The sequence below is a fragment of the Phascolarctos cinereus genome, unplaced genomic scaffold (genome assembly GCF_003287225.1).
Source record: "Phascolarctos cinereus isolate Bilbo 61053 unplaced genomic scaffold, phaCin_HiC Scaffold_726;HRSCAF=1367, whole genome shotgun sequence".
Classification (NCBI taxonomy): Eukaryota; Metazoa; Chordata; class Mammalia; order Diprotodontia; family Phascolarctidae; genus Phascolarctos; species Phascolarctos cinereus.
In genome coordinates, this window is record NW_027556098.1 from 303,658,503 (window position 1) to 303,730,591 (window position 72,089).

The 72,089-nt window shown below is 40.5% G+C and overlaps 1 protein-coding gene across 1 annotated transcript; it reads right to left on the minus strand.

The window, feature by feature from the left end:
* Window positions 1–22,021: 22,021 nt before the first annotated feature.
* On the minus strand, window positions 22,022–57,900 carry POU2AF1 (POU class 2 homeobox associating factor 1). Its single transcript, XM_020989802.2, has 5 exons — window positions 57,705–57,900; window positions 31,724–31,854; window positions 31,264–31,309; window positions 30,599–30,864; window positions 22,022–25,117 (listed from the first exon to the last, which is right to left on the minus strand). The coding sequence occupies exons 1-5, from the start codon at window positions 57,718–57,720 to the stop codon at window positions 24,806–24,808; spliced, it is 771 nt and encodes a 256-aa protein (XP_020845461.1). The 5' UTR covers window positions 57,721–57,900; the 3' UTR covers window positions 22,022–24,805.
* Window positions 57,901–72,089: the final 14,189 nt, after the last annotated feature.

Consider the following 72,089-nt stretch of genomic DNA (forward strand, 5'->3'; position numbering starts at 1 on the left):
CTTTAAGGTTTGCAAAGCCATTTCTCCACAACAATTCTGAAAGGTAGCAGTACAAGTGATTTTTACCCCACTTTATAGATGAGATCATGCAGACTCAGGAAGTCCAACCCAGGTCTCTCCTAATTGCAGGTCTAAAAATGGCCACGCTGAAATAACCTTTTTTGTGACTGTTACCCTCCCAGGTAACATAATTACAGATCAGGAGAAGTCTGACCTGGAAACCAGTAAGCCAAAGCCTTTTCTGTACCACCCAGAAATCAAAGATAAAGAGGAACTCCAAAGAAAATGGCAAAAACACATGCCTCATTTTTTTTTCAATACATACATACATACACACATATATATTTATATATAGACATATACTCACAATACTACACACAAACGTGTGTGTGTGTGTGTAGTTTTTTTTTTAATAGGAACTTTGAGTACCTTGACCCAAAGGATACCTTTGTTGTCCTGGAAGAGGACCCTAATGATGAAAGTTTCAGGCCTCATAGCCTATGGGTACTAAGTTCTCTGAATGCCCCATAGGGATAGGGAGGGGGCCATCTTGTGTCAGGGAGTAGCAAGGGATTAACCAGTGAGCCTTCAGAAAGAGGGATGGGTGTGGTCCAAGTACAATGCCAGTTCTAAGGATTAAAGGATCTATCAAAAAGGTCATCAGAAAGTTAAAGCCGGAGGTAGGGAAATGTAGCCTGAATTCTGCTTCAAGACTCCCAAAGTGAGAAGATTGTTTCACTCTATCCCAAGCACCTAGCCCACTGGGGAAAAGGTAGAGACCAGATGCATGATTTCATTGGTATTGGGAGTGCCTAGGTGAGGAAATTTACTCTCCCTAGTCAGTCAGGGCCTTCTCTGTAATTTAGAGACTGGCCCTGAGATAAATGACTTGTAAAGTGTCACACAGCCAATAAAGTAGGTGTCAGACTGGATTTGAACCCATCTTTCTGGCTCTCATCAGCCCAGCTCTCATTCACTATGACACACTACCTCTCCATCTGGTACATAGGAGGCCCTTAATAAATACTGTTTGATTGATGGAAAGGGTGTCTGCACAGGGAAAAGTCAAAAGAACACTTTGGAAGAGAAAATGTGAAACCTTGACTAAAGCAAATTTGTTTCTTAATTTAACTAGCTCAGGCAGTGCACTGTCCATGTGTACTCTCCTCCAATTGCCATCCTCCCATCCCACCCCCATCTGATGGTTGGGGAGGTGCAGGAGGGGAAGATGAGACCTTTCACTTCTAATCACGACACATAGGTGGCCACTTCTGCTTGCATGTGTCATCTATTCCATGGCTCTCCTGGCAGAGTAGAAGATTGGAAAAGAGAGGAAGAAACAGAGCCATGGGTAGACGTTAGAGAAGGGTAGATTTGGGCTTTGAAAGATTCCCTAACAATTGCTTGTGTCCAAGTACAGAACAGGCTGCCCCTAAGAAGAAGCCTTGCAGTACAGGGCAGATGACCATTTACCAAGGGCTGTTGGGAAGGGGATTCTTGGCCAGGTGGTAATTGATCAAGGTGACCCCTGAGATCCTTTCTAATGTTAACATTCTATGATCCCTTGAGTTTGATGAGAAAGACAAACATATGGACTTGGGTTTTCAGAACCAAAGAGGCCTTTCTCAGCTGGATTTCTAAATTTGGTATCAAATGGTCTTTCCTAGAACGGATATCCTTTATGTTGCCTGCTCAGCATGGAGGGAATGTCTAACCTCACAAGGTTAGCGCTCCTACAAACTTTTTTATGTGTAGTGGGATGGATAATATAGGGTATAAAAGCCTGCAGATGATAAGTCTTATGATTCTTCACTGGGACAGAACAGAATTTTCCTAGTCCAGACAGGAAGCTTTGCAAACCAAGATCACAGGGGCTCTAATGGGTTTTAATTAAAATTCATAAGGTCCCTTGTTATTATCAGAGTAGATTCTCAAAATGAACAAAACTTGTTCATGTGGGGAGGTCCATCAAGGCAACAGAGCTCCATGGGAAAAAGAACAACGCCCCTCTCCCTCATATCTCTAGACCCAGTACTCTATTCACTGTACCACCTAGCTGCCCCCTAATATGCTGGGAAGTCCACTGCAAATATTTTAAGATTTGAAGAATTTATGGATTCTTTTTGCTGCTTCCCCGCTCCCCCATTCTTCTTTTTCTAAAAAAAAATGCTTTGTTATGGGATGGTTCTCTGGGAAGAAAAAGGAGAAGGGATACAGAGGGAAATTTAGGTGATGTAAAAACAGAATATGACCGTTCATTTCTCATTTCAGACTAAACTCTGGATCTCTCCATCATACTCCTGTGCTGACTACCTTCTCTCCCACCCTGCACCCTGCCCCTCTCTGCCCTGCCACTTTTCCAGCTTCCCCATTAGAATATTAGCTCCTTGAGGACAGGGATTATTTCCTTTTACTTGTATTTGTATTCCCAGGGCTTAGTAAAGTTTGTGGTACACAGTGAGTGCTTCATAAGTGTTTATCAACTGACTGAAAAGGTTTTTTTCTAACAAAATAAATGCTTGTTGATAGTTGATTGATTGTACTCTAAGAATCCTTGCTCTAATGTATCCTTAACATAATGGGAAAGAAGATGGGAAAAGTGGTAAGAGGGTAGCATGAAGTAATGGAATCAGCCCCAGAATTAGTGTGGTTCATTCCCTAATTCCTCAGTGATGGCCAAGAAAGACTCCCACTGAGCTCCATAGGGAGCAGATACACTTAGAGTACTTTTGCATCTATATTACAAGGTATGCCACCTCAACGAGACAAGTGTATGTTATAAAAATTTGCTTCTGCCAGGATTCCACAGGAACTACCAAGCCAGGGGCTGTCTAATGCTTAACCCTTTAAAATCATCTCTGCACCAAATGCTAAAACCTTGGGTTGGTTTTAAGAGGATTCTGAGATCTAAGAAATTTGTGAGCAGTAAAATGACCATGAAATTACTGGTATGACAGACATACACCTTGTCCCACAACCCTGTCCTCATCTCCAGGCATCAGTGTTCAAAACTCTAGGTACAGGACTTCCTTTTTGTCATGGAAAGTCATGTGCTGGCCTCCCCAGCTTTCCTCCACTTCCGGTGCATCAGAAGTACTCAATAAATGACTGACGAGGAGATGTGAGTGATCCTGGATAATGCAGGTGCTGCCAATCTCATAAATTCACAGGTTTATGAGATGAAAGAACCTTAGAGATTATTTAGTCCAACTTCTTCATTTTAGAGATGAAAAAACACAAGCTTACAAAGCTAGTCACCTGCCCAAGGTCACATAGATATTAAATAATAGAGTCAAAATCTGAACCCAAGTCCATTGGCTCCAAGCCTGATACTCTTTCTACTATACCATGCTGCCCTCTTCAGCATTTTCTCCATCTTCTTTCTTGTAATGGTAGGGACATGCCAAAGAAGTAGTTTCCAGCCCTGTGGTCACTGTAGATTTCTCTCGTCTGTTTGATTTGGTGACACTCTGCCACTACCTAACAGCACTCCTATTTCTTCAAATGAATTTTAAAATTAACTCGTTGCAAAACCACATCTTAAGAGCTGGAGATACCCCCAAAGCCAGGGTTGGAAATCACTGGGTCTCAGGCCTGACAATAGTTTGAGCCTGGAGATTGCCCATGCCTGAAGACTCCAAATGTGATGTTCAGAGGCACCTGACCTGATCATGCCTCTCTTGACTACTTAATTAGGGTCAAAAGTTGGCGGTGGGGTAAGCAGAAGCTTTGAGGAGAGGTCAAGCTGGAGTCCATGAATTTTTGTGATATATTGATAACTATTTCAGTATAATTTGTTCCTTTGTAATCCCATGTATTTCATTTTATGCCTTTTAAAAGCAGTATTGTGGGAAGGGGGTCTGTCTATAGGCTTCATCAGACTCCCAACAGCATCCTTGACACAAAACAAGTTAAAGGCCCCATCTCTGGAAGAAGTCAAGAGGAATGAGAAAAAAATCCTCTATTAGAATGTGAACCCAAGGGAAACAAATCTAGAAAATGATTGGAATTAGGATTCTAGGGCAACCTGACCCACATGACTCCAGCTATTTATCCAGTGGCAATAAACTCACTATCTCTTTAACGTATGTGCTAACCTGAGCATCCTAATGCTTAACAAAAAGACCATGCCCAGATACATGGCTCTTTCAACTGATCATCCCCTGATCAGTCCCTTTAACCCCATTTGCATCATATCACATAAAGTGAGACTTATCTTTGCCATCCATTCATCCATGGTAACTGTATGACAGATTCCAAGCCTTCTTCATCTGTAAAATGGATAAATTTTTAATATTCATTTTTAAATTTAGAGTTCCAAATTCTCTCCCTCTCTCTAGCCCCTCCCCCACCCATTGACAAGGCAAGTAATATGATACTCGTTATACATGTGAAGTCATGCAAAACAAATTTCCGTATTAGCCCTATTGGGAAAATAAAAAGACCAGAAAAATAAAGTGAACAAAAATATGCCTCAATCTGTACTCAGAATCCATCAAGTTCTCTCTCTAGAACTGGATAGCATTTTTCATCATGAGACCTTTGGAACTGTTGTGGATCAGAGTAGCAAAGTCTTTCGAAGCTGATTATTGCTACAATATTGACATCACTGTATACAATGTTCTCCTAGTTCTGCTCATATCACTTTGCATCAGTTCATATAGGTCTACCTAGTTTGTTTGTTTGTTTTTCTGAAACCATCCCCTTCATTATGTCTTACAGCACAATAGTATTCCACCAGTCATATACACAACTTGTTCAGTCATTCCCCTATTGATGAGCATCCCCTCAATTTCTAATTCTTTGCCACTACAAAAAGAGCTATTATAAATATTTTTATACATATAGGTCCTTTTCCTTTTATTTTGGTCTCTGTGGGATACAGACCTAGTAGTGGTATTGCTCAGTCAAAGGGTATGCTCAGTTTTGTTGGCCTTTTGACATAGTTCCAAATTGTTCTCCAGAATGGTTGGATCATTTCACAATTCCAACAGTATCTTAGTGTATCTAGGCAACTTTCTAGAAATAAAAGTCAAAGAACAGGTGCTGAATTGCATTGGCAAAGTGAGTTTTCTTATCTGGGAAGTTCCTTATATCACTGAAGGCCATTCCCTATATTCCTATTTAAAATAAATATATACAGGGGCAGCTAGCTGACACAGTGAATAGAGCTCTGGCCTTGGAATCAGGAAAACCTGAGTTTAAATCTAGCCTCAAATACTTAACATTTACTAGCCGTGTGATCCTGGACAAGTCACTTAACCCTGATAGCCTCACCCCCCAAAAAAAAATGTGTGTGTGTGTGTGCGCGCGCGCGCGTGTGTGTGTGTGTGTGTGTGTGTGTGTGTGTGTGTGTACACATATACGTGTCTGTATCTTCTAGTTGCTATGGGTTAAGGTTTGGTTTCTGTAGGAATAGAGAATAGTTTGCCACTATTTCTTCCTTGAAAACTACTGCAAGGTCAACCTTTAACATTATCTTCTTCAGGCTGACTAGTATCATTTTTTGTTTACCTTTTCACCACAAATCTGTTATTAACTCTTTAACCTCTCTATGACTCTTCCCTAAACTCTGTCCAAATTCTCTGCATTCTTTTTATGTTAAGCAAAGAGAAACTGAAAACACACATACACTCTCATTTAAATTAGCTAGAGTTTGGTAATTCACTGGACCCCAGACATGTCATCATCATATTGAACGGTTAATACTACTAATAATAGCACTTTAGTAGTGCTAAATAATGATGATATTACAAATTTCTGCCTGCTTTTTAAAGATTTGCTATTGTGTGCCAAAGTTTGGACATCAACCACAACACGTCTAAGTCTGAACTGAATGCAAAATTATCTGTTATATCCTCTCTGCAAAACTTTGCTTCTTATTCAATTAAAGTTCATGGATGAATCTACATGTGAGGTAGTGGGGGCAAATCTGTTTGCAATAGATTAAGTGAAGTGTGGAGGAAATGAGGCATAGTAGATGGAGCACTGGACTCAAAGGCAGAAGACCTGGTTCAACTACCCATATAACCTTGGGCAAGCCATATCACCTTCAGTGTCCTCCTCTTTAAAATGAGAATAATATTTCACAAGGGTTTTTTGTGAGTAAAATGCCCTGGAGACCACAAAGAGCTAGAGAGTGCAGGAAGGGGATGCAGTATAGTGGGCTCCCTTCTCCATTCTGGCTCTGTGAAGCCCTGGACATGATACCTAACCTGGATACCTTAACCCCTTCTCTATAGAAACAATCCAGTTACATTCTAAAGTGAATGTGAGGCTGTTTGGGGCACCTAGAAGGTGCTCTGAGTGACTTGGAGCTGAGGGGCTTTAGAAGAACAAGGAAAGTATTCTTGACTGAATCTTTTTTTCAATTAAATCCCTGTTTTGCCTTTTCCCCAAAGTGCCTTGGAGCATTTTAAAGATTGAGAATTTAAGTCTCATTGTTTCCTCATTTCCAGACCTATTTCAAAGCAATCTGGAGTATTTCAAATGTTTAGATTAAATTTACTCCTTGTGCTTAAACATACATACATTCAGCCCTAGTTAATTGTTAATAATTAAATTAGTAGATCAGTTTAAGGATGCCTTAAGGTAAAGATGTGTGATGAAACTGGAGGTTGTCTCTTGGCTCCTGCCTATCTGGGTTTTCTCTTGTTCAGAATTTGATTCTTTAATATGCCCCAATTAGTTTTCCAAAGGATTTAATCTACAAATATGGATCCCCATCCCTGGTGGAGTCCACACACTATGTATTCTACTGGAAAGAAATGCTTTATGCCCCTTGCTGGTCTTTATAGGGTTTAGGTTTACAAAGCATTACTACGCTTTTAGGTAAAGATGTCTCTCATTGTGATGTTCCAGGTACTGCGCTAAAAGCCAGGGACATAATGACAAAACTAAAAACAGTCCCTGCCCTCAAGGAGTTTATATTCTTCTGAGGGGAAAACCAACAACATATACACAGATACTGACATCTATACTAAGTAAGTAATTCTGGAGGTGGTGCTAACTCCTGGGAAAATCAAGAGGACTCTTGGAGGCAAACCATGAGCTGAGCCTTGAAGGGAGATAGGGGTTCCTAGAGGCAGAGGTGAGGAAGGCAAGCACTCAGGGCATGGTAGATAGACAGTCCGTGCAAAGGCATGGAAGCAAGAGATAGAACACCATTCAGATGAATATCGAGTTTATGGGGGAGTGGCATGCAATCAGCCTGGAAATGTATAAGTCACAGTTCTATTGGGAAAAGCTTTAACAGAAATCATACTGAGCGTATTCCAGCTCTATTGAAAGTACTTTAGATGGGATTTGGGACTTCACTGGGGTAAAAACTTCCAGAGAAAAAACTCCATATAACACGGAAGGTCAGTGCCTACTCTACATTTTAAAGTCTTAGTAGGTGTCAGAGAAAGGCCTTCCTGATTCTCAGTCTGACCTTCCCTATAACCTATTGCCACTTATTTAAATTTTGGTACAAGGGGCAGCTAGGTAGAGGAGCAGCTAGGTGGCACAGTGGATACAGTACTAGCCCTGGAGTCAAGAAGACCTGAGTTCAAATCTGGCCTCTGACACTTACTAGCTGTGTGACCCTGGGCAAGTCACTTAACACCAATTTCCTTGCCAAAAAAAAAAAAATCAGTACCAGGTGGTACATATGACAAGAAAAGCCTATAAACAACCTTGGAAAACAAATGCAATTTCTTTCCCCCAGATGAAATGGGTTTTGCTTCATACACAACTATATTTATATGGGGACTGGACTTAACGATTTCTTTGGTATCTAGAACTCCCAAATATGAAACTCCCTCCACCAAAGTAGGTTGGCACTTTCTTTGACATGATATGACCTCTCTGATATGACCATAGGCAAGTCACTTAAATCCCGAGCACCTGGGGCCATTTTCTAAAACACTGACAATAATTATAGAATCACCAAATTGGGGAGTTGGAAGGGACCTGAGCAGCCATCTAATTCAACCTATGTTGTTTTTGATCCTTATCATAAATAATATTTTTCAGAATAGTTATAGTTTACCAAGCATTTTCACATCTGTTCCTCACAACACTCTTATCAGGCAACCAATGAAGTTGTTATTATGAAAAAAGTACTAACGGTCATCAGAAGACCTGAATTCAAACATCACTTCTGATGCTTACTACTGGTAGAACCTGAAGTCATGGAACCCCCTTGGATCTGTTTCCCCATCCGTAAAATGTAAGAATTGTATTCAGGGACCTCTGAGGTCTCTTCCGGTTCAGAATCTATGAGCCTATGAGCTCTGGAGAAAAAAAAAAACAACATTAATTGCGGTCTGAGGGCCTGAGCTTTGATTCTAGCTTTGTGTGACCTTGGGCACACCTCTATGGGCTTCCAGTTTCATCAGCTGTAAAATACCTGGGGCAGCTAGGTGGCACAGTGGATAGAGCACAGGACCTGAAGTCAGGAGAACCTGAGTTCAAATCCGGCCTCAGACCAAACACTTGACACTTCCTAGCTGTGTGACCCTGGACAAGTCACTTAACCCCAATTGCCTAAAAGAAAAACAAAAAATAAATAAATAAATAAAATAACCAAAGTTGAATTAGATGACCTTAAGGTCCTTTCTCACCTCCTATATCACTGCCTTGTTATGGAGGTGGGACTTAAGTAGCTCAATGAAACTATGAGCTATGCTACGCAGGATTATCCAAGACAGTTAGAACCAAACACGGAACAACTGATTGGTTTAAGATTGAAAAAAGAACACAGGAGCAGCTAGGTGGAGCAATGGATAGAGCTCTGGCCTTGGAGTCAGGAGGACCTGGGTTCAAATCTGGCCTCAGATACTTAACATTTACTAGCTGTGTGACCCTGGGCAAGTCACTTAACCCTAATTGCTTCACTAAAAAAAAAAAAGTACAAGGCAGTACATTGTCACCTTATTTATTTAACTTACATGCAGAGTACATCATGTAAAATGCCAGGCTGGATGAATCAAAAGTTGGAATAAAGGTTGCTGAGAGAAATATCAATCATCTCAGATATGCAGATAATAGCACTCTGATGGTAGAAAATGAAAAAGAATTAAGAAGCCTCTTGGTGAGGGTGAAAGAGAAGAGGCGGTGGCTTGAAGCTTAACATCAAAAAAAAAATGAACATCTTGGCAACTTGTCCCATCACTTCCTGGCAAACGGAGAAGAAATGGAACCAGTGTCTGATTTTATCATCTTGGGCTCAGAGGTCACTGCAGACTGCAACTGCAACCATGAAATTGAAAGATGCTTGCTCCTTGGAAGGAAAGATATGGCAAATCTGGACAGCATACTAAAAAACAGAGACATCACCTTGCTGACAAAGGTCCGTACAGTCAAAGCTATGTTTTTTCCAAAGCAAAGTTATGTCTGTGAGAGTTGTACTATCAGGAAAGCTGAATGCCACAGAATCAATGTTTTTGAAATGTGGTGCTTGAGAAAACTTTTGACTGGCCCTTGGACAGCAAGGAGATCAAATCAGTCAATACTTACAGAAATCAATTCAGGCTATTCACTGGAAGGTCAAATACTGAAGCTGAAGCTTACATACTTTGGCTACATAATGAGAAGACAAGATCAATTGGAAAAGACCCTGATGGTGGGAAAGATCGAAGGCAAAAGGAAAAGGGGATGGTAAAGAATGAGACAGGTAGTGTCATGGAAACAATGAACATGAACTTGGACAGACTTTGAGAGACAGTAGAGGACAGGACATGGCATGCGATGGTGCATGGGGTCAGGAAGAGCCAGATATGACTGAATGAATAACAACAAAACAACAAGGTCCTCTATGGTCTCCATTTACAAATGAGTAAACTGAGGTTCAGAAAAGTTAGAGGGACACACCCAATGTCACACAAGTAATTGGAAGTTGGGACTCTGAAGTGGATCTCTTAACTCCAAATCCAGGGGTCTTCTCACTTCATTATACTTCAGGGCACATTTTAAATTATGCCATTATTTCAAATGAGTGTTCAAAAATTACAGATCTAGCACAAACAAAGCCAATGCAACTAAGATTAGAAGGAAGGTAGAAAATTGGGAAAGAATTTTTATAACCAGTCTTTCTGATAAAGGCCTTATTTCTAAAATATATAGAGATTTAAGACAAATTTATAAGAACACAAGCCATTCCCCAATTGATAAATGGTCAAAGGATATGAACAGACAGTTCTCAGATGAAGAAATTAAAGCCATCTATAGTCATATGAAAAAATGCTCTAAATCGTTATTGATTAGAGAAATGCAAATCAAAACAACTCTGAGGTACCACATCACACCTATCAGATTGGCCAACATGACAAAACAGGAAAATGATAAATGTTGGAGAGGATGTGGGAAAATTGGAACGCTAATACATCATTGGTGGAGTTGTGAAATGATCCAACCATTTTGGAGAACAATTTGGAACTATGCCCAAAGGGCTACAAAAATGTGCATACCCTTTGATCCAGCAATAACACTTCTAGGGCTATATCCCAAAGAGACCAAACAAATGGGAAAAGGACCCACATGTACAAAAATATACATAGCAGCTCTTTTTGTGGTGGCAAAGAATTGGAAATTGAGAGGATGCCCATCAATTGGGGAATGGCTGAACAAGTTGTGGTATATGAATGTGATGGAATACTATTGTGCTGTAAGAAATGATGAACAGCCTGACTTCAGAAAAACCTGGAAAGACTTATATGGTCTGATGCTAAGTGAAGTGAGCAGAACCAAGAGGACTTTGTACACAATAACAGCCATGTTATACAATGACTAAGATTGTTAAACTGAATCTTTCTCAGCATTATGAGGATCTAAGACATTTCCAGAGGCCTCAGGATGGATAATGCTGTTCACATCCAAAGAAAGAACTATGGAAGTCAAATCGCTATCACTTATTTTTACCTTCTCTTGAGTTTTGTTTCATCTTTCTGATGGTTCCTCGTATTGGTTTTAATTTTTACTTACAACTTCACTAATGTGAAAATATGTTTAATGGCTATGTAAATGTAAAGCCTATATCAGAATGTGTGCCGTCTTTGGGAGGGTGGGGGGGAGGAAAAGGGAGAAAATTTTTCAACTCAAAAGCATACGGAAAAAATAAAAAATTTTAAATTAAAAAAACTAAAAAAATTACAGATCTAATAAGATTATGCTTCTTAATCATCATCCCCTTTATAGTGAAAATAGGAGTGTTTGAAAATGATTTGATGGCGTTATCCTGACTATATAGTAAGGGGTGAATTAAACTGGTTTTTTATAAGAATAGCCATTTACTAATGTGAAAAGCATCTCTGGCCACTTTTCTTGGTAGAGCTAACATTGCATAAATTTAAACTATATATTAAAATGCTATTTTATTCTTTTATCCATTGAGTTTTAGATTTGTGACACAGACTTAAGTGCTGCTTAATTTTGTTCGGATGAATTCTTAGCTCTTGCTTATAAATTTTTTTTATGGTATCTAAAATTAATGCAAATTGTTGTTTGTAAATAAAAATGCTCATAGAGTAAAAAAGAATGAAAAAGAAAGGAAAGAGAGAAAGAAAGAGAGAAAGACAAAGTAAGAAAGAGAGAAAAAAAGCGAAGAAGAAAGAAAGAAAGAAAGAAAGAAAGAAAGAAAGAAAGAAAGAAAGAAAGAAAGAAAGAAAGAAAGAAAGAAAGAAAGAAAGAAAGAAATGGCATGTCAGAAATTTTTGTCAGAAACTCTGTGAAGCCCAGAGGCTTTAGTGCAGAATACATGAATTTAAGGGGAAAGACCAGGGAGCAAGTCTTGAACACTGCCCTTCTCACCCCCTGGTTCTCTGGATCCGGCACTAATTGGCTAGGAGAGAGTTTCCCTTTTTTTCCTTGGAGTTCTTATGAGGATTTTTCCTTTTAGGCTCTTCCCTTTGGAAACTGCCCATCCATCATACAGACACCTGCCATCATCCACCACCACATTAACTCAGAAGTCCAATTTTTCACTGTACCAGAAGGCAACATAGTATGAGAAAAAGAACTAAGGCTTCTGGAGTCAGGGGACCTGGGTTCAAACCCTACCTCTCACGTTTATTACATGTGTGAGTCACCAAAACTCTCTGGGTCTCAGATTCCTTCACTATAAAATGAAGTGGTTGATTGAAGTGGCCTCTGAGGTTTCCTTAGCTGTCAATCTATACTTTCAAGTGGGAACTGGAGTTTGACTGATTAAGATGGGGCCTCATTAAGATCCATAAGTTTTTTATTTCTTAAATTTTTCTACAAAATGGAATTCCCCCACTCACATCCTCTGATGTCTTCTTTGGACATAGGGGTAGGCCTGGGTTCCCAAAGGCTCCCAGAGTGAAGGGTGAGTTCCAATAGATCCTACCAACTAGAAAGGCTTTGAATATGGGTCCCAGGGATTGTTGTCTGAGGACCAGCATAGCTAAATTCTGAGAGACAAACCACCAGGTTGGCTGTAGGATGGCAGATACTAAGGTAGAAAGGGGTTGCAATCTGTACCTGGAGAGAGACTACCTGCAAAAACAAATCCCAGATCTTTGAAATAATATGGAATTAATTGAACCAATAAAGGTCCAAAAGAAACAATAAAATGAACTTCCTCCTTCAGGGTAAGAAGTGGGAGACTACTAGTAGAATATGCGGTATGCATTGTCAGACAGGGTTTTTCCATTGGACGTTTTTGTTTAATAGGTTGTTTTTGTTTTTGTTTTTGACAGAAGGGAGTGTTCAGTCTGGAGGAGGTAGATTAGAAATGACTGTGACATAAAGACACAAGCCATCAGTAAAACATGCTTTTAAAAATGGAATTAATTGAGGGAGCCAAGATGGCAGAGTGAAAGCAGTGACTTGCTTCAGCTCTCCCCAAACCCCTCCAAATACCTATGAAAAATGGCTCCAAACAAATTCTAAAGCAGCAGAACCCACAAAAAGACAGAGTGCAGCAAATTTCCAGCCCAAGATAACCTGGATGATTGATTAGAAAGGTATATCATGCCGGGCTGTAAGCAGAGCACACAGGCCACAGTGAACCTGAAGCAGGCCTCAGAGGACTGAATCGTAGGCAGCTGTGGTGGTTTCCAGACTTTTCAACCCACGAATGCCAAAGACAACTTAGAAGGTCAGTGGGAAAAGTCTGTTTCTGTCGGTGCTGAGAAAGGAGCTAGGTTTCAGAGCGCAGAGTGCAGGCCCCGGGGCAGGAGCTGTGTCCTGAGCTTCCGGGCCAGACTGAGGGGGAATCCAGTGGCTGATCAGAAGGGGATTGCAGGGATCTCTTTGCCAGTGCTGAGGCAGGAATCTCTTGCTTTGCCTGTGCTTGGATCTGGGTCACAGTACTGGACGTTGGTCCTGGGGCTAGGAGGAGCGCTGGCATGGTAGAGCTTGTAATGGCTGTAGAGAAGAAACCTTCCTCACAGTTCCAGGACAGAAAGGAGTGCTTGTGGTCACTAATAGACCAGAGCACAGGCCAGGAAAGGGGTGAACACCTCGCCCCTTATCATACCACCTTGCAAGAACTGAAAATTTACAGGTCCCTACAAGTATCCTTGAAAACAGCTGCACAAACCCCTGAAGCTTGGGACAGCACATTCTCCACATTGGAAGCAGACTCTCACCTTAACAAAGAGATTAAAACTCAAGTAATTGGCTGGGATCATGAGCAAGCAGTGCAAAAAGAGTCAGACTATTATCTTACTTTGGTGAAAAGAAGATCAAAAATACAACCAGAAGAAGACAACAAAGTCAAAGCTCCTACATCCAAAGCCTCCAAGAAAAATATGAATCAGTCCCAGGCCATGGAAGAGCTCAAAAGGGATTTTGAGAAGCAAGTAAGAGAAGTAGAGGAAAAACTGGGAAAGAAATGAGAGTGATGCAAGAAAATCATGAAAAACAAGTCAACAGCTTGCTAAAGGAGACCCAAAAAAATACTGAAGAAAATAACACCTTAAAAAATAGCCTAACCCAAATGGCAAAAGAGGTCCAAAAAGCCAATGAGGAGAAAATGCCCTAAAAAGAAAAATTGGCCAAATGGAAAAGGAAGTCCAAAAGATTACTGAAGAAAATACTTCCTTAAAAATTAAATAGAGCAATTGGAAGCTAGTGACTTTATGAGAAATCAAGACACTGTAAAACAAATCCAAAAGAATGAAAAATAGAAACAATGTGAAATATCTCATTGGAAAAACAACTGACCTGGAAAATAGATCCAGGAGAGAGAATTTAAAAATTATTGGACTATCTGAAAGCCATGATCAAAAAAAGAGCCTAGACATCATCTTTCAAGAAATTATCAAGGAAAACTGCCCTGATATATTAGAACCAGAGGGCAAAATAGAAATTGAAAGAACCATTGATCTCCTCCTGAAAGAGATCCCCAAAGGAAAACTCCTAAGAATATTGTAGCCAAATTCCAGAGTTCCCAGGTCAAGGAGAAAATATTACAAGCTGCCAGAAGAAACAATTCAAGTACTGTGGAAACACAATCAGGATAACACAAGATTTAGCAGCTTCTACATTAAAGGACGCAGGGCATGGAATATAATATACCTGGAGGGCAAAGGAGATAGGATTACAACCAAGAATCACCTACCCAGCAAAACTGAGTATAATCCTTCAGGGGAAAAAATGGTCATTCAGTGAAATAGAGGACTTTCAAGCATTCTTGATGAAAAGACCAGAGCTGAATAGAAAATTTGACTTTCAAATACAAGACTCAAGTGGAACACGAAGAGGTAAACAGGAAAGAGAAATCATAAGAGACTTATTAAGGTTGAACTGTTTACATTCCTGCATGGAAAGATGATAGTTCTAACTCATGAGACCTTTGTCAGTATTAGGGTAATTGGAGGAAGAAAAATTATATGGATAGATAGATAGATAGATAGATAGATAGATAGATAGATAGATAGATGGATGGATAGATGGCACAAGGTGAGTTGAAGATTAAGGGGTCATATCTGGAGAATAAAATTAAGGGATGAGAGAGGATCACACTAGGAGAAGAAGAAAGGGAGAGGTAGGACGGGGTAAATTATCTCACAAAAAAAGCAGAAAAGAAAAGGCTCTTATAGTGGAGGGGAAACAGGGGAAGGTGAGAGGGAGTGAGTGAATCTTATTCTCATAGGATTTGGCTTAAGGAGGGAATAACATACACATTCAACTGGGTATGGAAATCTGTCCTACCCTACAGGAAAAGAGGGGGGGAAAGGGACATAGAAAGGAGGGCAGATTGGGAAAGGTGGTAATCAGAAGCAAATACTTATGAGGAGGTACAGGGTCAAAAGAAAGAATAGAATAAAGGGGGGGGCAGGATAAGACTAAGGGAAATAAAGTTAGTTTTTCATAACATGTCTACTACAGAAGTGTTTTGCATAACTGTGCATATATAACCTATATTGAGTTGCTTGCCTTTTCAATGAGGGTGGGTGGGAAGGGAGGAAGGGAGAAAATTTGGAACCCAAAGTTTTAAAAACACATGTTTAAAAAAAAATGTTTTCACACACAACTGGGAAATAAGGAATACAGGAAATGGGGTACAGAAGTCTATCCTTCCCTACAGGAAAATAGAAGAGGAAGGGGATGGGGGGGAGAGAGAAGAGAGGACAGACTAGGGGAAAGGGTTTTCAGAATGCATGCTGTCTTGGGGGGAGGGGCAAGATAGGGTGAAAATTTGGAGCTCAAAATCTTGTGGAAGTAAATGTTGGAAACTAAAAATAAATAAATAAATGTATATTAAAAGAAAAAAACAAAAAAATGGAATTAATTGCATTACAAGTATTATTTTTCCCCTATAGCTGAAGCACATAATATAGTTTTCAATTGGCCAAACTTCACTGGTTTGAGCTAGGATATATACCACATTGCCTCTTGCCTGGATTTTATAGTAGCTTCCAAACTGACCTCTCTAATTCTGGTTACTCTTCTTTCCAATTTATCCTACACACAGTTGTCAGATGGATATTTCTTATCAGTCAACAATTGTTTATTAAGCCCCAGCTATACGGCAGACACTATTCTAGATACTGGGAATTCAAATTCAAAACAGATTTGCTTTTAAGGAGGTTGTATTTTGGGGGGAGGGACAAAAATGTGAGCTCATTGAGAGGAAGAAAAGGAAGGGAAGAGAATACACATTTCTATAGTGCCAACCATCAGCTATGTACCAGGCTCTGTGTTCAGTGCTTTGTACAAATATTATCTCATTTGATCCTTACAACAACCCTGTGATGTAGGTGCTATTACTAACCCCATTTTACAGTTAAGGAAACTGAGGCAAACAGAGGTTAAGTGACTTGCCCAGGCTAACACAGCTAGTGAGTGAGGTCAGATTCTAAATCCAAGTCTTCCTGACTCTAGGCCCAATATTGTATCCACTGCACCACCAGACTGTTTTTGCCTTAATTTTTTAAAAATTTTCTTGGTTACATTTTGAGTTCCTAGTCGTCTCCCTTCTTCTTTCCCAATGCTGCATTAGAGAAGGCCAACATTTGCTATAGATAGATATGTGGAACCACACAATGCATACTTCCATGTGTTATTCTTTCTCTGGAAGTAGATAGCATCTTCCCACATAGGACCTTTGTAATTTATTTGAATATTCATGTTACTCAGAATAGCTTTGTTACACATGGTCATTCTTCAAACAATTTTGTTGTTTCTATATACAACATTGTCTTGGTTCTGCTCATTTCACTCTGCATTTCTGCCTTTGTTTTTAACCCCAGCACTTAGCACAGTATCTGGCATATAGTAGGTGCTTAATAAATGCTTGTTAATTTGACTTGGCCCAACAGCTCGTTTTAAGGCACAGAGATGGGAAATATGAGTGTTATGTGTGAAAATCAGCAAGAAGCTTAGTCTGGCAGGACGGTATATTGTGTGGAAGGGAATAAGCATAGTATGGCCAGAAAGGTATAGAAGGGCCAGGCTATTAAGAGCTTTAAAGACCAAACATAGGAAATGGACATAGATCTGTCCATGTCACCCTCCTCCTCAAAAATCTTCAATGATTCCCTATTGCTTCTAGGATACAATACAAAATCCTTAGGGTGGCATTTAAAGTCCTCCATAAATCTAGCTCCCATCTAATTTCATATCACTTCTTCGTGGACTCTGTTTTAGGCACAGACATTTTGTGTTTACTTATTGTGTATATGCTGTATTATCTAGTAAAATGTTAACTCCTTGCGAATAAGATCTGTTTCATTTCTGTCTTCATGTACCTAGCATCTAGCATGGTGTCAAGTCACATAGTAGGTGCTTAACTGATATTGTTGAATTGTTCTCCTTCACTAAAGACAAACTTGATAACTCTGAGACATGTTCCATTCTGTTCTCATGCTTGTTTCACTCCTCATCCTCACTTAGAAATAAGGTAGGTAATGAGATCAGTCCAATCCATGCCTCCTTTATTTATATTGGCTGTCTAGCATCATCCAGGACGAGGAGCTGTTGGAATTTTTTACTTTTTTTCCATCAGTTGCTTTGGTATCTTGAAGACAGTCAGAGAGACAATCACCCGACATTGCCCCGGCCCCTGGAGCATGTGCTGCTCCTACAGACGTTGGGGGATTTGGTCACTGAACTGCCTTATTGCTCCTGGTTCCTCTAGTCTACACAAAGCAGACGTTTGGACAAAAACTAGACAATGCCTTCAAGTATCCAGATAGGTTACCCATGGAACACACCAAATTTCTGGATGTTTGGAAACATCAAGACCACAGATTAATTTTTTTTTAATTTTCTTTTTCTTTCTTTTTTTTGGGGGGGGAATTGGGGTTAAGTGACTTGCCCAGGGTCATACAGCTAGTAAGTGTCAAGTGTTTGGTCTGAGGCCGGATTTGAACTCAGATTCTCCTGACTTCAGGTCCTGTGCTGTATCCACTGCGCCACCTAGCTGGCCCCCCTCTTTTTTTTTTTCATCTTCTATCTGAGCATTTAACAATTGTGGAAATATGTGGCAGAGACATTCCTCCAGACTCTCAATAGACACTATAGCAATTCTAACTTTGTACAGCATAAACCAGTGGGGATTTAGAGTCAAAGGATCTTAGTTTGAATCCTGTTCTTTGAATGACTACTCCTGTGGTCTGGAATGAAGCTCTTAACCTCCCTGGGCATCAGCTACCAAGCAGGATAGGGAGGACTGCATGATGCCTAAGGTATATTCCAGCTCTAAAGCACGTGATTCATTCTTGGTTTTTGCATTTCTTTTCATCAGACTATGCCCTCTGTTGCCTTGGTTCAGTGTTCCTCGGCTCAGGCAAACTTTTAGCTATAGAAAATGTATAGAAATCAAAGAAACTACATAAATCTATTCATCAGAGCTCGTTCATGCCCTATCTAGACACTACGTGCATTTTTGCACATTTTCCCACTCATTTTCTCTTCCTCAGGCTTTCTGTTTGGATTGAATAATACAAAGCTTTGGACATCCCTTGAAGTATGAAAGGCCAAAATTTAATGAGAAATCCTATCTTGACTACATTCTCTACTCTCTCGGCTGGTCCAACCTGCTCCACATTTGAATACCTCAATCCAGGGTCCACAAACACAAGCCAGACAGGAAAGACCTCAAAATCCTGCCATTACATTTCATATTTCAATCCTCTCTTTCCTTACAGAGAAAAGCTGCCACTGAAAGACCTCATGCTGTGAGTCAATACGCTGTCAATTAAAATGATTTTGCTTTAATCTCCCAGCTGGGCCTGATTCTAGAGCGAGTGTTCTTAACCTTTTTGTATCATGCATCCCTTTTTCAATTGGGTGACCTCCTCAGAATGATGCTTTTAAATGCATGAATAAAGCGTAGAAAATTATTAGGAGATAGAGGAAGGAAACAAAGTATGTAAGATTATGACAAGGAAACCAATTGTGTTGAAATAAAGATTTTTGCCACCCAAGTTCGTGGACCTCCTGAAATTTATCCATGGTACCCCTTGGAAGTCTGTGAACCCCATCTGAAGAACTCCTGCTCCAGAGGCCTCCTGGACTTCCTCCTGGATTACAGTCTCTCAGAGAGAGGGCACTCATCCATAAGCTTTACCTAGCCCCTTGGTTCAGTAGGAATATAGCTTTCATTAAATGTAGCAGCATCAGATGTTTGCATCAGGCACAGAATGCTGCACAAGGAAAACCTGGTTTGGGCACAAGTATGAAAGAGGTCTGGCTTTGGTATCAGAGGACAGAATGGCAGAGGGGGCAGGGTAAGGGGTATCCAGGAAGATCTCATCCTCACTCTCTTCTTTTCATATGAATCTTACTGGAATGAAATGATCTTACACTGGAAACAGAGGACTTTCCCTACTTAAATATTCTGGACATGTCCAGCCAAGCCTACCTTCCTCTCCCCTCCTCAATCCAGGGCTCAGTCAAAGGTAAATCATGTCATGATCATAGGTCTTCTCGGTCTCACACAGAGCTGCACCTTAACAAAAATGGTTAGAAAGAAATCCCTTTGTGTCATCTGGTCTCCCAGAGAGCTTTCCTGTGGAAAATCTTTGGTCTAATGCTCTCCCAGGGAAAGGAGAATTATTAGAGATCCTGGCTGCCTGGGTTTTTTTTTTTAATATATTTTTATTTATTTCATTAAATATTTCCCAATTTCACATAAAAATTTTTAACACAAATGTTTTTGAAATGTTGAGTTCTAAATTCTCTCCCTCCCTTCTATCCTTCCTCTACCCCTTGATAAGGCAAGCAATATGATAACGATTATACATGTGAAGTCATGCAAAACATATTTCCATATTCTGGCTGTCTGTTTCAAGAGAGATGTCATCATTCCTACAACAATTCTTCCTTTCACTACAATTCAGCCACCTCTGGCAGGAAGTCAGACTGCTCTTTTTTTAGCTGCATGTCTATATAACAGGACAATGAGGTATTGCAGGGCTGGATTATGGAAGAGTTCACACATGCTGCTATTCCTGTTGTGGGAGATCAGGTCCTCTTGGATGCAATTACTAGGGCTAGATTATATCCCTGTAGAGAAGACAGTATGGTATAAGGGACAGATTGTGGGTCCTGGAATTTGAAAGAAATCACACCTATGACATTTGCTAGCTAGGTGACCCTGGACAAGTCAGGTCCCCTCTCTCTGAGCCTCAGTTTCCTCATCTGTAAAATGGGGATAATAATACCCTAAAGTACTTACCCTACAGAGTTGTTGTGAGGCTCATATAAGACAAGATAGGTACTGGATCTGTGATTTCATTGAGATAAAGAATTCCTGGATGAGAAAAAGTCCTCTACCAAGGGAAATGGACCCTTCTCTGAAACTCTTAATCTCAAAGAGTTGCCTCAAGTCCTGTGAGTTACTTAGGTCAGTCCACTAGTATGTATCAGAAATGGTATGTGAACCCAAGTGTTTATGGTTCTTAAGCTAATCCTTCATCCAATATACCATACAGATTCTCATACGACATAATGTATGTAAAGTAAAATCTTTAAGGTGCTTTTTAAATGGCATTTATTATCATAGGAGAGCAGCTAGGACCCAGATGTTTTGCAGGTACAGAGATGGGCCATTATTTGCTAACGTACGGTGGGTGAAGTGATGAATGTCTTCTATGTTATGAGTAGTTTTGGCCTCTCCTTGTGTAGGCATCACGGTGTGATTAGTTTTGTTCTTTTTGGACTCAGAGGAAAGAACCTAGAAATAGTCAGTGAAAGTTGGATTGAGATAAATAAGCACTTGATACCAGTAAAAACTTTCTTACAAACAATGAGAATTATCCAAAAGCAGCATGTCTTGCCTGGCAAAGTAGCAGTTTCCCCCTCACTGGAGGTTTTGAAGTGGAAGGAGGAGGGAAACAAGTATTTATTAAGCACCATGGGTCATGGGTGTTGTGCTAAATGTCACAAATATTATCTCATTTGATTCTCACATCAACCCTGGGATGTAGGTTCAAATATTATCCTCATTTTATAAGTGAGGAAACTGAGGTGGTTAGAGGTTAAGTAACTTGCCCAGAGTCATACAGCTAATAAGTTGTTCAGTCATTTTCAGTTGTATCTGATTCTTTGTGACCCCATTTGGGGTTTTCTTGGCAAAGATACTGGAGTGGCTTGCCATTTCCTTCTCCAGCTCATTTTACAGATGAGGAAACTGAGGCAAACAGGTTTAACTGACTTGCCCAGGGTCTCAGAACTAGAAAGTATCTGAGACCAGATTTGAACTCAGGAAGATTAGTCTTCCTAACTCTAGGGGCAGGGCACTCTATCCACTGTGTCACCTCACTGTCCCAAGTATCTAAGACTAAATTTGAATTCAGATCTTCTTTTCCTGAATCCAGGCCTATAGATCTATCCACTGTGCTATATAGCTGCCTGCCACACCACTTATAGTATATATTGTAGAGAGGATTCTTGTTTCAATACAGGTTGGATTAGATGGTCTCTGAGGGTTCTTCCAGTTCTGAGACCCTTCAATTCTATGATTCCTCCACAAAGCATTTCACGATTCCAACCTACTGTAGATGAAATCCCCACCACCTCAAATTTCTTATAGTATTTTTCCTGGTTCTTTTTGTATGCTTATTGAATTTTGCCTTGCATCAAAATTATTTGTATACATACTTTATTCCTGCCCCTGGTCAATAGACTGGAAGCTTCTAAAGGGCAGGAGTCGAGTTTTATTTGATCAATGCAACCCCAGAATTCAGCATATAGTGTCTAATAAATATTTGTTGAACTGAATCAACTTATTGATGGGCAAAACTCGTCTCTGGATACCTCAGCATCATTAAAAGGTTTCAGAGAGTAATACAGGCAATGATGAGACCAGTTGGGGAACAAAGATTTCCTTCCTTTCCTTGAGCCTAGCCATACTGGAGACATGTCAGCAGGCCCAATATGTACAACTTGGAAAACATGACTGTAGTACATATCCAGGGCTGATTTTTATCTCCTGCTGATGTGTATCAAGTTGCAAAACCAACACAACACCATGTAAGTAAGCATCTTTCTATTATGACACCATTTACTGCGTCAAGAGCCAAGTAGGATTAATATGATAGGAAATAAAGTACTTTAGGCATCAGAAAGCTACTTTTAGTCTTTATTGAAAATGTTTCTGTTTTTAATAGGATAACTCAGGGAGAATTTCCAGTGGGAGGTTACATCCAGGACATTCTCTTTGGAGGAGGAACTAAAATAAATGACATCTGAAGGTGAGCATACACATAAAGGATCTCATTTCTTGGCTGGGTTCTCTGGCCTATCTAAATCTATTAATATTAAGCCACAGTTGCAAACATTTCCATTTGCACCCCTCCAAAATTAAAAAACAGTCCTCAGGTCTATTGCCCAGTGTTGTTCACAGGGGAACAGGTCGTGCAGGCACGTAGGTCCATCACATGAGCCATGCCTTCATTGGACACCATTCCGACAAACTGAAAATCAAATGGATCCTGAGTGTAGCAAAGCAGAAAAAACAGAAACAGGAAAGGAAATTTAACCAGAAGTTAATAGTTAAAACACTGAATAAAACAAATCGAAAGATCTATATGTTCTCCAGGAAACTCTTCATTCTGACTTGACACCCGTGCTTCGTGTCTACAGTAGAAGGCAGGTTACCGGATCCCACTCCCCACTCCAGCCAGATACCAACGGAATAAATATCCCATACAGATTGAATGTTTTCCTAGTAAAGATGGAAAACAAAACCAAACGCCATTTTTTGGGTTGGAGTTCTCAAAACCCTTGGGAAGGTTAACATTTGAAGGGGGGATGTCATGGTTCTAGATGACCCTAGAGTAGCATTCTGTCTGGGGAATGTCCTCATGAAGATTGAAGTACATTTGCAAACCTATAAAACATCTCTGGGTTTGGATATCCTGACTGTAATAGATCAGTATGGATCTGAACAGGGCCAGGAACTAATAATAATAGTGATGGCTAGGATGAATATGGTACCTCTTTAATCAGGCACTCACAACAACCCTGGGAGGTAGAGTTGCTATTATTGTCCCTGTTTTGCAGTTGAGGAAGCTAAAGCACGCAGAAGCTAAGTAACTTGCCCAGAGTCAGCTAGTAAGTGTTTTAAGTCCAGATTTGACCTCAGGTCTTCCTAACTCCAGGCCCAGCATTCTATCTACTGCACCACCTAGCTGCCTTTGTAGGGCCTGGCCAGATGTTCACTCTCCAGCCAGGTTACTAATCCCATTTGTAAAGGAATTCACCAGGAACTTCTGATAAATCTCCTTAGGTGACTAAAGCCAAACTCCCTTCTCTGCATCTAAAGCAATGTTTTTCCTTTTCTTTTTAAAGTGTTATTTGTGTCTTCAGTCTTTTATACCACATTCTTCTTCTCAGGTCCCACCCCTACCTCTTAACCTAAAGCAATGCTTTTCCCCCCCAAATTTAAAGTCAGTTTTCTCTCCAGCTGGGTCAGACCTGTTTCTCCCTACCACTCCTTCAGGTCACCACCCCTCCTCACAAATGCAGAGTGGAAAAGCCACTGGAATTAATCAGAGGAGGTAGGTTTGAATCCTAGCTCTTCCACTCAATAGCTGACAAGTCACTTCAATTCTCTGGGCCTCAGTTTCTCCATCTGCAAAATGAGGGGATTGGATCTGATGACCTTCAATGTCCTTTCCACCTCTGAATCTGTGATCCTATGATTCCTTCCCTCCCACTGTCCTTTCCCTGTGACTCTCATCCTCCTCTTTCCCCTCCCCCTCATCTACTATCTCAAAAATATATACAGCCCTTGCTCTCTATCACTTCCTGTCTCTTACTGCCCCTTTCCTATCACCCCAGCTATCCTCTCTGTCACTCTGTCTTGGAACTCATATACACACTCTATGCTTCCTCCTTTGGCACTGTCTATCTCTCCCCATCCTCGTTACTGCCCCTCCCTCCCTGCTCCTAAGCCCCAGTGGTTTGTGGTCTTGCCATGTGAACTGGAAATCTGTCCAACACAACTCATCATAAACAAAGAAGCAACTGTGAAATTGTAAGCTCAGGGCCTCTGGCACCAGGTCTTTACCTGGCTGTCTCTCTTGGGAGATACTGGCAAGGTCAAAGCAGAGAGCAGGAAGAGGGGGGGTATGGGAGGAAAAAGTACATGTATGTCAAAATTACAAAGATGGGCAGAGAATGATTGTGACAGGGCTCACCACCATTGCGTGAGGAAGCACCACTACCCTGACACACAGTAGACTCCCCAAAAGGGGCCTCTTCTAAGAGAGAAAATGAGACACAAGAAACTCCCTAATAAAATGTAATGTCTTTGAAGTAAGAGACTATTTTATTTTTGTGTTTGCATCTGCAGTGCCTAGCACAGTGCCTGTTACATGGTAGGTGTTTAATAAATACTTATTGAGTGACTGATTATTTGGTTGAATTGAATAAATGTAAAATAAAATGCTGAGGCTTCAACATCTTTAATGCTCCTTGGAGAAAAAAGGAAGGGAAGGAAGAGGGAAGAAATGAAGAAGGGAGGTAAGAAGGCTGGAAGGCAGGAAAGCAGGCAGGCAGGGAGGGAAGAAGGGAGGGAGGAAAGGAGGGAAATGAAAAGAGAGAAGAGAAGAGAGGAGGAGAGAGAAGGGAGGGAAGAAGGAAGGAAGGAAGGAAGGAAGGAAGGAAGGAAGGAAGGAAGGAAGGAAGGAAGGAAGGAAGGAAGGAAGGAAGGAAGGAAGGAAGGAAGGAAGGAAGGAAGGAAGGAGGGAAGGAAGGAAGATACTACAAAGTGACTTCAAAATTCTTGCTAGCTCTAAGATTCCATGACTTCAGCACAAGACAGAATGTGTCAAACTGAATCCCTGTGTATTCACAAGACCTGCGTTCAGTGATTAGACAGGAATAAACCAAACACCAGATATTAAAACCCTTCCACAGACAGAGTGTGATTCATCACGTATGTATCACTTTCTTCTTCTTCTAGCAGTAGTTTCTCTATGGGCAGAGTATTGATTGCCCTCCTTGTATCTTCCAGGTCCTGAGGGACTGGCTCTGGGATGGAGATGGGGAGTGGTACAAACTGTGGCCCAGGCAGTGTAGGGGCTGGGGGCTGGTACTGCAGGGTAGAAGTGGGCAGAGCTGAAATGGGCTGAGGCCATGAGAAGTAAGTCAGAGGTGCTTGGTGCTCTGTTCCCTCCAGCTGAGGCCCACCTGCTGGCATGGCATTCCTGGTCTGTGGGAAGAATTAGAAAGCATAGGACAGAGGTCAGTTACATTGTGGGAGAAATCTTTACCTGTCTGGCTCATTTTCTGAGTGTGTTTTTTCTTCATGCCAGACCTTTCCTGATCTCTTACCCCTGGGGTTCCATGTAGATCCCTATAGTATCCTCAGGAATCTGCCAAGTGCAAAATTATAATCTTTGGTCATCCTCTCTTCTGCTCCTCGTGTATATACCTACATGAAAAGGCACATGCATGCACACCCTTCCACACACACATTGCCCACAACTATCAGAGCCCCCTACACATAAGCTCATTTTCTAGCCCATACCTTCAATCAAAACTCACCTGTTCCATATCCCACTCCTCGATGTCCCTGATATCTGCTAGGTGACAGGTAATTTCATACTCGTTGTACATAGCATTAAAGACTGCTCATGAATGATACATTGTACCCTTTCTAGTCATGTGTGCAAGATAACCCAGACCTTCTGAAGTTACAATGCCTTAACCCCAAGGAGTGATTCTAATAAGAATTACAGGCACTGTGGCAAGCTGATGAGACCCTATTTTGGCATCTTGTGATAACTTTCAAATCCCATCACCTAGATATCTACCTATTTTGCCTATATACAGGGCTGATGTGGTCCCATCACCACAGAAGCCAGGTGTCCTGAGCTAATAGAAAATACAGATATATTGCCCTCTTGCCTATATCAGCCTCTCAAAGCAAATATGCTGGGTCTAACACATGAGCTATTTCTGGGTGTATTGAAATTAATAAAAATAATAATAACAGCATTTATCTGATGCCTGCTATCTGCCAGGTACTGTGCTAAGCACTTTACAAATATATTGTTTGATCATCACAGTGATCCTAAGAGGTAGGTGCTATTATTATCCTCATTTTATAATTGAGGAAAATGAGGCAAACAGAGGTTAAGTGACTTGCCCAGAGTCATACAGCTTATAAGTGTCTGAGGCCAGGTCTGAACTCAGATTCTTCCTAACTCCAGGGTTAGTGCTCTAGTCACCTAGCTGTCTCAGGGACCTCAAAATTTGACTCTATTTGCCTCTGTACCCTGAGCTCTGATAGGGCTAAATAAGATTGGGAGAAGTCTGTGATGTAGTAGAAAGAGTAATATATCTGAAGTCAGACCTGAATTCAAATCTTATCTTTGACACTTAATGGCTATGTAACTATGGATGTCATAACTTCCTTGAACTCATAAAATGGAGTCAATAACACTTATACTACTACCTACTATACAGATCTGCTATGAAAAGAATTTGTAAAGTGATTTATAATATGAGTCATTCTTGTTGGTGCAGTGGATACAGCACTGGGCCTGGAGTCAGGAAGACCTTAGTTCAAATCTAGCCTCAGACATTTACTAGCTGTTGAACCATGGGCAAGTCACTTAACCTCTGTTTACCTTGGTTTCCTAATCTGTAAAAGGAGAATCACAATAGTACCTACCTCCCAGGGTTTTTGTGAGGATCAAATGAGATAATATCTCTAAAGTGTTTGGCAAACCTTAAAACACTATACAACTTCGTTTTTTTTTTTGCTGTTATTGTTGTCACTAAAGGCAACCAAGTGTTTAACCCATCATTCCTCCCTTCCCCTCAGCTCCCCCAGATGAAGATGTCATGCTGAGAAAGAATGAAAATGTCTTTGGGCTCTGAAAAGAGAGATGCAAGGTATCCAAAGTTCTGTCCAAAGACTAAAGGTGAAAGAGACTACAAGTTGGATTATTCTGGAGTTAGTTTTAAGATCTGAGGACTTTAGTGGATCACAAGGTTGCTATGAGTCAACAGTGTGATATGGCACCTGAAAAAGCTATTGCCACATTAGGCTGCTTTAAGAGAAGCGTCATGCCTAAGACTAGAGAGACAATAGTTCCCCCGCACTTTTTGCCCTGATCAGACCACACCTGGAACACTAGATCCATTTCTTGAAGCCACACTTTAGATAGTGGTAAGGGGGAAAATGCCCACTGTGGAGTAGTCAAGATGGTGAAGGGCCTTAAGAGCTTGCCATTAAAGGAACTAGGGATGTTGAACCTGTAGCAAATAAGGCTTTGGGAGGATGGAATGGCTGTCTTCGAGTATCTGAAGGCTGGTCCAGTGAAAGAGAGATTAAAGTTTGTTCTGTCAGAGAAGCAATGGGTAGAAGTTGTTTAAGAAGCAAATTTGGATTTCAATGTAAAGAAAAGCTTCCTAATATTTGGAATTATTACAAAGTGGAATCATAGGCTCGCAGCATCATAAGATCATGTATTTGGAGCTGAGAGGGACCTTTGAAGTCATTGAGTCCAACCCTCCCAACTGGCAGAAAGTTGCCTTTCACTAGAAATTTTCAACCAAAGGTTACACAACCACTAGTCATGTACGTTATGAGAGGGATCCTGGTTCAGATACAGGTTAGACTAAAATCATGGGTCCTTAGACTGGGGTCTGTGAACTTGTTTTGTTAATATTTTGGTTTTGATTCAATACAGCCTCTTTTGTAATTCTATGTATTTTGTTTTGTGCATTAGAAAATGTAATTCCAAGAAGGGGGCATGGATGTCACCAGAATGCCAAAAGGTCCATGACATTAAAAAAAAAAAGTTAAGAGTACCCAGCCTATGTGGACTCTGAGCCCCCTTCCAATTTGGAGATTCTGTGATTCATACTGGGGAAAGAGGTGATGGTCCACAGAGGGTAGGGCATATGGCTCAGTGACCCACTTGTCCTGTGTACAGGGCTAATAAAAATGGTTTCATATGTTTCATTTCATCTTTCCATGACCATCGCCTAGATCTCATGCTACTAAATAAGTCAGGAGCAATGTTGGTTCACGCTGTTCTCTGCAACTGAAATGGCTTAAAGACCACCTCTCCCCCACAAACACACACATGACCCATCTCGCCTTGTTCAAATCTACCCACCTTTCAAGGCTCAACTCAAATTCCATTTCATTCAAAGACTTTTCCCCCTGCCCCACCCCACAGACAGGAGTGATTTCTAAACTCCTCTAACCTCTTAATACTTCATACATCTCATATATTTATTTATTTTTGTTTGGTTTTTTGTTTGTTTGTTTTTTGTTTTTGCTAGGCAATGGGGTTAAGTGACTTGCCCAGGGTCACACAGTTAGTAAGTGTTATGTGTCTTGGGTCAGATTTGAACTCAGGTCCTCCTGAATCCAGGGCCAGTGCTCTATCCACTGCTCCACCTAGCTGCCCCCATCTCATATATTTAATAAACCATTTTTCATTATTTTTATTTGTATGTATTTCTGCATCAAAGAACAGTGAATACAATATTGGGCTTGGAGTCAGTAAGATCTGGATTCACATACTTAGTAATCTAGGTTCTAATTCTTATTAGCTGTGTGGCCCTAGGTTAAGTCATTTAACATCTATATGCTTTAGACTTCAGATTTCTCTGAGAAATCAAAGCAACATCACCATTGCTTCTGGAAAGACTCAGTGGACCTATGACTGAATTTACAATCCCCGTGACCCAGCCACCCCAGACAAAAACTCTTCCCTAACCCTTATTTCCCTATATTTATTGTCTCCCCATTAGTATGTGATTCAATAGATAGAGCGCTGGGCCTGGAGTCAAGAAGACCAGAGTTCCAATCCAGCCTCAGACACTTACTAACTGGGTGACTTGAGCAAGTCACTTAACTTCTGTTTACCTCAATTTCCTCATCTATAAAATGGGAATAATAATAGCACCTACCTCCCAGGGTTGCTGTAAGGATTAAATGAGACAATAATTGTAAGGCATTTAGCACAGTTCCTGGCACATAGTAGGCCCTATATAAATGTTAGCTATCATTATTAATATGTACAAATACAAATACATGACACAGTCCCTGTAATGGAGACTGAGGATTTCTCAATGGCAGGGACTTTCTCACTGTAGCAGTGATTGACACATTGTAAGTATTTAATAAGCTGTTTCACTCCTTCATTCACTACCTAAACTTATTTACTAAGCTTACTTTGAAGAAATCCCAGTGCCTTCAAATTTTCCCTTATTTGCATACATATACATGTGTATCTATTTACTGGGTTCAGCAAAGGACTGTATTATTCCAAAGACTAGACCTAGGTATTGAGAGGTTCATTACCAGAAGGAAGGATAAAAAAAAAAGCAACTATTGAAGCACCTACTATGTGTCAACCACTGTTAAATGCTTAATTTATATTTTACAGTTGAGGAAAATGAGGCAAATACAAGTTAAATAACTTGGCCAGGGCCACATAACTACTAAGCATCTGAGACTCAAGTCTTCCTAACTCCAGGCCAAGTGCTCAGTCCACTGAGACTGCCTCAGCAGGTAGTCGACTAGGTGATGATGTGTCTTTTTTTTTTTTTAATACATTAGCAATTCACAAAGACTATCTACCAAGACAGAGAGAACAAAGCAATTGAGGTTTTTACTTAAGAAGGGAATAAAAAAAGCACACCAGTGACATCTTGGATTTGTCTGAAGCATTAAAACATCTTCCCAGGATTATAACCTCCTTGAGGGCATATCTTACATATCTTTACATCTCCACCAGAATGTAGTCTACAGTATCTTGCAGTTGGTGGGGGACTAATAAATGTTGTTGCCTGAATTAATAAATGAATGGATGAATGAATGATACCTAACACTTAACCAACACTTTAAGGTTTGCAACAGATTTTACATATGCTATTTTATTTGATCCTTACCACAATCCTGTGAGGAAGAGGATATTATCACCATTTTACAGATGAGGATATTGAAGCAGCAATTATGTGACTCATTCAAGGTCACAAAGCTAGGCAGGATTTGAAATCCAGTCCAATATTTTACCATATATCTATGCCACCTTGCTGCCTCAAATGAAAGAATAAATAATAACAGTTAGAATTTATATAGAGTTTTAAGGTTTGCAAAACATTTGATAAATATTATCTTATTGGATCCTCACAACAACCCTAGGAGGTAGGGCTTATCATCATCCCCATTTTACAGATGAGGAAACTGAGGGAGACAGAAATTAAGTGACTTGCCCAGGATCAGACGACTAATAAATGTCTGAGGACAGATTTGAACTCAAGTCTTCCTGACTTCAGGTCCAGTGGTCTATCTACTGCCCACCTAGTTGGCTCTGAATGAAAAAATGAATTTCCTAGTCACTGCTACCAAATCATTTAGAGTTAAGCACAAAAGCAGGGGAAGTTGCTCAATCCTGCATCTCCTTGAAGTGTCTAGTGTCAATAGATTGGGAGAAAAAGGACTGAAGCTGGCATTTCACCCCAAACAGAGTGACAATTAGTATCAACACCGAGTTAAAATGTTATATTATCAAGACAGACATGCACTCCTGAATTAAATTTACGGAGGGAGCCAAGGAGATTTGGGCTAAAGAGGCAGAAGAGAACTTATTGTCACTTGGCATTGTCAGGAATTCCCAAGGAAGACAACTGACAATCCTTTAGTTGGGGGACAATAGCATACCGTGAAGTTGGTGATGAGTGGCTGGGAGGCATATGTCAGCACTGATGAGGGTCCAACCACCGTGTAGCTGGGACACACGGGCTGCACAAACATATCAGTAGAGTAAGGGCCGCTGACACCTTCATGCGGCATGTACTCAGGATAAGGTGTCCACGGTGTCAGGGGCTGAAGGGTAGCAGGAGCAGGCTGGGAGAGCCAGCCTGTGCACAGGGCCCCTTCTTCGGTCACTGTGGATGCAGGGACCTCCATGTCCAGGCAAGATGGCCCTGAAGGGAAAGAATTATTGAATGTTAGAGCTTATTTCACAGATGAGTAAACTGAGGACTAGAGGGATGAAGTGATTTGCCCAAGGTAACATAGTTGATAACATCACCAAAGACAAAAAAAATCCGGGTCTCTGTACTCCAAGTACACTTTCACTCAAGGGCAAAAAGTAGGTGAGGCATCAGGGATGAGTCAGGCACAGTCTTAGGGCAGGAGGCCTCACAAGCTATCTAGCCTGACCCCTTTGTTTTAGAGATGAGAGAACCCACAAGACTTGCCCAAGGTCACAGAGATGAAATTTGAACCTAGATCCTCAGATTCTAGAGCCAGAATTCATTCCATCATACCATATCCTCTTACTGAGAGGCCAGAACCAGACAGAAGCATCAAAAAGGACTTACCCATTGTGGCATAGGAGGTTGCAAGGGGTTGATGGGGCAACACCACCTAGAAAGAAGAGATGACCAGGTTGAAGATTCCTTCAGAGTCTGAGTGGCTCCCAATCTTAACTTCTCAAAGGCCATGGGGCATCTCTGATGGCTTTCTCCTCCATTTAATTAAATTCAAACCCACTCAGTGTAGGATATTGCAATCGACCAACAAGGATAAAAAGACAGAAATAAAGTGGTCCTTGTCTTCATGGGGAAAATGTAATAAAGCCCTCAGTGAGTATGCCAATAATAAACATAAGCTCGCTAAATTGAGACTCCCTGACCCACACTGAATGATGAGCATCTTGGCACAAGTTCACGTATCCTTATGGAGACATCCCAAAGGTAACTTCCCACCCTGCAGAGGAATGCCCCCAGAGTTGGTCCCAGCTCATCTAATCCTGTTCCTTGCAACAACTGTTCTCCTCACCGTGGTTGCGGCCACTGTGAGCCCGCTGCTGGCAAGGCCACGCTTCCTCCTCAGCAGTTCTTTCACTGGCTCCTTCACACGGACACCTTGGTATGGCCGGGGCGGCGGTGGTGCCTGCTCAGGAGCAGATGCTGCAAAGTACAATTTCATTCTGTGCTTATTGCCCACTCCCTTACAATGTCTTGTCCCAGGTAAAGTTCCATATTACTTATAGTTTCTTCTCACCTCAAGTCTTCAAAGGTCTGGGTCCAAGAGGAGGAGTCAGAGGACTCTTCCTAAACTACCACGTTCATCATGTTACTCCTATGACCCTAAAACTTAGATATCTGCTTATTGACACCAGGATAAAGTTCAGACTCCTTCATTTCACCTTCAAAGGCCTTAGCAATCTAGCCTTGATCTCTTTTCCTAATCTTATTTCTTTCCATTTAAGTCAAGCTCTTCCAACTGTCTCCTGGAACATGGACAATGTGGTCTCTCCTCTTTGCCTTTAGCAATCTCATTTCTCCTTCCCAAGATGTTCTTCCTGCTCTTTTAACACTTATCCAAACTCTAGTTTTTCTTGGAGGTAAGACATTTTCCATCCTTTGGAATCCTGCAGTACTTACTGCTTTCATTTGGAGCTTATCGTAAATTGCTTCAGATCATTAGTTATTTTGGATATTCTTGTTTCTTGTCATCATCATTATAGCTAGCATTTATAAAGCACACCAAGATTTACAAAGTGCTTTACATATGCTAACTAATGTGATCCTCATAGCAACTCTGAGATGAGTACTATTATCATTCCCATTTTATAAATGAGAAAACTGAGGCAGACATAAGTTAATTGCCCAGGATCATCTGAAGCGAGATTTGAATTCAAGTCTTCTTGACTCCATATTCGGGCTTTTGTGATAGTATAAGAGAGTGGTGATGAAGGTCTGAATTACAGTGGAAGCTATGTGAATGAAAAGGGAATAAATATGAGAACAGTTGAAGATACAGAATCCACAAGACTTTAACTGACTGGATATGGGGATGAAGGAAGATGACTATGAGACTGTGAACTTGAGTAACTAGAAGGATGGAGCTGGCCTCAGCAGAAAGAGGGAAGGTTGGAGAACAGATGGGTTTGAGGAGGAAGAAAGATGAAAATTCCATTTGGGACATATTGCTTTCTATTGCTTTCTAATCAATAGAGGGAGACTAGTGAGTGGAGCTACCCTCCAATGTTTGCATTCCCATGGAATTCGTGTCAATAGGTGTGACATGACCCCAATACACCACAACTTCTCTACCTCCCTCAATACTCCAGTTTGAAATACCCAACAATCAACTGGAACTAGAGCTCAGGAGAGTGACTATGGCTAGCTATATAAATCTGGAAGTCATTAAGCCTCTAGTTACTAGAATCTAGTTGGTGATGATCACCAAGAGAAAGGGTACAGAGCAGGGGTGCTTAGCCTTTTTTTTTGTCATGGACTCCATTGTCAGTTTCATGAAGCCTATGGACACCTTTTCATAATAATGCTTTTAAATGCACAAAAAGGAAACCAATTGTATTGAAATACAATTATCTATAGACACAGATATTTTAAAGTATACATAGCCTAAGCTAAGAGCCCCTTATGTAGGAAAGAAAAAAAAGAGTACAAGATAAAACCTTGGTGGATAATTATGGTAAAGGGGTAGGATATGGAAGATAAACCAGCAAAGGAGAAAGTCAAACAAATAGGAGGAGAACCAGGAGAAAACAATGCTGGAGAAACACAGGGAAAAGAAAGGAGGTAATCAATAGTGTCAAATTCTGAGGTGTCCAGGAAAAGGAAGAATGAAAGTATTTCATTAGATTTTGCAACGTAAGACAGTTGTTTCTAGAAGCTTGGCTATGAAAAAGGGAGGACCGATGTAGGATTGAGTGGATGGCAGAGGCTTGGGTCTGTTTGTAGGTAGCAGGAAGAAGCCAGTAGAGATAGAAAGATTGGAGACTAGAGAGCAAGTTTAAAGCAGCAAGCTCCTAGAGGAGATGAGATAGGATGGGATCCAGGCACAGTGGAGGAGGATTTCCCTTCACAAGGAGAAGGGTAATCTCTTTGTCAGAGAATGGAGCAAAGGAGAACAGAATGGGAGATGATGTTGAATAGGTCTAATATGTCAAAGAGAAGAGACAACTCATGATGGTTGGCCTATATTTTTGGACAAAGTAGGAGATGAGGCCCTTTGATGCAAGAGAGATGAAAGGGACAATATAAGAGGCTCAAGAAGAAAAGAATTAGAATAGCTATTGGCTGGGGGAGGGGTAATAGAAAATGAAGTCAATTAGAAAAGGAGCAGTGGTGGCCCAGTTGACATTAGATAACATGTACTTTAGTGGATCCAGTCTGCATGTGTGTCACTCCCTCAAGAGCTATCTAAAGTAGGAGTAGAGAAGATGAATGAATGGCCCCAATAAACCAGGGTTTGGGTTTGGCAAGGCCTGAGTGGTCATTGGACAAGATGTATTGAGGTAGAGAAGCTAGTTACTTCTTCAATCATTAGATGAATGGAGCTGGTAGTGATGTCCCTGAGCACGAACCCTGTACCTAGAACACTTTCTAGCCCATTCCATCCCATAACAAAGCCTGGTGACTTCAAGAGGTAGCTGTTGCCAAATAATAGTAATACTCTCCCAGGGTTGGGGAGCCTGTGGCCTCAAGGCCATGTGCGGCCCTCGAGGTCCTCAAGTGTGGCCCTTTGATCGAACCCAAACTTCACAAAACAAACTCCATTTTAAAAAGATCTTGAGGTCACAGGTTTCCCACCCTTGTATCAGTTTCCTACCTGTCTTGCCCATGTGAGCTAACTGACAATAATATGAAGGTCTGTTCTATGGACTTCACAGGGAGCAGGCCCATAGTCTGGTTCAGCCCACCATGTATCAGCCCAGAGTTTTTCCAGGAAGGTCCTGCTATCACTTATAGATATGAGTGACCCAGGCTTTGCATCAAAGGCCAGGAAGTGTGGCTATCTATTAAACCTGCCAGATCCTTCAGTTTAGGCCCATGGCTGGACTTTGTTCTGCAAATATCTAACTGATAAAATTCCACTCTTGGCTCTTTGAGCACTGCCAGTGCAAGGAGTGAGGTAGGATTACCAATATGCCATTCACCTGAAAGTGGGAGGAAAGTACCCCACAACCTGAGCTCACTGAAGCAGCTGTTCCCCCTCAGCCTTAGAGCTGGTGCTGAGGCCCGTGATATTGGACAGACCCCTGAAGAATACCTCTAGCCATCTGTCCAGTTGACCTACCTCCTGGAATCAAGGTACTTTTGCACATACCACCCTCACCTTCTCCTCAATTCCAACCAGTTTTACTTACCCTACACTGGCAACCAGAAGGAAGGGGATAAGAACACTCCTCTCTGAAGTCTCTTCTCCTAGAGCAAGAAGTGTTTTACCAAGGAGCTCTGGAAGCAGGGTCTGAGGGTTAGATCTAGTCCCACAATCTATCCACTTAGGTTCTAAGCATAATGGAAATTAAGAATTTGCTTTATGGGGGATGAAGGGATTGGATAAAGCTTTAACCAAAGCAAAAGCTTGTTTTTTCCTCTTTAATTACAACTCAGAGCAGAGTGCAATGTGGTTTCAATCATATATGTGTGTGTATATATATATACACACATACATACATACATATATACATATAGACACATATAGTTCAAGCATAATGAGATTTCCCCCCCAAAAAAAAAACAGATTCATAGCTATTTTTCCCCTAATTTGCATAGCTAGTTCTGAGGAATATCATGGAAAACTCATCAGATTGCCCTTCTGGCCACATGACATGAAACACAAGCTCTACCTTAAACCACATCTAGAACGTCACCAAGCATTGCTTTCTATTGCTTTCCAATAAATATAGGGAGGCTAGTGAGTGGAGCTACCCTCCAATGTTTGCATTCCCATGGAATTCGTGTCAATAGGTGTAACATGACCCCAACACGCCACAACTTCTCTAACTTCCTCAATACTCCAGGTGATAGAAAGTCCAAGGCTGGGTCCAGCTAATGGGGGTGATTCCCAGCTGCTACATTCAGATATGCTCCAAGTAACTGTTTGAGGAGCTGCTTCTAACCTGCTGCCACAGTCTACCTCAGAGCCTATGAGGAGATGATGTGGTATACTGGAGATCAAGTCAAGTCAAGCTAACATACATTTATCATGCACCTACTATGTGTCAGGCATTGTGCTAAGCACCGGGGATAGAGAGAAAGGTAAAAGCCAGTTCCTTGCTCTCAAGGTGTTCACAGTCTAATGGGAGAGACAACACATAAAAAACTATGTACCGACAAGATATATGCAAGATAAATTGGTGATAATTAACAGAGGGAAGGCTCTGGTAGTAAGAGGGATCAGGAAAGGTTTCTTGCAGAAGGTGAGATTTTTTTTTTGCTTCTTTTTTATCATTTTTATTTTGGACATACTAAAACTTAAATACATAATAAGAAAAGAAAAAGAAACATATTACAAACTTAAATATTAAACTTAAACATAAAATAAGAAAAGAACATAGGAGAGGATTCAGAATATATAGCAATAACTTTCCATTTCAAGAAGTCTATGTATTAAATACTGCACATTATGTTGAAAGTTGTCCATCTTTGCTTCCTTGTAGTTTTTTTGGGTTCTCTGGTATATACTTTGTACTCTGTTCTTTCCCCCACCTTCCTCCCCACTCGCCCCTCCAGGCTACAGTTAAGCATGGATATATTCATTAAAAAAAGGTGAGATTTTAGCTGAAGCTTAAAGGAAACCAGGAAAGCCAGGAGGCAGAGATGAGGGAGGAAAGTGTTCTGGGTATGGGAGATAGCAGTACAATTGCCCAGAGTTGGGAGATGGAGCATCAGTTTGAGGAACAACAAGGAGGCTAGTGTCGCTTGGCCAGGGTATTAGGGGAGCATTGTGAGGAGTTAGAAGACTGGAAAGGTAGGAAGGGGCCAGATTATGGAGGGCTTTAAAAGCCAAACATAAGATTTTGTATTTTATTCTGGAGGCAATAAGGAAACTCTAAAAAGGACCTACATGTACAAAAATATTTCTAGCAGCTCTTTTTGTGGTGGCAAAGAATTGGAAATTGAGAGGATGCCCATCAATTGGGGAAATGGCTGAACAAGTTGTGGTATATGAATGTAATGGAATACTATTGTGCTATAAGAAATGATGAACAGGCTGACTTCAGAAAAACCTGGAAAGACTTACATGAACTGATGCTGAATGAAGTGAGCATTACCAGAAGAACATTGTACATAGTAACAGCCACATTGTGCGATGACTAATATTGATAAAGTTAACCCTTCCCATCAATGCAAGGATCTAAGACATCTCCAAAGGCCTCATGATGGAAAATGCTATCCGCATCCAGAGAAAGAACTGTGGAGTTTAAATGCAGATCGAAGCATGCTATTTGTTATTTTTTTTTCTTCTGTTGTGTTTTGTTTTCTCTTTCTTGTGGTTCCTCCTATTCATTCTAATTCTTCCTTACAATATGACTAATGTGAAAATATGTTTAATAGGAATGTATATGTATAGCCTACATCAGATTGCTCGCCGTCTTGGGGAGGGAGGTGTGGAGAGTGGGGATGAAAAATTTAAAACTCAAAAGCTTATGGAAGTGATTGTCGGTAATTCAAAATAAATTAATTAAAAATTTTTAAAAAAATAAGAAACCTCTAGAGTTGATTAAATATGTAGATGACATGGTCAAACTTGTGCTTGAGGAAGATCAATTTGATAGTTGACTCCTGAAGTCAGGAGACTTGGGTTCAAATCTGATCTCTAACACTACTATGTGACCATGGACAATTTACCCAATACCTCTGAGGATCACTGTCCATCTGTGAAATGAGAATTAGAGGCATCAGAGTATAGTGGCAACCCTTAGAATTAGGAAAATCCGGGCTCAAGTCCTGACCTTTTCATCCTTAATCTCAATTCAGGGTGGAGTGCAATCTAGTCTCAGTCCCATATACATCAGGTTCAGGCATAATGAGAATTCTCCCCAAAGAGGTAGATACATAGCTATCATACCCATTCCATTTCCCTGACACATTGCCCCTTGGAGCCACATGGGTGGGACAAGCCAACTCTTTGGATGTAGTGTAGAATAAGCATAGATGCCTATCCACAAGCCAAAAGGAACTATCAAAGGTCATTTTGTCCATCCTTCTTCCCTCGAATAGTACCACCTCTACCCCAGGCTCCTATTCTTAACAATTTCATTCTGATACTTGAACATGTGTAGGTCAACCTTGCAAATATTTACAAAGTCCCCAAAGTTCCTTAGCTGACCCACCCACTGCCCAGTCACAATTCATGATGAAGATAAAAGAAACCAGCCTTTTTACTCTTCACCTGATTTAAACATCTGCTTCTTCTGGACTATCGACAAGGCTAATTCTAAGAGTGTCTGAGAACAATTCCAGTGAAATCCTGGAAGCTTCAGTACAAATCCTGGAGAAGCTCAGTCAATCACAAATCAGATGCCTGTAGGTGACTCATTTTATGCTATGATTACAGTAGAAGCAGAAGGAACCTGAGAAGTCACATTATCCAGTCATGTCAAACTGAAATAGAAATGATAATCTCTATAGAAAGATTTCTGAGGGCTGTACATACTGACTCAGTTTTAAAATGAAATTTTATTTATTGTTCTTGATAAATATTTCCTAGTTACATTTTAATCTAGTTCAGGTTGCATTCAGGAGTGTTATGGGACTCATGTGAATGACCCCTCTGATAATCCGCCTTCCCTTTTTTTTTTTTAAACAGATGAGGAAATTAAGGTCCGGAAAAAGGGACTGATTTATTTAGGGTCACACAGCTAGCTAGTGGTAGATCCACTTGCAAGAGCAGCAATGTATAGAGTACAGTAGAAAGCTATCTGAATTTAAAGACAGAAGACTAGTGTTGAAATCTTAGCTCTACCTGTTTCTAACTCTGTGTAAAATCCAGCAAGTGATTTTTATTTCTCTGGGCTTCTACGTCCATATATACAAAATGAGGGGATTCAACTAGATAGCTTTTCAATGCTGGTAAATGTTTAACAGGGGTAGCTAGGAGGGGCAGTGATTGGAGCGCTGGGCCTGTAATCAGAAAGATCAGAGTTCAAATCCAACCTCAGATACTTACTAGCTGTATGACCCTGGGCAAGTCACTTATCCCCATTTGCTTCAGTTTTCTCATCTATAAAATGAGCTGGAGAAGAAAATGGCAAATCACTCCAATATCTTTGCCAAGAAAACCCTAAATGGGGTCATGAAGAGTTAGACATGACTGAAACAACTGAACAACAATAACAAATGTTTAACAACCAGCTTTCTAGAGGAAATATCTATATCTGTATCTATATACACATGCTTCACACACTTTTAAGTTTAATCTGCATTATTAACATTGTCTCCATCTCTTTCTTAAGTCTAGAAAATCAATAAAACAATCAATCAAGCCCTAATTTGTAGCATTTGCTGATTTCCAAGATGTAAAGGCTCACACAAAATTTAACATTTGACTCTCACTAACTAGAGCACACCACTGCACCAGAATCCTTACAGCTCTAAATCTATGATCCTAACTGTCTTTCTAATTCTATAGCACCTCGCATCAGTATTGATTACCCATAATATTGAGAGGGAAAAGAAATCTTAAATTACAGCTATATTTTCTCATAGCACCAGGATCCCAGAAGTAGCCCGTTTTTCAAATAGTTAAAATGAAAAAATAAAGTAAAGAAAGTAAAATTCTCGACCAGCCTGAGAATAGACATGCAGAGCAAACATGACATCTTCAATTATTTAACCACAATTTCCCTGGGATTCTGAGACAACCATATTAATTATACCACATGGGACACCACCATGGACCCAAAAACATTATCATCATTTGTCCTGGTGCTCAAGTGCCCATTATTTCCCCAATTGTTCTCAAAGGGTGAGTCACCAGATAAAACCATTGCCACAACAAGGCTGGCCGTCATCCAGTTTCCCTTGGCATGTCTTATTGGGGGATTTGAAATTTCAACCCTGTTGACTTTCTGCATCACTGGAAGCTGCCAGTCAGAGTGAAGGAAAAACAGATTTCATTTACGGAAAAACCCATAAATTCAGGTCTCAATGTGGGCTTCCCTTTTCAGAGATGAAAAACTGAAAACCTGAGGGTATAAAAAGGCAGCTGCAGACATTTCGGTTCCCCCTGCTGAACACCCGGACATGCTCCAGCTCACAAAAATAAGGCTGCTGCAGCTGCAGCCTCACTACAGGCCTCCAGCCACGACAGGCAAGAGCTGAACCAGCATGGGCATGCGCTGACCATTTCTGGGGTCTATTGGGTCTCACTGTGCACCAATTCAGGTGGACATGTGACCCATACTGATTTAAATAAATATAGCTTTCTAGTTCCCTGACTAAGGTATAATAAAATACCACCAAATAAATTTGCAAAAATATCTGCCTTTATAGTTTTAATGACCCCCCACAGTAACCACATCGGGCTATCACCAAACAGAGGCTTTTCAGCTAGTTATGCCTTAAGCCAAAGGATCATAAGCTCAAAGAATCATAGATTTGAGGCTACAAGGGATAGATAGGTCCTGTGTAAATGCATAAACAACTTCAGCATTCAGTTTGTATAGCTCTTCCTCAGGAGTCAGACATCTAGAGCTAGAAGGAAACTCAGAGGCCATCTGCTTCAACCTTTTCATGTTATAGATGAGGAAACTGAGATCCAGGGAAGTAAAGGAACTTATCCAAGATCACACAGGTGGCCGAGCCCCAGAAGTAGGATATTAATTCAGTTCCTCTGGCTCCAGAACCAGTGATCTTTACTGTGATGCCCCTCAGTGACTGCCTGCCAACTGAAGGCACAGGCAGGCCCTTCTTCAAGGGCAGCTGCTCTTGTGCACGTTTCCACCACAGCTGCCATCTCAAGCAGTGTAGGGTTGAGCTGCTGACAATGGGTCCCATTGGTAGTCCCCTCCACCTGGTAAAGACAAGACCCGAGCTTCAGCATAATCCTGGGTCGGGCCCACTCTGTGAGAAGCTTTGCCTTCCTGGCTGCCAAGGCTCACTGTACCGCAGCCTCCTCTGGACCATTCTGAAAGGTGACACATTTCCTCACCACCTCAACATGTGACATATGTATTAATTCTTCTAAGGAATCTTGGTAAGTATTTTATTCACATTTTCTACTGAAACTTCTGTTTCATTATCACACACACATACACATACACACACACACACACACACACACACATACACATAGAGCAAACTAAAAAGTAAATAATTGATCAAACCTGATCAAATAGACCAAACAAGAGGCAAGCACATATGCCCAGGTTTCTGAATGAAAGCAAAATTCAGAAGTTGCTGCCACTCTTCACTGCAGTTTAAGGAGTCTCATTTGCCTTGTGTGCATTAGAATTCAATTCCATTCCAGTCAACCAACATTTATTAAGTACCTACTATGGGACAGGCATTGCAATAGAGACTCAGTTACTCGTATGGAAGAGGGAATGGAATAAGCATTCATTTAGCACCTACTATGTACCATGTACTATGCTAAGTGCTTCACAAATATTATCTTATTTGATCTACAACAACCCTGCAAGGTAGGTGCTATTATTGTCCCCATTTTACAGTTAAGGAAATTGAGCCAGACAGATGTGAAGTGACTTGCCCACACAATTAGTAAATGTTGGAGGCACTAAAGTTTCCCTGACTCCAGGCCCAGTAATCTATCCACTGCCCTAGCTATCTGCTTGTAGGCAGGATGGAAATGAGCTGAACAGGGATGGGTTTGGTAGTATATTGAATTCCTTCTCTCAATTATTCTTTGAGTCATCCACCAGTACATAGGCTTTGGTTGTCTAGCAGTTAAAGATCCTTTCTCTTTATGGTGAAAGTCAGCCTTTGGAGTTTTCCACTTTGTTCCTTTCACTCATCTACCATGGCTATTTTCCCCAAACCATACAGAATGAGTCCAGTGAGATCCAAAGGTATAATTTAGTACGGGTAAGAAAATGCCTTCTTCCCCAGTTGAGTTTGAATTGGATGGTAGCCTGCTTTTACTATAGACCAAAGAGGTAATGCCCTTGGTATGTAAATAACAATATTAACAATAATAGCTGACATTTCTATAGTGCCTACTATGTACAGGTGCTGTGCTAAGTGCTAGTGGTATAAAAAGAGGCAAAAGGTAGTCTCTGCCCTCAAAGAGCTTACAATCTAATGGAGGGGACAACATGCAAATAAATATACACAAAGCAAGCTATATATAGGATAAACAAGAAATAATCAGTAGAACAGAAGGTACTAGAATTAAAAGGGACTGGAGAAAGCTTCCAGTAAAAGATAGGATTTTAGTTGGGATTTAGATGAACCAGGGAGGTCCGTAGTCAGAATTAATGAGGGGGAGCATTCCAGGCAAGCGGGACAGCTAAAGAAAATGCCAGGAATTGAGAGATGGAGTGTATTGTTTGAGGAACAGCCCAGAGGTCAGTGCTACTGGATCAAAGAGTAGGCTTCAGGGAGTAAGGTGCATCAAGACTGGAAAGGTAGGAGGGGACTAGATCTTTAAGTGCCTGATGGAGCATTTTGTATTTGATCCTAGAGGCAACAGGAGCCACTGGGGTTTATTGAGAAGGGAGATGACATGATCAGACTATGCTTTGGGGAAATCATTTGGGCAGCAGAAGGGAGGATGGGTTGGAGAGGGGAGAGACTTAAGGCAGGTAGACCCACCAGCAGGCTATTGCAACAGTCCAGATGTGAGGTGATAAGGGCCTGCACCAGGGTAGGGGCAGTGTCAGATGAGAGAAGGTGACTGTTCAAGAGATGTTGTAAAGGTGAATTCAACAGCTTGGATATGAGGGCTGAGAGACAGTGAGGTGTCCAGGCTCCCATGCTGTGAGTCTGAAGGACAGTAAAAAGGAAGATAGAAGGTGGGGAGGATTCAAGTGAAAACATAATGAGTTCTGTTTTGGGCATGTTTAGTTTAAGATGTCTACTGGACAGCCAGTTTGAGATGTCTGAAAGGCAGTTGGAGATGTAAGATTAGAGGGCAACAGAGAGATTGGATAGGTAGGTTTGAGAATCCTCAGCGTAGAAATGGTAATTAAATCCACAGGAGCCGATGAGATCATCAAGTGAAGTATATAGATAGAGAGAAGAGAAAAGAACCCAGGACAGAACCCTGAGGGACACCCATGATTAGAGGGTGTGAACTGGTAGAGGATCCAGCAAAGAAAGAGAAGGAGCCATCAGAGAAGTAGGAAAAAAACTAGGAGAGGGTGGTGTTCTGAAAACCCAGAGAGAAGACAGGATCAAGGAGGTGAGCGTCATCAACAACGTCAAAAGTTGCAGAAAGGTCAAGAGAATGAGGATTGAGGATTGAGAAAAAGACTTTGGATTTGGCAGCTAAGAGATCATTGGTAACTTTGGAAAGAGTGGTTTCATTGGAATGATAAGGACAGAAGCTGAATTATAAGTGTGAAGAAGAGAGTGAGAGGAAAAACCTTGAAAGTCTTGCATGAACTGAGGCAAAGTGAAATGAGCAGAACCAGGAGTATAACCTATATCAAATTGCTTGCCTTCTCAATGAGTGGGGGATGGGGGAAGGGAGAGAACTTGGGACTGAAAATTTGAAAAAAAGTGAAATTTTTTTTACATGTAATTGGGGAAAAAATAAAATATTAAATTAAAAAAAGAGAGTAAGAGGAGAGAAAATGGAGGCATCTATTGTATATGGCCTTTTGAAGAGGTTAGTCAGAAAGAGCAGAAGAGATATAGGACAATATAATTAGCGAGAATGGAAGTCTTTTGGAGACAATATGCAAATAACTCTACAAACAAGAGATATGCAGATTAAATTAGGGGTAGTCTCAGAGGGATGGTACTAAGATTAAGGAGGACTGGGAAAGGCTTCGTTTAGAAAGTAGTATGTTAGCTGAGATTTGAAGGGTGCCAGAGAAGTTAAGAAGCATAAATGATGAAGGAACATGTTCCTGTCATGGGGGACAGCCAGGCAAAACACTTGTCACCTTAATGATTCAGTGCATAGAGTCCTGGATCTGAAGTCAGGAAGATCTGAATTCAAATTTGAATACTTACTAACTTGTATGACTGAGGGAAAGTCAAATAACCTCTGAATGCCTCAGTTTTTTCATTGGTAAATTGGGGATGATAGCACCTACCTCCCAGGGTGGTTACGAGGATAAAATGAAATGTAAAGTGCTTAGTATAGTGCCTGGCATAGAGGTGACACCTAAAATACTTGTTAATTCAATTTAATTTTAGTTTAATTTAATGTCTGGAATGTACTACCATACAGAAATGGCTGGGTTGGCCCTAATCCCCACCCTTGTCCATGTTAGACAGCTTCTTTACCAGGCTTTCATCACTTACTGGATCAATGAACTAAATGAATTTCCATTTCCACAAAATTACTTCAGTCCTTTATTGTGAAAGTCACAATATCAGCTCCAAGGAGGTCTAATTGTGTCTGAGCTGAATGGAACCAGGAACCCCAGTCAAGCCCAGTTTCTCCTCAGCTCAAATTTCCTTTCTTCTGACAGGCATAAAGTCTAACATACCTTAAGCCCAACCAATGGAAGAGCTCTCTGGACAACCTATTTTCTGAAGAAGTGGTGGTTCCCAGAAGAGTTAAGAAAGAAGAGAAGCTGATGGCACCCAGATGGCAAAATGCTCACATGTAGAGTCCTGAGAACTGAGAGGCCTCTCGAGTGTCCCTTAAGGTTTTATTTTTGGTGTTTTATGACTGAAATGACAGAGGATGAGTCCACCTGAAGAGTCAGCTGCAACTCCCCGCCTCTTATAGAAACTGAGGTCAACAGAGCAAAGCAGCTCCCATCTCAGGCATACAACATTATTGGGGGAGGGGGAGGGAAGATGGCCACCCACTTAACTTGTCTACATCTCTACTTTCCTCCTGGAAGGGACCCTATGCAGACAGACCTCTTTCTTGCTCAATCCTAAGGTCAAGCAATGTCAGTCTTTACTGTACAGTGGGACCCTCTGAAAGAGAAGGTATCACATCTATTGGGCTATGAGCTCAGGATCCTGGGATGGGGCTGGCTTCTAGGCCCCTTAGCCCCTTCACACAAGGTTTAAGATGGCGCTGAACCCCAAGGGACAACATGGTAGGTGAGAAAGAACACCAAATTTGGAGTCAGAGGACCTGGGTTCAAATTACAGCTCTGCTATTTATAACCTATATGATTTGGGGCAAGTCTGAGTCTCAGTTTCCTTATGAAAGTGTAGTGAACTAAGTGACCTCCAGTGTCCTTTCTAGCTCTAAATCTTATGCTCTTGCTGCCCTGGTGCAAGATATACAAGGGTAGTTTACTGTGCTGGTGGTGGTGGTGGTGGTGGTTGTTCAGTGGTTTCAGTTGTGTCCAACTCCCTGTGACCCCTTTTGGTGTTTTCTTGGCAAAGACACTGGAGTGGTTTGCCCTTTCCTTCTCCAGCTCATTTTACTGATGAGGAAACTAGAGCAAACAGTAAGTGAAATTTCCCAGGATCACTTAGAGCTAAACCTGCATGCCTGAAAGTTATAGAGAAACAATAACAATATAATCCCCCCTCCCCAGCTCTTGTGGGCCTTGGTCTAGTGTCAGTACTATTAAAAGCCCACTTACAAAAAAAAAGAAAAAAGAAAAATATGGGGCAGCTAGTAGCGCAGTGGATACAGCACCGGCCCTAGATTCAGGAGGACCTGAGTTCAAATCTGACCTCAGACACATAACAGTTACTAGCTGTGTGACCCTGGGCAAGTCACTTAACCCCATTGCCTAGCTTAAAAAAAAAAAAGCCCACCTACCTGACTTCTTGGCCTGAGGAGACTCAGTTATCAGGTATGATATGACCAAGGAACCAAGGGACCAATGGAGCAAAGACACAACAGGTTTAGGAATTTTCCCCACCAAATTGGGCAGGCCCAAGTCTAGGAGCCAGCACTGAGGTCTGAGAAGAACATTTTGATCATCTTAGAAAGTAAATTAGATCTAGCTAGACTTAGATCAGAGAAGTTGCAAGGGTATTCACTTAAGGGACCCAGGTTGCAGAGAATGCAACAAGGCTAATGCTTATTTGGCCTACATTTCTGGTCTAGGGACACAGGCCCAGGACACTCCAATTGTCTCGGTGCAGTCTGGCTCTCTCCCTAATAACTCCAGAGACACAAGGTCAGTTTTGGGCCAGCCCTGGGGAATTCAGGCACTAGACTGAATCCAGCCTACCCTAATGAGACCTAGACCCCCTGAGTCCTGCGAAATCAGTTGGGGCTATTTCCAGACCAAATTAGAGTCACCCCCACATTTAATTCAGAATTGTCCCAAATATGGACTTGCACTTAGTAGGGAGAGAGGAGAGAGTATCCATCCAAATTCATATGCCTTGAGATCTTTTCTCCCTTTGTTTTCTCCATGATATTTTCCCCAGGACTCTCTCCCCCTAGAGCAGGGTTTCTAATATAGCCACCTCCCCCTCCTTTGGGAGTCCATGGATGGATATCAAGGAGTCCATGAATTTGGATAGGGAAGAATTGCAGCTTTATTTCAATATAAATGGTTTCTTTTGTGATCACATAAAATTTACATAATTTAAATAGCATTTATAGCATTATATATACTTTACAGCATTGAAAAACATTATTCTGAGAAGAGGTCCAATAGGCTTCACCAGACTGCCAAAGGGGTTCATGAAAAAAAAAGGTTAATATTTCCTGATCCTAAGAGCAAGGACTGTGTTCTCAAAGGTGATGATGTAGCCACCTTCTGCCTATCCCATCAGGGTACGTGAGCTGACAAAGAAGCCTGACAGCAGGCTCTCTGAGGCTCTGGAATGCCCCAGGACGCTGACTTGTTGTCATATCCAAAGTTCCCTCCTGTCTCAACCTGCCCCCATCACACAATGGGCAGCTCTGTGGATGCCTGGTCAGGCCAGGGTGAGTGTTCCCATGGGGCAGATCCAGCCTGTTTTATGAGATAAGGAGGCACAGCCAAGCAGCAGAAAGGGAAAAAAGCCTCATTATGGGGACAAGGCAGGCCTGGACAGAAGCAAGGCAGAGCCCTCCTGGTAAAGCCCCTAAGTAAAGAAGGATGCTTTCCCACCAAAGGGTGGTACCTGGAGGTAAGGAGGAGAGAGTTGGAGATTTAAAGAGATAGTCAATTAGTCAATCAACCAACATTTATTAAGTTCTTACTGTGTGTCAAGCTTCAATTGTACCCCAGGGAAAAAAGAGTAGACTAAAAAGAACAAGCAGGATGTAGAATGAGGGAGGGACAATGGCAGCAAGGACATGAAAGAATAATCCTGACCCCAAGAACATCCTTTCCAGAAACCTGTCTGACTACTCTCAGACTGGCACAGGGGCAATAGTAGCTAGGGTTAACTGGACAGGGAGATAACTAGAAATCCAGGACCAAAGTCTTGCACTCAAGGACCCTGTTGTTATTGTTTAGTCATTTTCATTTGTATCCAACTAAGTCTTCATGACCCCATTTCAAGTTTTCTTGGCAAAGCTACTGGAGTGGTTTGCCATTTCCTTCTCCAGCTCATTTTGCAGATGAGGAAACTGAAGCAAACAGGGTTAAGTGATTTGCGTCTGGGACACACAACTAGTGTGTCTGTCTGATTTGAACTCGGATTCTCCTGACTTCAGAGACAGCACTCTATCCACTGCCCCACATTCTACAATAGCTGAGGCTCTACCACTTACCAGTTTTGAGACCTTGGACATGTCCCTTTCCCTGAAACCCTCCATTTCCTCATCTGTAAAATGGGACTGATAATACATTAAGAGAATGGAAGGTTTAGGGAGGTTGTATCAGGGTAGGAGTGAGTCACTGGCAAAGGCTAGCTCAAATTACTAGAACCTAACTTACTTTCCCTCTCCTCTTGATCCACACCTCCCCCCGAACCCTGCTTCCCCCCAACACGCACACACAAGGAATGGGACTTTAAATGTTCTCACTCCACACAGAATAACAACCTGGGGGTGGGGGTTGTCATCAGTATTTAGGGCCACACAGTTTGGAAGAGGAAGAAATTTAATCTGAACCTGAGTTTCAGGGCATGAAGTCACACCCAGTAGAGGTAAGAGAAGTTTCCACCCACCCTCTACCCCTACCCAAATTCCACAGCAAAGCAGGACTGGAGTTTTGAGAGGCAGTGGAGGAGGGGGACACTGGGGAAGTTGTTCATCTTTTTCCATATTAATCAGAAGCTGAAGACCTTTCTATCAGCCAACTGCTGTGATCCAAGTAAGAAGCCCGGTGCTTTGAGAGCTGAGGGGGAGTGGATTCAGCAACCCCTTCTTTTATCTAGGTGAGACTTATTTCCCAACAAGAGTCAAAAGTCTTTGTGAAATGAACACACATTTTTAAGATTATCAGTAAAAGATTCCCAAAGGATGAGGGCTTTTGACTCCAGCATCAGGGCCACATGATTGGGGCCTTAGAGACCCAGAAGCCTCAGGCCCTAAGCTAACAGAGCCTCAGAATAAGTCCTGGAGGGATGAACTAGATCCTGCAAAGATGCTAGTGAGGTAGACTTGGGCTTGAGTGTAATTTGTCCAATTCTTACTTTTAATTACTCTCCAGTGGTACATGTTCATCTACTTACTTTTTTTTTAAAAGATGCTACTGTGAAAAAAAAAGTGAAAAAAGTTTAGCAGTACCAGATCTTAAACTACATTATAAGACAGTAATTATCAGAACTATCTGGTACTGGCTAAGAAATTGAAAAGTTGATTCGTAGAACAGAGTAGACATATAATACACAGTAGTAAATGATTGTAGTAATCTTGTGTTTGACAAATATAAAGATTTAAGCTTTTGGGATAAGAATATACTATTTGGTAAAAATTGTTGGGAAGACTGGAAAGCAGTCTGGCAGAAATTGGGTATAGATGAATGCCTTACACGATTTACCAAGATATGGTCAAAATGGATACGTGACCTAGATATAAAGGGAGATGTCATAAGAAAAGTAGGAGAACATTTTACCTATCAGACTTATGGATAGGAGAAGAATTGATGAATAAATGAGATAGAAAGCATTGTGACATATAAAATGGATAATTTTGATTACATTAAATTTAAAATGTTTTATTCAAATAAAACCAATGTAGCAGGATTAGAAAGAAAGCATAAAATTGAGGGGGTAGAATTTTATAGACGGTTTCTCAGATAAAGGTCTCATATCTCATATAGAGAGAGAACTTTGTCAAATTTATAAGAATATAAGTCATTTCCCCATTGATAAATGGTCATAGGATAAGAACAGGCAGTTTTTGATGAAGGGATCAAAATTATTTATAGTCATATAAAAATGCTCTAAATCATTATTGATTAGAGCTTTGAGATATCATCTCATACCTAAAAAAATGGTTAAAATGATAGAAGGGGAAAAGGACAAATGTTAAAGGGGATGTAGAAAAATTGGTACACTAATGAAATGTTGATGGAACTGTGAACTGATCCAACCATTTTGGAGAAAAATCTGGAATTATGCCCAAAGAGTTATAAAACTGTGCATGCCCTTTGATCCAGCAATACCACTATTAGGTCTGTTTCCCAAGGTGATCAGGGAAAAAGTAAAATAATCTATATGTTCTAAAATATTTATAGCAGCTTTCTTTGTGGTAGCAAAGAACTGGAAATTGAGGGGGATGCCCATCAGTTGGTGAATGGCTAAACGAGTTGTGGTACATGATTGTGATGGGATACTAATGATGAGCTGGTTGATTTTAGAAAAGCATGGAAGGATTTGCATGAAATAATGAAAAGTGAAATAAGCAGAACCAAGAGAACATTGTATACAGTAACAACACTATCATTCAAAGAATAATTGTGAACAACCAAGTTATTCTGAGTACTGTAAATATTCAAATCAACTGTAAAGGACCTATGAAGGAAGATGCTATCCATTTCCAGAGAAAGAACTGATAAATAGAGGTATACATAGTATGGCTTTCCACATATTTATAAATCTGTATCAAATGATGGCCTTCTCTAGTACAAGATGGGGAAGAAGGGAGGGGGACAATTTGGAACTTAAAACGTAACTAAAAAATTAAATTAAATTAAATTTTTAAAAAGATACCACTGAAGCTCCATAGAATGTTCCCTTATATCTACCTGTATTAGTCCTATGCCACTCTACTCCACCTTTCTTAGTGGGCCTCTGGGACTTGCATTGTTGTTAGTAAGTCATGCTTCATATTAGAAATGTTCCACATACACCCCCAATTACTTTCAATACATTTTGTATTTAATTTTCTACATGTGTGTTGTTTTCCTCAATAGAATCTAAGCTCCTTGAGGGCAAGAACTGCCCTCGGTTCATTTTTATCTTTGCATTCCCAACACCTAGCACATGGGAGATACTTAATAAATGCTTATTAGACTGGGATTAGATTGGATTGGATTGTGGAAATTCCCTTCCAAGGCACAAGGGACTAGGGACTGGTTGTTTGGAGAAAGACCCTGCATATCATGGTCAAGTTTCCCGAAGTTTCTGTGCAAGGATGTTGAATGACTTACTACCACCTTTCCTAATGCAAGTCTATGAGTATACACCGAAAACATGACTCTTAACACGTGAGAGGTAGTGTGACATAATGTCAGTCAACCAGCATTTATTAAGCACTGACTATGTGCCAGGCGCTGTGCTAGATACTGGATAGAGGGCCAATCTCAGAGCCAGGAAGACTAGGGTTCAAGCCCCACCCCTGACATATGCTGGCTTTGTGACCCTGGGCAAATCATTTGACCCTTCAGTGCCCCCAGGCAACTCTCTAAGATTGTAAAAGAAAAAGCATTTAAATATTTGCATTGATGGAAGTGGTTTCCTCATTAGGAACTCCTACAACAGAATATAAGACCTCTCATTAGAATTTGAGCTCCTTGAGGCCAGGGTTTATGACTTTGTCTTTTTTGTATCTCTAGAGCTTAGCATCTTACCTGACACTAAGTTGGTAAATACTTATTGACTGACTGGCTACATCAGCAAAATCATGGATCCATACCCAAACCTTCTCCACTCATTCGCTAAAATGTGAATCAATATGACATAGCTAAAAAAGCTCTAGGCCAACAAGATATTAGTTCAAGTCTCACCTCTGACCGTGGTTAAGTCACTTAGATCTCTCAGAACTAGATTTCTAAAATGAGGACTTCAATAATATTTTCTCTATGTACCTACCCCACAGGGTTGATTGGAACAAGGGATTTGGCAAGCCTTGAAGTAAATGTGACCTGCCATCATTAGCATGCTTCAAAACTTTGCAGAATTTTAGAGCTAGATGGGGACCTTTAAGATCATATAAAGAAAAATATCAAACTGTATTCCTTTTTATCCAGTAGTAGGCTCCACTCATTAGAAACATTTAAGCATCTGTCAAGAAATGTTATAAAACAGATTCTTGCATTGGCAAGAGATTAGGCTTTATTTATTCCAGCATTCATTAGTTCATTCGTTCATTCAGCTAAAGGACCTTTGGTGTGTCCTCTGATTCTACTAGTTTATAATTCTTCTTCATTCTCTTCTTCCCCTTTCTTTTCTTAGTGTTACTGCTTTAATCTAGCAATGTGACTTCCCTCTACCCATTGGCATTATTTCCAGCCTTTCTTTGACTCTCCCTTCATAACACTGATGAAAACTTTTGACCCGCTTGTATTTATCCTCATTTATTTGAGGAGCTTTTTTCTTTCACCGATGAGAAAGAAGAAATTTCTTGGGGATGATGAAATCTTGCTTGTTAATTTTTATCTCAGAATTATCTGTTCTGAGAACAGTTCTGGTTGATGATTCTTGAGGTTCCCTAGTTTTCTCAGGGAGACTTAATACCAAAACTTCTGCTTTAAAAAAAGAGGTAACACCTATTTGTTTCAGTTTTTTATATCAACATTGCTATTTTCATTCATTGCTTCAAGTGTCACTTCTCACTTAACTCAAATAAGATCAGCTTCTTAATCCAATCTTTCAAAGTAAAACATCTCAAATGAAAAAGAAACACAAGGCTGTCCCAGGATTACTGACATATCAGAGAGTCCTGGGAATGAAGCTTCCTCAAACCACCTTTAGAAAAGCATTTCTGGGAATAAGAGCCTGATCTGGGGGCCTTGAATTCTCTTTCAGCCTCAAGATTAGACACTCCACTGTCTTTATGTAAGTGGTATCAACCAGAGCTGACTCGGTCTATCTGAACTCAGCCAGCCTATCTGTTGCTGTTCTACTTGATGAAATGGGAAGGAAAAAGGAGAAGGAGGAATGCAGGAAGGGCAGATCATGGAAGATAGTGTGTCTGGCACCAAAGAGAATATCTCCCAAATATAGAATTCTAAGGGCTTTAGTAAACCTGAAATGTGTATACAGGAGAGTTCATGGGATGTTTGTCACTGGGCATCAAACATACTGCCCTGTGGATGCTCTGGAACAGACTGGTGACACTCTTGGCATTTTTCTTTTGATAGAGAACTAAGACCCATATCAACAAAGGGTTTGAAGTCTGTGAGAAAGCATCAATCCTTTGGTGTTTTTTCCCATTAATAAGAAATGCAAGAGCCACTAATTATATAGCCAGAGATAAGTGTCCAAAGAATGAGCATCTACCAGCAATCCCTAATTTTACCAAATGTCACTCTACAAAACACAAGCAGTTCATTCCTTGAAACTATCATAAAAGGAACTTTGTAAAGATCAGTGAACCTGAATTATTGCTCTTCCAAACATAGGCTGATGGATCTAGAACTGGAAGGAAACTCAGAGGCCATCTAGTCCAACCCCTTGGTTTCCAGATAAAGAAACTAAGGCCTCAGGAGGTTAGGCAACTTGTCCGAGGCCATGTAGGTAGCAAAAGGCAATGGTGGGATTTGGTCTCACATCCTCTGACTCTTGCATGAATGGTCTTTTCCGCAGGAGCACATGACCACATGTACCTTAGGTCATCAGCAGAAATGGTGGATATCAGAATGAGTAGGTCATAAGTAGAAATGTTTCCTGGCCACTGTTAAATGAGGCAAGTAGTACATGTAGCACATCACAGGAACCTTTGAATCTATTTCTCCCAGACCCCAAATTACTTCTTAATATAGGTGTGCCTCGCTCTATTCAGTAGGTATATTGTGGAAATATTATGACTAAATTGGATATTTATGACTGATGGTGGCTTAAAAGAACTTGCTTTTTTAAATGAGCACCGGATTTGAAATCAAAAGACCTGGATTCAAATCCTAGCTCTGTCTCTTGCTGAATGACCTTGGACTTGATGAAATGGAAAGGCTTAAGGCTTAAGACTTAAGTCTCTCACCTTCAGTTTCCTCATCTATAAAAGGAGGGTATTTTATTGGTTAGTCTTTAAAATCTCTTCTCACTATAAACCCCATGGCCCTTAAAGAATCTTGATGTAAGTCCTTTTGTGAATTGAAGAATCCTGTTGTAATTTGAATTGACATCTCCTCATTTGTCTTTTTTAAAAATTCTTATTTGAATATGTTGATTTTTTTCATAAAGTAAAGGAACACTTGTACTATGATAACTTGGAACTACATTTGCTGTCATTGCTTACCATAAGGTCTTCAGACACTAGAACAATATACTGGGGAAGCCACACTACTGTAAGGTACAGTGTAAAGAGATTGGCTCAGAAATCTGAGGACATAGATTCAAATTTTGCCTCTGATATTTACTACTTTGGGTAAGTCATTTAATGTTCCTGGGCCTCAGTTTTATCTATAAAATGAAGGGGATTATAACAGATGGCATCTGTAGTTAGTTAAAGCTCTCAATTTAAGATCCTTTCCACACCAAAATGATGTCAGTCAGCCAGAGGTTTTTAGGGAGTGGAGAGGGGGAGGAGGTGAAGGGCATTTCTATAGATATATACACCTGAAACCAAAAACAAAACTATTATTTGACTATAATGTTCATTTTTCAACCAGATGTGGCGATGCTGTACATATATGACTCAAAACAGCTGGTCATTTTAATTGATTTAGAAGAGAAATCATATAGTTGGCTCATAGTGAATATTTGGTAAGTTATATCACTATTCAGTATCAGGGAGAAGAAAAAAAGTGGTCAGCCTACTGTATTCTTCCCTTTTCACCCAATTTCTCAACATTAGGCAGCTTGGGACTGCATGTTTCCTTAGTGGCCCCAAAGAGCAAGTGCCACGTTTACTGCCCCAGCTATTCTGGGCCTTTGGAAAATCTGGCTCATTGTTTTTAAAAGTCTGTAGCTAGGGAACTTAAAAAAAATTCTCATTGTTTGAGCCTTTTTAAATTACTAAAACAGGAAAGGAGGTATAGGAGGGGACTTGGTGTGACTCAGTAGGCCACCATCAGGTCCATCTGAGATGTTAAAGGAGACTTAATTAGCTTCCTGGAATTAAAAGAGACCTCCTAATTTGAATGTATAGGGATTCTCCACATTTATGAATGCAAAACACCATCCTTTTCTTATTGGCCCAGCAATTTAATAACAAGTCCATCCATCACTTTTGGCTAAACAGGACTGCTATTTTAATTCATTTATTCAACAAGAATGCATTAAACATTTACTCTGTGACAGGCATTATGCAGTGAAAAACAGTCATTGCTTTTGAGAAGGTGACATTCTAATGGAGACTGACAGTAGTCCTTCCTGGTCCAAATTGGTCCCCACAGGCCTGAGTTTTGTCACTGTCTCTGCTCTGATCTGTTCCATTAGCCCATCTCCATATGTGGGTTACTACCCATGCCTTTTGCAGCTTCCTGGGGGAACACAGATAAGGCAGGGATGAAGCATCCTATTTTCAAAGTTGATGTTTTCTTAACCCTTTCCAGAACACTGCTTATTACAGTCATTTCAGCTCATGCCTGGAGGATGTTTTCTGAAACAGAAAGTGCCTCTTCAGCACCATTAATGTGTGATTTCATACTCTGCCCTGTAGTGGGGTGGGGTAAGGTACAAGGCACTTTTTTACTTTAAGTATTCTAAAAGGGCTGACTACCCTGTCTTTATTTGTACTGACTTTCCCTAAAGTCATCAGTACTTTAAAGAGTCATGCACATTTTTAAGGCAATGAGATGAATGTTCAAAACTTCATGTTTTCTCATTTCCATTTCATCTCAAAAAGACTGTCAGGGAGAAATTGAGTTAAGCCATAGAAAAATGTCAACATAGTTCTTCCAGTAAACACAAGTGTGATAGCTTAGATTTCAATCGCATTGCCTCTGAGTCATAGCTAACAGGCAGAAGTATACCTTCTTAGGTCTGAAAGGGACCTCTGAGGCCACTTAGTCTAATCTCATTTTACAAATAAGGAAGCTGAGGTTCAGGGGGTCAAATGATTGTGTAAGGTCATACAAGTAATACAGAGTTCAAAGGCAGTTAGGTGCCTCAGTGGATAGAGCACCGGCCCTGGAGTCAGGAGGACCTGAGTTCAAATCCAGTCTCAGACCAGACACTTGAGACTTACTAGCTGTGACCCTGGGCACCCAGGTCTTCTGACTTCAGAACTAGTGTTCTTTCTACTATAATGCGATGCCTCCTAGGACTTAACTACAAGTCATTTATTCATTGAAATTTACCTTGGGGAAAGGAGTTGCCACACACAGCATTCTCCACATTGACAAAAAAAAAATCAAAATGGCTCAAACATTCTTAACCTTTAAAACTGGCAAATCTTAGTGCTCATATCAGAATATAACAACGTCCAACATGATTGAGTATGTTTAATATGAGTGTGCCATATTAGAGTATGAGTTTGGCTGGAGAATATCATGAAATGATCATAAATATCAAAATATCTTAATATAACCTAATTTGTAAAATATCACCTTCTGGCAATATCAAACAACAGTAGGGCTCAGAGATCCAAAAAGCATGAAAGTAATAATAGTAATAGCTAATATTTAAATAGCAATACAGGGATTATAAAGTACTTTAAATATATTATCTCATTTGATCCACATATAACTCTATGAAACAGATGCTATCATTAACCTTGCCCCAGTTTTTACAGATAAAGAAAATGAGGCAAAAACAGATTAAATGACTTGCAGGTCATATAGCTAGTAAGTATCTGAGGGAAAATTTTAACTTAGGTCTTCCTCCTACCAAATTCAGCACATTACCCACTGCACCATACACTCTCTATGTTATTTTCTATATTAGTGCCAAGTGTATCCAACAGAGAGGTATACAAATGTTCTTCACTTTATGGAATGAATAGAATGTGAGGTTGTGTGTAAATCATGTTTTTCTACATCAAATCGTATTTTAGATATACTAGGAAAGGTGAAATTTTAAAAGAATTTGTCTGTGTGTAGTTTTATACAGTGAATAATCACACCACTATTTTTCTCTTAATAGGAAGCATGGCATAGCAGATAAAGAGCCAACATCTTACTAGGTAGGAGAAAGAGGTAACTTTCAAGTGAGTATACTTGTTGTCAGTGGTCAGCAGTCTCCACGTTGGGAATTTGTCAGGCTTGGTAATTAATGGTATTTTCTCTGTTAACTGGAAGGGAAGAGAAGCAACATGGTGTAGTGGATAAAGAACTATCCTTGGAGTCAGGAAGACTGATAAATACTAGCTGTGTGAACCTGGGCAAATGTTTATTTTCTCAATGTTTCAGGCAGCTCTCCAAGACTATAAATTGCAGAGAAAGTGAATTGATAAGGAGAAGTTTCCTCATTGGGAGATCTCTACATGAGTGGAATTATAGATCTAGACCAAAATAAAAGCTTATCTTGTATAAATTCAGATTATCTGGATGTGGTTGGCCAGAAGCAAGATATATGTGCATTGGCAGTGATGGCAAGGGAAGTATCGATTAAGACTTGGGAGATAGATATGACAATTTTTCATTAATATTTATAACAAGGAAGAAGAGAACCAACACACTAATGCAACCTTCACAAAAATAATCAGTAGCATTGTCATCTCAACACAAAAGAATTATGAGAAGCTGAATGTTGCTATGGAAACAGTACTTAACTAGAAGTCAAAAGACCTGATTTTAGGTCAATTTAATCTAATTCCATTCAACAAGCATTTCTGAAGAACCCATTAGTTGTCAAGCATACTGTACTGGGAACTGGGGATAAAAAGATGAAAAACAAATAATCTCTATCCTCAAAGAGTTTACATTCTACTATTCCTGAGGCTCTGATAATTACTAGCTTTGTAACTTTCCTCAATTTCCTCATCTGTAAAACAAGGCCAATAATATCTGGGCAACCCACCTACAGGGCAGATATAAGAATAGTGCTCTATAAGGAGCCATTTATAATTAGATGAGTTTGGGATAATCTCAAAACAATGTCAAATGGAAATAATGCACTTCTGGGATTGATCTTTGCTACTTCACATTTAATGTAAACAGGGTTTGCCGTATTTCATGGGAACCAAGGCATGAAAAGCATAATCTCTGTTAAACCTTTCAAGTCACTGACAGGATGGGACAAGGAATAATTGGTATTCACGCATCTTCACAACCTCAACTTCTGCATTTTTCCCATACGTTAAAGGAAGGGATACTGTGGCCTGAAGAATAGCCATTTGCAATAATTAAGACACTCCTATCTTTAACCCACAGCTGCCCTCTTCCCTTACCCCACCTGAATGCCACCTCTTACTATTATTCTTGTGAATCATAAACTGCCCTTTCTTTCACCACAGTGATTCATACCCTGGAGCTGTGATCTGATGAGCTGTCCCACTCTGGTGCATGTAACTTACATCCAGGCTGGAAAATGAGCATCACATGCGTGTGACAGGTTTGTTTTCCAGTCCCTATCCCACCCACTTCACGCCTCTCTCTACTCCCTGGTCATGGGAGCCCCAACCTCTGCCCCAGGACACTGGCTCCCTGGGGCTTCCACACCAGCCAAAGAGCTCCCTGCTCTCTGACCCCATGCCTGCCAGGCTGAGCAGCGGAGGCCAAATGAGAACTCACATTTTTGCCAGTGCATACTCTGCAGCAGGATGTCACCTCTTCTCTTTGAAGCAGACAGTTTGGCTTCTTTTATGTTTGTCCTGGGTTGTGCTCTACTACCACCAGGGCCACGGCTTGCTCAGAGGATGTTTCCTCCAGCTTTTTAAAAGCCCTGAGCTCCCTCTGCGTGGGGGATGGTGTCATCACATCCTCCCAACCACAAGACCTGTGCATTTCCCTTTGGTGCATGGGGCTCCTCTCCCCATTTCAAGATCCCTCACGGGTCATTGAACTGGCCAACGATAAGCTATGAGCCTTCAGCTGGGTTAGAACATCAGGAAAGCCACTGGAATTGGGTGGGGAGGGACTACAAAAACTGGTGTGCATATGTGTGTGCACACACAATTTGGTTTCAAGTGTCATACCTCATTATCCCAATGATGAGCCTGGAGGACCTTCTGGAAGGATTTAGGGGAAGCGGGGGCAGGGGTGGTGTATTGAGTATTAAACACTCAACAAGACTGAGCCATCATTACATCTCAAATTCTCTCTGGCTTTCTGCTTAGGAGAAATGCTAATCCCTGGGGGTCACCCCAGATCAACAGGAGGAAACACCTGTAGACACTTCAAGCTTCACTAAACAACCTTCTCAATTCTTTTAATACTGTCCTTCTGTTCCGTGCATTTTGAAACATAACAAGGCCACCAAAAAAGATGGCAGCTTCCTGAGTTATAAAATGAGATGGTTGGAGTAGCTCACCACTGAGGTCTCTTCTAGCCCAGACGCTCTGAAATACGATCACATGTTGGAATATAAGGAGTACTGTGAGCGCTGGGAGCCAAAGACCTGGGTTTCAATCCTGCCTTTGATATTTACTGTCTGTATAACCTTGGGCAAAGTCTCTTAAATTCCCTTTGCTTCATTTTCATCATCTACAGAGTGAGAGGCTTAGACTAGACAATCTCCGAGGTGTTTTCCAGCTCTAGAACCTGGAATCTCCATGTTAGAGCTTAATATAGACCCAGGGTTCTCCTCACCCAAAAGAAGGAAGTAAAGGAAGGAGGCCTGGTCTAATTTATTTCTCAAGGGTGACTCAGCATGCTATAAGTCATAAGGGAGCCAGAAGACCTGGGTTCAAAACCTGAGCTGTGTGATAGGTTTACCTGTTTGACCTTTTTCTGGGTCTCAGATCCGTTATCTATAAAATAAAGTAATTGGACCAACTGGTTTCTAAGGTCCTGTAACTGCGAAGCTATGGACAAAGCCCTTCTCCTTGTGTTATTGCCTTAAGCTAGACCAGGTAGGGTTAGTCCTCGGCAGAACTGGACACCTGACATGGAAGCAACAACCAGACCCACTGTGTGTGCCTGGCAATACCAGCCTTTCAGACTCCTACAGCAGTTCCCAGAACCACTGATACCTGAACATATACTGACTCATCAATGGGACCATTAATCCAGGTTCAGGACTATGCAGTTAATCCAGGAGGTATTTCCTCATTGTCCATGAAGTGCCTTTTTGGTCTGCGGGCCTTCTCTGATGAATTGGGGGCCTGGAAGGCAGGATGCTAGAGAAAAGTTTCTCCACAATATAGGTGACTGACTCAAAGGACTAGGAAGTCTTAGTAGCTTTTCTGAGCATTGAGGCTCAGAACTCAGAGAGGTTCCATGTAATCAATCACTTGTTTCTCCATTACATGGTAGGTGGTAGCATCGCACAGCCTTCTGGCTGCACTCAGAAATTTCCACTGGAAATAATGGTTCATAAGCCATTCCCCTGGGTTCCCATAGAAAGACTGGGCTTGAGCCCCAGCTCTGTTACCTATCTAGCTGTGTGACCTCAGGCAAATCATTTTAATCTCTTTGGGCCTCATCTATAAAATGGGTATCCCATATCTTGCCACTGGACCCAGATGGCTCCCAAGGATAGAGTGAGGCTGGTGACTTTGCGCAGCCCTCCTCACTTGAATCCAATTCACTTGTAAGTTATGGCATCACCTCCCTGATGGTATGGTCCTCTTCAAGACCAAAGGACAAACAACAATAGCAACAACAATAATAATACTATACTACTTACCTCAAGGAATTATTAGGAGAGTCAGATGAGATAATATATGTGAAATATCTTTGTGATCCATAAATTCAGGGATGGCAGGGCCTTTCAAAGTCAAAGTCATCCAACCCAATCATTTCACATATAAGGTAACAAGGTCATGTGGGTAGTTAAAAGCTGAAAAATATGACATTCCATAAGATTTTGAATAGGAAGGAATCTTGAAGGCTGTGTAATCCTAGCCCCTTTATTTTAGGGGAGTGACTTTACCAAGGTTACCCAGGAAATAAGTAGGAGGACCAGAATTTGAAACTAGGTCTTCTGTCATCACATCCAATGTTCTTTCTACTAAGGCATTATCATCATCATTAGTATTACTTTGAGCTGGTGGGACTAGATTTTGCATCCCCTGGGACACCTGGGTGAATTATGAGGAAAGGAGGCGCGTAGACTGACAGTGCAGGAGAGCCAGAAGACCAGGTCTGAGATAGCAGAAACAAAAGAAATAGCAGAAAACAGACCCACAAACATGCCTAGTTATAAACTCTGGCACTTCTACCAACCACAGGACGTGGGAAACAGATTCTAAGTCAGGGTTTCCAGCAAAGATACCAAATATCTTTGACCACATTTAGACAGGTATTTTTGGAAATGAGAATTGACCACATCTTTCAGTCACAGAGGTAAGTAAATGTTTGCCATGAAGATACTGCTGTGCTTCAGAAGCCAAGTCCTAGTGTCAAGGCATTGATTCAAACCAACCAAAGTGGTCAAGGCATACACAAGACACCAAAACATCTGGATGAATGTAGATGATTTAGTTAACCATATAGATGTTTTCAATTACAGGTGTAACCCCTAATTTAAGAAAACCTAATGGACTTTAAAAATTTGAAGGTGGTGACTGGTACATTAGGATTCTTTGCTTTGCCAGAAGGTTTCCATAGCAGGAGTCTCTGAAATCACTTTCCTTATTAGCTTTGATGATTTCATTCAGTTTGCAAAAATTCTATTGATCCAGAATATTTCAGAGGTAGGTAGATCTGTCACATGAAGGAAGTCACACCTAAAGCCACATGCTAGACATCATACAGATTGAAGGTCCACAAAATTTGCTGGATTTTTCCATTTTCTTCTGGCTGTTTGTTGTTCACCCAGCAGGTAGAATCATGCAGATTAGGTATGTAAATACATGTATGTTCTATATAAGTATAATAGTACTTTAAGTTTTTTCAGGGGTCATGAAATAGAAAAATTAGTTATAAAGAAAAATTCACTCCGCCAATTTCTAATTTCATGTCTTTGGACAAGTAAGTCATTTCATCTCTCAGTGCCTCATTTTCCTCATCTGTAAAATGGAGATAAAGTAGTAGATTTGAACCCTGGATTGGGTTTGTAGTTTTTGCTACTTACTACCTGAGAGACATTGGTTTACTCATCTATAAAATGAAGGGATTAGGCCAGATGCTTTCCAAGGCCCCTTTCTGCTCCAAACCAATGTTCCTAGGTTTCTTCTTATACTACTGATCTCTGAGGTTGCTTTGAGAAAAGTACTTTATACATCTTTTAAGAGATAGAGAAATGTATGCAGTAATCAAAGTTAGTTTTGCCCCTAGCACAGCTAGGCAAACCACTTTGTCTGGGCCTCAGTTTCCTCATCTGTAAGATGAAGAGAGTCAACTAGATACTCCTAAGGTCACACCTAGACCTAATATGCTATGGATATTTTTTTAATTAATTTATTTTTAGTTTTCAACATTCACTTTCATTAGATTTTGAGTTCTAAATTTTCCCTCTCCCCAAGAAGGCATGTAATCTGATACAGGTTATACATGTACAGTCATATTAAACATATTTCCACTTGAGTCATGTTGTAAAAAAGAATCAGAACCAATGAGGAAAACCACGAGAAAAAAAAGAGAGAGAAAAAAAATAGTATGTTTTATCTGCATTCAAACTCCATAGTTCTTTGTCTGGTTGTAGATAGCATTTTCCATCTTTAGTCTTGGAATTGTCTTAGATCACTGCATTGTTGAGAAGAGCTAAGTCTATCAAAGTTGGTCGTCGCACAACGCTACTGTTACTGTGTACAATGTTCTCCTGGTTCTTCTCACTTCACTCTGCATCAGTTCATATAAGTCTTTCCAGGTATTTCTGAAATCCTCCTGCTCATGATTTCTTATGGAGCAATAGTATTCCATTACATTCATATACTAGGACTTGTTGAGCCATTCTCCAATTGATGGGTATCCCCTCAATTTCCAATTCTTTGCTGCTACAGAAAGAGCTGCTATAAATATTTTTGTACATGTGGGTCCCTTTCCCATTTTTATGATCTCTTAAGGATATAGACCTAGAAGTGGTATTGCTGGATCAAAGGGTATACACAGTTTTATAGCCCTTTGGGTATAGTATATGAATCTTTTTTGATAGAAGCAGATGATTTCCCATTTCTCCTTTTCACGCTGAAGCCATTGAGACAAGTTATTCATTTTCCCTACAAAGCAATGGCATATTGCAGTCTCCTTCTGAATGACGTATTTGTGCAGGAGAAGAATTACCTTGCATTTTTCTGTTCAAAGCAGAAATGTGATATAGTTCCTTTTTCAGGCTTCATCACTTCTCAGTGTCTAGCACAGAGGGTCTCAGTGCCCAGTCTGGCATCCTCCACATAGTAGGTTCTCAATACTTGTTTGTTGAATAGAATTGAAACAGACTTGAGGTGAGAAGCCTGCCATCATAAGTTGCTTGCCTCTGGTTCCTAGCCAACACCTGCAAGCATTGCTAACAGCTGCATGGCAAGTTACTTATCAAGAAGTTGACTTAATGGTTGGGATTTAAGGCTTTATCACCCACTAAGTAATTAGACATTATGACCAGGCAACAATTCAGAGGAAGCAGAATTAGCTGTGTTCAAACAGAGCGTGCAAGATCTGTGCCCAAACAAGGGCCATGTGGAAAGGTCCAAGGCTCTAGCAGCCAAAATTGTTATCTCTCTGTAATCACTGTAGCCTAGCCCTATGTGGCAGATTTTGAAGCTATATATCCATGCCCGGGAGCCTTAGACTCACAGTTTGCTTATTTTGTTGGTATTCTAGAATAAATTAGTACCTCTTTCCCAGGAAGCTCTGAATTGGGACAGATGTCTTCTATGCTGTCACAGTAGCAGTCCTCCAAGATTGGCAGCTGGTAAATGTCACTACTCCCATTTCACAGATGAGGAAATTGAGACCCTGGTATAACCAGTCCTAAGGCTAGAGTAAGCCATCCAAGAAGAGAACCAGAAAAAGTAACTATTTTGTCCTTATTGCTTGTACTGCCCACAGAGCACTGAAAAAAAAAATAGCCTCTTCCAAAAAGATGTTCTATGTTCTCAAGATGCTCCATACCCACACAATCTTGTGGGCAGATGATGTTTTTGCTTTCATTCCATTTGTCTTTACATGCAGAATATCAAGTTCTCCTTACTTTTCACCCCACTCCCACCCACCCAGAACAAATTTGCAAACATGATTTCCATCCACTCCTCTATTTCAGAAGTGACATCTTCTAAAGATGGCTTTCCACATCAGAAAGAAAGCATTACAAGGATGCTTAAACAATTGAAAAGTGACTTTTACTTTTCTCTGAAGTCTTCCAAACCCACTACCTTAGACTGTCCCCCCCTCTGCCCTAGGAAGTTCTAATGAAATAAAATTCTGTTCTTATGGTAATATGAAGTATTATCTGAGCATATACACATGATCTCCTACAATCCTCAGATAGGATTTGTCATCACTAACTGTGCTTTTAAAGACCTCATTTACCCTCTCTGAAATTGCCTGGATGGATCAGTGGTCAGTAATAATGGCACTACCACAAGCTGAAGCGAGCTCTAGAGACACAGGTAAAGGATTCAAGTGCCTCATCCCAATAGTTGCTTTTTTTGTCTGAAGCTGAATCTTCCCAGGAGAATGTAGCTTCTTCGGGAAAAGAAATGTTTCCGTTCCATATTTTTATCCTAGTATCTTTGTGTCAAGCACAGATCCTTGCATATTGTAGGTGCTTAATAAATCATTTCTGGATAAATGCCTGATTGAATGAAATTATCCCAGTGTGCATGGACTCCCCTGCCGGGTACAGAGTCAGTAGGGATATGTGTAGGTCCTGCCTATCTTTGATAAGCATGCTTCCCTTCCTTCTGGGCTAGTATACTTTCTGTCCAACTCAGGAGCAAAAGGAAAGGAAGTTGGCTGAATGGTTGAAATGATTTGCCGTTGGTCAATCTCTTAAGGGAGCAACAAAGAACCACTTCCTCTTTCTCAAAGACCAAGCTCTCCATAGCCACAGTATTTTTCACCTCGTATAAATATTGCATGCCCAAATGCCACAGAAACAGAGGAACAGACTTGTAATAAAGACAAAAGTCATTTTTGTGAATTTGAGTTTACTCCAAAAAGAATAAAAGTCTTAACATGTCAAGGCAAATCTCTTTGCATTCATGCCATCCTCTCTGGAGCCCAGCCTAGCTGTTGAGCAATTTCTGTCACAGATAGAATTGCAGCATTGACAGGTGCCCAGCTTCTTCTAAATTATCAACTCTCCAGATGGTTAATGCTAGAAGAGTTAAGAGGGAATGATAGTAACAACAACAATAATAACTAATGTTTATATAGGAATTGCAGAGTGATATATATATATATATAAAAACTTATTTGATTCTCACAACAATCCTGTGAGGTAATTACTATTATTTATCTTCATTTTACAGATTAGGAAACTGAGGCAAAAAGAAGTTAAGTGATTTACCTAGCATCACACAGCTAGTAAATAACCAAGACAAGACTTGAACACATCTTACTGACTCCTCAGCCTGGTGCTCTGTCCACTTCACCAAGTTGCTTCTCTAGCATAATGATGATGATGATGGCAATGATGGTGATGATGGCAACTACTTAAAAATTAGGCTCATGTAATCATTGACAGAGTTGGAAGACACCTCAGTGCTCATTTATCTCACTCCTTCATCTTACGGTTTAGGTAAGGTCCAGAAAGGTTAATTAACTTGCCCAAGGTCACATAGGTAGTAAGTAGCAGAATCAAATTTAGACCAAAGTCCCTTGACTCCAAATCCAAGACTCTTTCCACTGTACCACAAATTCATATATCCTGTCAATCTAAAAATAAGCCTTTGCTACTGAGGCACATCAACTGATTTTACTAAGTAGGAGTTTGGTGAAGGAGGCTTTGTGGTAACCACAGAAATGCTACAAAGGCAAAACTGGTGCCACAGGCCAACTAATTCTGGCCCCCGAAAGCTCCATGGATCCCACCAGTCAATCAACCAATTAAGTGTTTGTTGTTTGTTCTAGGAGCTTCTGAACTCACAAGCTCCTCAGACCCAGGAAACATAACCCCACTTTTTTGTAGACAGGGAAAAAGAGGCATAAACAATTAACATTGATATGGAGCCTACTATTTGCCAGTGGACAGCTAAGTGGTACAGTGGATACAGACCTGGGCTGTGGAATCAAGAAGACTCATCTTCATGAGTTCAAATCCAACCTCAGATATTTCCTAGCTGTGTGACCCCACTGGGCACATCACTTAACCCCGTTTTCCTTAGTTCTTTATCTGCAAAATGAGCTTGCAAAGAAAATGGCAACTCATGCCAGTATCATTGCCAAGAAAACTCCGAAAATGGGATCAGGAAGAGTCAGACATGACTGAAACGATTGAACAACAGACACTATACTAAGCACTTTAGAAGCATCATCTCATCTGATCCTCACGACAGCTCAGCAAGGGAGGTGCTATTATTATCACCACTTTTCAGATGAGGAAACAGAGGCAAACAAATGTTAAGTGCTTTACCCAAGTTCACACAGCTAGTAAGTATATGAGGCTGCATTGGACTCAGGTGTTCCTGACTCCAGGCCTGGTTGCACCACCTTGCTGGCATAGAAATAGAAGTGGTGTTGTTACTGTTGGGTTTTTTTCCGGAAGTCCCACTTCCAGTTGATGTCTTAACTCATAGCATCAGACACAAACTCCTTTTACTGACTCAGTTTTCTGGGCAACCTCCAGTCATCTTCTATTGGACATAAGATAGATTGATGTCTCTCTTGTTTTTAACATTTCCAAATCAGGCCAAGGACTTCCACTGCTACCTGAAAAAGCAGATGCAAGACACATGAACAATAGGGGGTAATTAATATATGTTGGATGCACCTTATACTCTCATCATTTGATGGATCCAGATTTTCTTTGGTAAGGCTGCGGACTGATACAGATCACAACCCTTCATGCCCTCTCATTCTGTGAAATTCCTATACAGGTATTTCCATAATTCTTAAACAGGGGATCAACCAAAGTCACTAAAGACATACCTGTCATTCTTTTAACATGGTATTGACCCTAGACACTTTGGCTGTTGGTTGATTGTTTCTCATTTTAAGTACATAACAACCACTTGTATGCTGGTAAATGTAATAATCAGCTCTCCAAACATGTACAAATGAAACACTTTAAAGTCCAATCTGCATTACTAACATTTTTCATCATTTTCTTAAGTCTAGAAATCAATAACAATAAATTAATGCCTGATTTGTATCACTTGCCAATTTCCAAGGTATAGATAGATGCTTACACTAAAAATTAACAATCAGCCCTCGTGAACCAGTATAAGCTGGCTCATTGACAAGCCACCCCTCCATTCCCCTTTTCAGTCATATATGTCTTCAAAAATATCTTATATACCACTTCTCATACACAAGTTTGTTATTGGTAATATGGTATAGCCTACTTAAACCAACCATACATCTTTCCATTGTCCTTCAAGATAGCTATAGTTTTGATTAGTCAGAGATCATAGCATTCTTTTATTCATACCCACAGAGCATCACTAGGAAAATATTCATGCAAAACAAGTAAGATTTGGTGTTAGCAAGCCATTTGGGATCATTGAAAGCCCTGAATGTGATCCTGCCCACTCTCCTACTGAATTCAAGACCTAGCTCTTTATCCAGCTGCAGTACCAGTCAAGGTGTGTGTCATAGTCTGGGCAAAATATGTCTTTCATCTATTTTGTTTTTTCTGCTATAAATCAGTCTTTTGCATTGCTGCTCTTATCATTGAGGAGGCTTTGGAGGATTCCAGGACTCAGTGCATTTTCTACAATGTCATCAGCTAAGAGAAGCATTTGTAGGACCTTGCCATGAGTTAAGATTCCTTCTTTTGTTTGGATTTTGTGCAGGACAGCCTCCATGTTGTTGGCAAATACAACAGGTGAACAAAAGTCTCCTTATTTAGTACCTCTCTAGTTGTCAATACTCAGCAGGCTGAGTTTTATAGTTTTTAAATAAAAACAGAAAAGCTCACAAGGGGAGGTACAGCCAAGATGATGGCAGGGACTCACCTTAGCTCTCTTTCAAATTCCTCCAAATACCTTTAAATAATGATTCTAAACAAATCCTAGAGTGGCATAACCCACAAAAATATGGAGTGAAACAATTTTCTAGACCAAGATAAGTTAGAGGATTGGCAGGAAAGGTCTGCTCTAGAGTGAGAGAGGAGCACAGTCTAGCACAGGCCATGCCAGCACAGACCAGGTCCCAGAAAACCAGAAACAAGACTTGGGGTGACTGAATCAGTGGTAGCAATGGCAGTTTCCAGAACTCTCAACTCACAGACAATAAGGGGGTCAGATGATGGGTCAGAAGGAGATTTATAGGGGTACCTTTGCTGGCACATGTGCAGGACTCTGTTGCTTTGCCTATACTTGGATCTGAGTCACAGTCCTGGGTCTTGGGTCCCAGTGTGAGGAGGAGCACTAGAATAGCAGAACTTGCAGCTGCAGGGGAGCAGGGACCCTCATCACAGTTCCAGGGTTGAAAAGAGTGTTTGTGTTCACTCACAAACCAGTGCACAGTACAGGAGAATAGTAAACTTACCTCTCCCTAGATCATAAAACCTTGGACGAGCCAATAACTTACAGGTCCCCAGAATTACCTCTGAAAATAGCTGCAGAAAAACCTGAAGCTTGGGACAGTGCCCCCTCCACTTGGGGAGTACAGCCCCACTTTAGCAAAGAGTTAAAAGTCAAGAAAAAGGCTAGAAAATGAGCAAACAACAGGAAAAATTCTGACCATAGAAAGTTACTATGGCAACAAGGAAGATCAAAACACATTCTCAGAAGAAGACAACAGATTCAAAATTCCTGCATCCAAAGCCTCAAAGAAAAATATGATGTCAGGCCATGGAAGAGCTCAAAAATGATTTTTAAAATCAACTAAGGGAGATCAAAGAAAAATTGGGAAGAGAAATGAGAGTGATGCAAGAAAATCATGAAAACAGATTCAACAGCTTGGTAAAGGAGGCACAAAAAAAATACTGAAGAAAATAACACCTTAAAAAATAGAATATGGGGCAGCTAGGTGGCACAGTGGATAGAGCACTGGCCCTGAAGTCAGGAGGACCTGAGTTCAAATACTTGACACTTACTAGCTGTGTGACCCTAGGCAAGTCACTTAACCCCAACTGCCTAAAAAAAAATAGAATAGGTCAAATGGTAATAGATGCACAAAAATCCAATGAAGAGAAAAAAATCCTTAAAAAGTAGATTTGGCCAAATGGAAAAGGAGGTACAAAAGCTCACTGAAGAAAATAATTCCTTAAAAGTTGGAATTGGAGAAGTGGAAGCTAATGACTTCAGAAACAAACAAAATCAAAAGAATGAAAAAATTTTAAAAAATGTGAAATATCTCATTGGAAAAACTACTGACCTAGAAAATAGATCTGGGAGAGATAACTTAAGAATTATTAGACTACGTGAAAGTCATGATCAAAAAAGAGACTAGACATCATCTTTCAAGAAACTATCAGGAAAACTGCCCTGATATTCTAGAATCAAAGGGTAAAATAGAACCTGAAAGAATTCACCAATCGCCTCCTGAAAGCGATCACAAAATGAAAACTCCCAGGAATATTATAGCCAAATTCAGACCACCAAAATCAAGGAGAAAACACTGCCAGCAGCCAAAAAGAAACAATTCAAATCTTATGGAGCCGTAGTCAGGATAACACAAGATTTAGCAGCTTTTACACTAAAGGATCAAAGGGCTTGGAATATGATATTCTGGAGGGCAAAAGACCTAGAATTACAACCAAGAAACACCTACCCAGCAAAATTGAATATAAACTTTCAGGGGGAAAATGGATATTCAATGAAATAGAGGATTTTCAAGCATTCCTGATAAAAAGACCAGAGCTGAATAGAAAATTTGACTTTCAAATACAAGATGCAAAGGAAGCAATCACAAGGGATTTGGTAAGGTTAAACTGCTTATATTTCTACATAGGAAAATGAAATTTATAATTCCTAAAAACTCCTAATTTTTAGGGCAGTTAGAAGAGTATACATAGACAGAAAACAGAAGTGTGAGTTGAACGTGATAGTACGATTATCTAAAAAAATTAAATTAAATTAAGGGATGAGAAAGAGGAATTCCCTGGGAGAAGGGGAAAGGGAGAGGTAGAATGGGATAAATTATCTGAAATAAAAGAGGCCTGAAAGAGATTTTACAGTGGAAGCAGAAATGGGGAAAGCAGGGAGGGGAGCACATGAACCTTACTCTCATTGGAATTGGCTCAAAGAGGGAATAATATACACACTCAGTTGAGTGTGGAAATCTATCATACCATAAAGGAAAGTAGGAATGGAAGGGGAAAAGGGGGAGAGAGATGAAGCTGATAGAAGGGAGTGCCATTTTGGGAGGTAAAAGTCAGAACCAAAACACTTTTAAGAATGGACAGAGTGAAAGAAAGAGAGAGTAGGATAAATAAGCAGAAATAGGATAGAGAGAAATACATAGTAATCATCACTGTGAAAAAAAATTTTTACAGTGAGTTTCTCTAATAAAGACTTCATTTCTCAAACAGAAAACTGAGTCAAATTTCTTGAAATAAGAGGCACCTCTTAATTCATAAATGGTCAAGAGATATGAAAAGACAGTTTTCAGACAAAGTAATCAAAGCTATCTACAGTCACATGAAAAAATGCTCTAAATCATTATTGATGAGAAAAATGCAAATTAAAACAACTCTGAGCTACTACCTCACATTTGTCAGATTGGCTAATATGAGAGAAAAGGAAAATGACAATTGTTTGTGTGGGTGTGGGAAAATAAAACACCAATTAATTGGTGAAGTTGTATACTGATTCAACCATTCTGGAGAGCAATTTGTAACTATGCCCAAAGGGCTATAAAATCACACATAGAATAGAGATAAAAAAACAAATAGGAAAAGGACCTGTATGTACAAAAATACTTATAGCAACTCTTTTAGTGGTGGCAGAGAATTGGAAATGAGGGGGATGGCTATCAATTGGGGAATGGCTGAACAAGTTGTGGTATATGATTGTGATGGAATACTATTGTGCTTTAAGAAATGATGAGCAAGATGCTCTTAGAAAAACATGGAAAGACTTACATGAACTGATGCAAAGTGAAATGGGCAGAACCAGGAAAATATTGTACACAGTAACAGCAATATTGTATGATGATCTATTATGAATACTTTAGCAATTCCCTCAGCAATACAATGATCTAAGATAATTCTGTAAGACTTACAATGAAAGGTGATATCCATCTCCAGAGAAAAAACTGGTAGAGCCTGAATGCAGATCAAAAATGCTTTTTCTTTATTTTTCTTGGGATTTTTTCTTCTGTGTTCTCTCTCACAGAATGTTTACATGGAAATGTGTTCTGCATGACTACATACGTATAACCTATGTCAAATTGCTTGCCTTCTCAATGGCAGGGGAGAGGAAGGAAGAAGAGAATTTGGAACTCAGAATTTGAAAAAAAAATTAAAATTGTTTTTATATGTAATTGGGAAAAAGATAGAATATTAAATAAGATTTTAAAAAGCTCACAAGGGTTGCCTGAGACAATATCAAATAAAAGTCTCAATGAAAAGCAGGGTTTGTCCAAAGGTATGTGAAAATCTTGTCTTTCCATTCATTCCTCAGACTTTGCTTTCAGTCTAGGTCCTGCTGGCATGTGTGGGGTGTGTGTGTGTGTGTGTGTGTGTGTGTGTATACACACACACTGGACAAAGCTGGAAGAAACATTAGAGATCATCTGGTCCATCATTTTATAGATGAGGAAAATGAGGCTCAAAGAAACTAGCTAACGACAGACCCAGATGTCTAGGATCCCAGGCCAGAAGGGTTTTTTCCTACTACATGAAACTCTCCATATATGTGTACTACTTTCATGGAAGAATAAGGATTTCCTGTCTTCAGCTCCCTCCCTGCTGGTCTCTGCCTGAAAAGAGTAATATGGATACACAAAACTTCCTAGGAGAACATGTCTTGGGATGGATCTCAGCCTACTCCAGGGGTGAATTCTGTCCTAAAATCTGAGACACAGAAAAGTCTTTGATGCTCCAATCAATCTGCTATTGAAGTAGATTAGGCACCTATTTTTTGCCTAGCACTGTGCTAGGTACCATATTGCTTCCCTTTTGGAATTACTTTGTTCAACTTTGCACATAAATTGTATTTTCTTATCTGTATACATGTTTTATCCCCCAGAGAAATATAAACTCTTTGAGAACAGGCACTATTTTATTTTTGATTTTGTATGGCAAGAGCTTAATAAGTATTTGTGAATTGAATTCTTATAGAAAAAGAGGGAGGCAAACTGTTCCTTCCCCAAAGGAGTTTACAATCTAATTGGCAAAAAAGAAAAAAGACAAATACAGATATATGACTGTCAGTGAAGAAAGCCATATACAATGAAGTGCTGGACTGTACAACATAGGCAAATAGTGCATGATACATAAATAATTATTTGTTCAGTGAGAACAAGTTTAAAATAAGTTAGAAAGAGGAAGGTTAGCATTATCTATCTTCCAGAGCAATGTAGTCTATAGTACAAGCTATCCTCAAGCAGTTCAGGAGACCCACAGGTTCTCTGACTGGGTAACAGAGTCCTTGGAGACAAAGAAACAGACAAGCTGTTCAGTCTACAGGTGGACCTCACAAGCCATATGTGATTTGTCCTCATTATTGATAGATAGCCATATGTTCATAACTGTCAAGACTAGGATACCCATTTAAAATTAAAGGTCATCAGAAGAGTAAACGGCAGACATTCTGATATGTCTTTAGGTCCACATATATTAAAGACTATGGATTACATCATTATTGGTTTTGGAGTATAATTTCAAATCATACCAGGAAACAACCAGAGGTATATTAAAACACCAGTGTTATCAGTCTACAGGTTGCTACAGGTGTGAACCACATAAACTAAACACTCAGATAAGTTTAAACTTGAGGCCCTTCTAAAGGGTTCATTCTTTTA

What these genes read in the sequence shown, in the direction of transcription:
- POU2AF1 (XM_020989802.2), bottom strand. An exon ending in TCACAGTGGCCGCAACCACG is followed by an intron (nt 31,310 to 31,723) that starts GTGAGGAGAACA and finishes TCTTCTTTCTAG; the next exon opens with GTGGTGTTGCCCCATCAACC. An exon ending in CACTCATCACCAACTTCACG is followed by an intron (nt 25,118 to 30,598) that starts GTATGCTATTGT and finishes TTCTTCCCACAG; the next exon opens with ACCAGGAATGCCATGCCAGC.